At 45.3% G+C, this 72,089-nt stretch overlaps 1 protein-coding gene and 1 long non-coding RNA gene across 4 annotated transcripts; both read left to right on the top strand.

Moving 5' to 3' along the window:
• Window positions 1-289: 289 nt before the first annotated feature.
• On the top strand, window positions 290-14,864 carry LOC135525595 (paired box protein Pax-9-like). Of its 3 annotated transcripts, none has more exons than XM_064953314.1 (4): window positions 290-510; window positions 1,119-1,781; window positions 4,256-4,407; window positions 13,654-14,864. In XM_064953314.1, exons 1-4 carry the CDS (start codon window positions 507-509, stop codon window positions 13,918-13,920), a joined length of 1,086 nt encoding a protein of 361 aa, XP_064809386.1. In that variant the 5' UTR covers window positions 290-506; the 3' UTR covers window positions 13,921-14,864. The 3 variants fall into 3 exon arrangements, with proteins under 3 accessions (XP_064809386.1, XP_064809388.1, XP_064809387.1); XM_064953315.1 differs by having other exon boundaries at window positions 295-510; window positions 1,149-1,781; XM_064953316.1 differs by lacking the exon at window positions 4,256-4,407 and having other exon boundaries at window positions 292-510; window positions 1,119-1,738.
• On the top strand, window positions 4,414-11,555 carry LOC135525597 (uncharacterized). The gene is made up of 2 exons (XR_010453194.1): window positions 4,414-8,813; window positions 11,085-11,555. It is a non-coding gene; the product is annotated as an uncharacterized LOC135525597 (long non-coding RNA).
• Window positions 14,865-72,089: the final 57,225 nt, after the last annotated feature.

Consider the following 72,089-nt stretch of genomic DNA (forward strand, 5'->3'; position numbering starts at 1 on the left):
CATTGGTGGTTTATCCTGTAGCCTAATTCATTGTTATGTATGATTCATAATCACAATATCAATATTATAACTTACCATTCCTGTGTAGTGCAACTCATAATTGCAATTCGTGGTGGTAGGGTAACCCTGTCTGTAGTTCCTGTAGAAGAGAGGGGGTTACCTTGCTATGTCATGTCAAACTTTCAGTCCAATAGGAAAGCTACTCTCTACAAACTCAAACTTTCATTGGCGGACCGAGCCTCGGGGAGAAGCAAAGTTTTGGAAGTCCGGCCCATGATTGTCTGGATTGAAATGTAAACCTGTCTCCGCTGCCATCAAGAAACACATCGCGGATTTGTCCTTCTCGCTACTATCGTAGTTTGGTTATCGCAGTAGCTACCCGTGGCGGAGGAGAGCGAGGATTTGTGCTCCCCTAGACAGGTTTCCAGACACCAGCGAAACTGGACGCGGAACTGGACGGAAGGTATAACTCCGAGATCCCAATAATAATTTGTGGACTAAACGCAATGGGTAAGTTTATATGGAAACATTGTGTGACGATGATAGAGTTAGTCTGTAACAGTCACTCGGCCCCGGGTATTCCTGCCTCAATTATGATTAGCCTATATTGCTTGTAAGGCGATTGTATGGATACACCGAACTGTTGTTTTACGCTTCAGTTGGTTTTTTACGATGGGATTTTCCAATTACCATTATTAGAAGCTGATTGGTAAAACTAGCCTATAGCATATATCTGCGTAAAACACATTTGTACTGCAACTGTATCTTTAAAGTAAAACACAACGGTATTACAATGTAGCAGTATATTATGGACAAACTGAAAAAATGTGCGTGTTTTTTATGAGCAACTGAAGTTAGGACATGTTTTTATTTTCATCACACCCTAAATTGGGTTTTACGCATCTGTTTTGAGTGTATTATAAAGACATACATATTCCCAATACATTTAAGACAATCTCATATGCTGTAAATAAGCATTTAATTCGTCCTTAACCGGGTGGAAACAACATTGCAGACCGCATTAGCATTTTATCAACACTAGTCATAATAGGGCATTGTTGTGATTACAGGCTACTACAGCTACAAGTTGTCTAACTTAAGATGTGTGTTTCATTTAGCTGTCTCTGTATATGTTTCCATGACACCAGAGCCAGCCTTCGGAGAGGTGAACCAGCTCGGCGGTGTTTTCGTCAACGGCAGACCGCTACCCAACGCCATCCGGCTGCGGATTGTAGAGCTCGCTCAGCTGGGCATCAGACCTTGCGACATCAGCAGACAGCTCCGGGTGTCCCACGGCTGCGTCAGCAAGATACTGGCCCGGTACAATGAGACCGGCTCTATACTCCCGGGAGCGATCGGGGGCAGCAAGCCACGGGTCACCACGCCGTCAGTGGTCAAGCACATACGGACATACAAGCAGAGGGACCCGGGTATTTTCGCATGGGAGATCCGAGACAGGCTCCTGGCTGATGGCGTTTGTGACAAATTTAATCTACCATCTGTGAGCTCCATCAGTCGGATCCTCCGCAACAAGATTGGCAATCTATCCCAGCAGAGCCAGTATGAGTCCAGCAAGCAGTCGTCTCACCAACCACCTCAACCAACGCTACCATACAACCACATATACTCGTATCCGACCCCCATCGGAGCCTCTGGAACCAAAGTACCGACTCCCCCAGGCATGCACTCCCTCCCTGGACACATGGCTATGCACAGGATATGGCCCTCATCGCACTCGGTAACAGATATTCTGGGGATTCGGTCGATAACAGAGCAACAAAGTAAGCATGATTTTTACTTTGGTACATGGGCAAAGAATTTTCATTTGTTAATGGTTAAAATAAATAGGAAAACGCATGGGTCAGCAAGGGGTGCGGTGCGTGTGCGTACTTTGCGTGTCTGCGTCTGTACTTGCGTGTAGTGGGCCTTGTCGCAAGGTAGGCATTTTGAGTTCTGCATTTTTTTTATCAGGATCATTATTCTACTAATGAAATATAAAATAGTGAACGAAGTGCGAAAATGTATTGGCTTTCTAAGTTAGTGATGTGTTATTTGCTAGAACCGGTGAGTGCGTGTATTGGTAACGTTTAGTTCCTAGTTCAAACGGTTGCATTAAAACAGATGGTTGAAGGAAGGCTTGGGGCGGATGTAGAATATTAGTGGGATAACGAAGGGAAGGCGCAGCGGTGCACGAGGAGATGAACTCAAATCAAAATGAGGTGTTCAAAGCTTTGCCATGTCTTGCAGCCTCACATTTTGTTCTTGCCTTGCTTCAAATTCACACGCCTGCAATGCAGTTTCACACGTTTTTAGCCTATAATAATGCTCCAATAGGCTGAACGGGCTATATTGAACTAGGCTACCGAAGGCCTGTGTTGTTGCGTAAAAGGCCCTATCTCAGTTTAGAGAACTTGTTTTTGTTAGTTACAGTCATGATTGGACAGTTCGTTTTCGCCATGTTACCACAAATACTATTATGTTTTGGAAACAATATAGCCTAAATAAATAGGACCTTCAACAAATAAAAAATACATGGCTTTTCTTGTGAATAAGATTTTTAGGGACAACGTTTTTTGTTTAAGCTAGGAACGTGTAAGATGTTAGCCGACCGCCTATGCGCATGTCATAACTGTGCATCTGTCAGAAGATAGAACGCTCTTGCATCTCACCGCCTTGTAGGATAGAAACATGCCACTCTCATTAGAGCTTGTATAATAGAACTCTTTAGATACCAGAGGCCGCGGCCATTCCATGTCTTAACTTAACTCCGACAATCTAAACAACAAGGCTTCGCCCCTCAAACGCAGCGCAGATCTTCAAGCCGAACAAGAAATCCCGGGGAGGAATGTGTTCTCAAAGAATGCCTTTATAAACAATTTATGCATTTCCAAATTATTAGCAGATGTTTGCGGCAGGTTTTGAAAGCCGAAATAAGTATAATGTACACTGAATGACGTGAGGCCTTTTAGCGCCACGATTACTTCGCCAGTCTCGAGACTCCGGTTTTCATTTAGAAAAACTTGACTATGATATGGCCTATTATATATCTGCTGTTGGGTTTACACTACAACATGGAGTGAATACTCAATACAGTAGGACTATTCTAAGACAAAGAGTGTAACAAATATCACTAAGACGCAAATGGCGAGTACAGACCTCATGCGTAAAATAATAGGCTTAGCGTAAAACAACAAAAAATTATATGAGTTGCATTTGGAAAATGGCGATATTTTGAAAGGCATTGGTCATCAAATGGCACTGTCACACACACACACACACACACACACACACACACACACACACACACACACACACACACACACACACACACACACACACACACACACACACACACACACACACACACGACGACAGACCTACCGCTCCATCAAGAACGGAAGATAACATACATCCTTCCTCGAAATAACCTAAGACAGCTTTATGTCAGCGAATGATTATTTAAGAAAAATAACCTAAAAAACGACACCAACCTTATAGACCTTCAACAAATATTTTAACAAATGTCTTTATGCACAAAACAGACAACTACAAGTACAACTTGATTTGTTGAAAGAAAGTAAAGTGGGTCGAGAAAAAAATAATCGATTCAGTGGCCTTCTCAAGTTACAACACTGGTGGGCTTACTTTCCCTACTCTAAACTCTGGGAACCGTGTATAATATAATATCCATCACGTTCAAAGGGGGAACGGTTCAACTAAATCTAATTTGTCCCCACAGGAAGACGGCCTTGGTTAAATGTTCCTGACCATTACACGAAAGAATCGTCTTACTGCATTCCTTTTAGCAATGAACTGCTTCGGTTTGATCAGTAGGCTAAGGCAAAACCACACACATATACGGGTTTTCCAGGGTTCTGGGGAATTACTTCAGATCATGTAAATAGAGAAATGACTAGGGCTAGGCGCCCTCTGCACAAAGCGAGTCTGCCTAATTCAGATTTGTCTAAACAGATGCAGAAACGCCTTTTAAGACAACCATAGCCCTAGCCATTTCTCTATTTACATGGTCGGATCTGAAGTCATTCCTAGCAAATTATGATCGCTACCATTTAAAGTATTCGTCGTATTTTTGCAGGATAACTTTTAGTCCGGGGTTTTGCTAAAAAATGTGTATAGTTTTGAGGTGAGATGAATTCCTACAATAGATGGGAGTGGTAGCGTGTAGTCTCTTCAGTTGATCTCTTCTGACTTCCCTCTCCTCTGTCTCTGTGTCTCTTTGTTTTGCTCCATGCAGTTAGTGACAGTTCGTCCTTTCCCAGCGCCAAACTAGAAGAATGGAGTGTTATAAACAGAACACATTTTCTGCCATCAGCAAGTTCTCAACTAGTCAATGGCGTGCAGCATAAACCACCGCATTCTATAGAACCTGAAGCAAAATGCACACAGGTAAAAGGAAACACCCCCTTTTCTATAGAATTCCATCTTTATCCATCTGTAGCCTAATTTGTGTTAATCACAAGGTCAAGTACAATATGATGACCTTCAAGTTTAGTGTCTCACACTTATTGTATAATCAATATACGAGTTGAGTATGCTTTCTTGGTGCTTTCAATCATATTGACACGCTAACTCCTTCTCTGGAGGTGGGCGGTATGCCTCTAGACAAGGCACCGACCACCGCAGTGTATAGGCTACTGTGGCTTCATAGGGGTACTGTGCTGTTACATTGCTATTACATATTGTAGTTTTGTGTCCATCACTGGCATATGATTGATTCAGTTCTGTGACAAATTAACCAAGAACCTGGAACCTCTGGACCCATACATTTCCTTGCAGGTGATAGATGTTGACATCTTGACGTACAGTGCTTCCGGGAAGTATTCAGACTACATTCTGTTACCTTACAATCGTATTATTTTTTTTTTGTTGTTGAATATTCCATAATCTACATACAATATCCCATAATGACAAAGTGAAAACAGTTTATTTTTTATTTTTTCTATTTTAGCAAATGTATTACAAATAATAAACAGAAATACATAATAAAAATAATAAACAGAAATCCTTGATTTACATAAGTATTCAGACCTTTTGCTATGTTACTCGAAATTGAGCTCAGGTGCATCCGGTTTCCATTGATCATCCTTGAGATGTTTCTACAACTTGATTGGGGTTCAACTGTGGTAAATTAAATTGATTGGACATGATTTGGAAAGGCACACACCTGTCTATATAAGGTCCCACAGTTGACAGTGCATGTCAGAGCAAAAACCAAGCCATGAGGTCGAAGGAATTGTCCGTAGAGCGCCGAGACAGGATTGTGTCGAGGCACAGATCTGGGGAGGGTACCAAAACATTTCTGCAGCATTGAAGGTCCCCAAAAACACAGTGGCCTCCATCATTCTTAAATGGAAGAAGTTTGGAACCACCAAGACTCTTCCTAGAGCTGGCCACCCGGCTAAACGGAGCAATCGGGGAGAAGAGCCTTGGTCAGGGAGGTGACCAAGAACCCAATGGTCACTCTGACAGAGCTCTAGAGTTCCTCTGTGGAGATGGGATAAACTTCCAGAAGGACAACCATTTATGGTAGTGGCCAGAAGGAAGCCACTTCTCAGTAAAAAGCACATGACAGCCCTCTTGGAGTTTGCCAAAAGGCACCTAAAGATTCTCATTCCATAAGAAACAAGATTCTCTGGTCTGATGAAACCAAGCTTGAACTCTTTGGCCTAAATGCCAAGCATCATTCACGTCTAGAGGAAAAATGGCAACATCCCTACGGTGAAACGTGGTGGTGGCTGCATCATGCTGTGGGGATGTTTGTCAGCGGCAGAGACTGGGAGACTAGTCAGGATAGGGGCAAAGATGAACAGAGCGAAGTCCAGAGAGATCCTTGATGAAAACCTGCTCCAGAGTGGTCAGGACCTCAGACTGGGGAGAAGGTTCACCTTCCAACAGGACAACGACCCACACAGCCAAAACAATGCAGGAGTGGCTTCGGGACAAGTCTCTAAATGTTCTTGAGTGGCCCAGCCAGAGCCCGGACATGAACTTGATCAAACATCTCTGGAGAGACCTGAAAATAGCTGTGCAGCGACGCTCCCCATCCAACCTGATAGAGCTTGAGAGGATCTGCAGAGAAGAATGAGAGAAAGTCCCCAAATACAGGTGTGCCAAGCTTGCAGCGTCGTACCCAACAAGACTCAACTTGTAAGTCGCTCTGGATAAGAGCGTCTGCTAAATGACTTAAATGTAATGTAAATGTAAGACTCGAGGCTGTAATCGCTGCCAAAGATGCTTCAACAAAGTACTGAATAAAGGGTCTGAATAGTGATGTAAATGTGATGTGTCTGATTTTTTTTTTAAACATTTGCAAAAATGTCTAAAAACCTATTTTACTTTGTCATTATGGGGTATTGTGTGTAGATTGACAAAGGAAAAAAAACGATTTAATCAATTTTAGAATAAGGCTGTAATGTAACAAAACGTGGAAAAATATCAAGGGGTGTGAATACCTTCCGAAGGCACTGTGTATGATGCACTGAAAAGCTCAATCGCGGTCGTTAGCGTAGCACGCCAAATGTGCATTTGAATAGACCAACTTTTCCCTACTAAAAAATATTGCAGTCAGAGTGCAGTATAACTGCAGCATGCTGAAAATACTGCATCCAAACTAACACCGTTTTTTTTACTGCAGTAATTTTTCAGTGTTACTGTCAGTTAAAGTGCAGTATACCACAAATACCACATTTCACTGCAGTTACTGCAGTTGTTAAACTGCAAAAAAAAATGGAAGGGTTGTAGAGTTCTGTTTGAATGAAACTTTAAATATAGCGATATTCCATATATTCCATTATTTTTTTGTTGTTGTTGAATATTCCATAATCTACATACAATATCCCATAATGACAAAGTGAAAACAGTTTATTTTTTATTTTTTCTATTTTAGCAAATGTATTACAAATAATAAACAGAAATACATAATAAAAATAATAAACAGAAATCCTTGATTTACATAAGTATTCAGACCTTTTGCTATGTTACTCGAAATTGAGCTCAGGTGCATCCGGTTTCCATTGATCATCCTTGAGATGTTTCTACAACTTGATTGGAGTTCAACTGTGGTAAATTAAATTGATTGGACATGATTTGGAAAGGCACACACCTGTCTATATAAGGTCCCACAGTTGACAGTGCATGTCAGAGCAAAAACCAAGCCATGAGGTCGAAGGAATTGTCCGTAGAGCGCCGAGACAGGATTGTGTCGAGGCACAGATCTGGGGAGGGTACCAAAACATTTCTGCAGCATTGAAGGTCCCCAAAAACACAGTGGCCTCCATCATTCTTAAATGGAAGAAGTTTGGAACCACCAAGACTCTTCCAAATGTTGTATGGGGGTAACACATTTAATTAGCACATTTTTTTCAGAAAAAGCTTGTTATTTTGTACTTTGCAGCCACTTGCCTTTATCTTATAAGATTTAGGGATATCAATGAAGAAAAATAAACTAGACTTCTCAAGTCCCTATATTTTGTACCAGTTAACTTGACCAGAGGAAACAAGTCATCTTGCTGACGTTGATTTGCATCATTGAACGGCAGGTATCCTAGTGGTTAGAGCGTTGTTAGAGCGTTGTTGCTCGATCCAATCCCCGAGCTGACAAGGTAAAAATCTGTCGTTCTGCCCCTGAACAAGGCAGCTAACCCACTGTTGTCCGGTAGGCTGTCATTGTAAATACGAGTTTGTTCTTAAAAATACATTGGACACGTTTCTACATTAATATAAATTTTTTCATTCAAGAAGAGAAAATCAATTGGCACAAAACAGAAAGACACACCTATTGACAGACTAAGATAATCATAACAGTCATCGGAGAATTAAAAAAAATATATATTTGATTTTTGTGTGTAATTGTTGTATATTTTATGCTGACTTCCTAATTGCACGGCATTTCCGTATTGTCTTAACCAACGTGCTATAATGACTAATATTAGGCCTAATGTAAATGAATAACAAGACTGGTTTAAATAATTCAAACGTAATGACACGTTTATATATTTTGGCCAGGGTACTAGGCTACATGTATGTTAACAATTAACCTTCAATAATGATTTGCACGCTGATGTAATAGAAGTTGAAAGGTGTTGCTGAAATTGTGGGTAAATTTCATCGACGCTTATCCCACTAATAGGCCTAGTCGAATAACAGATTATATTTTGTGTGTATAAACGTATTTTAATTCCAAAAGTTTCACAAAGAACATCTCACTAAACTCGGTGTTAGTCTTGTGTAAGAAAATATGGTGCATTTTATGTTGGATAATATATCGACTGCAAGGGTGCAAACAACGTGTGAGGTGGAGGACACAGAGTGTGAGTGCGAGCGTGCATGAGTGATATAGTATGTGTGAGCGAGGAAGTGAGAGGGGGAGGCATGCGTACTTCGTTTGATATATCGTCGGGGACACGCGAGATAATGCCAAATCTAATCCCGGGGTCTTGACGCCCATAACGCCTAGGGGAAAAAGGCACACGGACCTTTTCAAATTGTATAATGTGAAGTGAATTGATCGATATTCAAGTATGGTGTTGTCAAATGTATGTGATGTTTTGTTGTTTATACATGCAGCACTGAAACCCCCCTTGAGACCAAAAGACTGGCGAGTTATTATCAGTTGATGATACATCAGTAAATGACCTGGATTTTTTCAATAGATTACCGTTTGATGCATCAATGGGGACAAATTATGCAGAAAAACACACGCTGTATATATAACTCGTTCGGATAAAAACTAAATGTATGTCTCATGCCTTTTTCAGATAGTCTATACATGGCATACTCAGCCATAGGTCAAGGTATGTTTAGATTATTACTTTATTTTATTCCAATGTTTCAATAAGCAAATTATTTAGTTTTGAGATGTTGTATGTCAAAGTCTGATCTAAAGCCATCACCAGACTATAAGAAATACTTATAATACGATACATTTGAAACTATTTGGATTGCAATTCGTGCGGTTTTAATCGATTCAAACGCCCCATTTTCAAAGTGTGGCTTTCTCTGCGTGTAACAGGCTGCTATAGGCCTATAGTTGTCAACGGGACTTCATTTGATGATGATAAACTAGGCCTACTGATGTACTAAATCCTTTCAAATTGGGGCATATAGACCCATATTTAAAAGCACTATACACACTGCAGTCGGCACGCACTTTCAAAACACAACGGAACACGCCCGCCCTCTTCCTACCCACATCGACAGTCCCTCCTTATAATAAAAGTAGACTTCTGGCGACTGAATTAAGGAGTGGGGATTTCAAAAAGCTGAAGAATTCATTATGTCCAAATACAACTTTTGCTAAAATAATGTTGTTTTTTCTTTGTTCAAGTGTCAGCGAACAGGCTATGCAACTGCAATGGCACAGCTATTTACTGATGAGAAACATAAATAAATAACTCCTTCCCAATGACAGGTTAATAACAAATATTATATATTTTTTTAATCAAACCCACACCCAAACATTTGAAAATAATCAAAAACATTACAATGAATTCAAGATGTATATTATTTTTTGGCTACAGTACATGCATGCACCGCAGGCCTACTTGAGTTGTCCCAGTCACGCGCCCACGGGGCAGGGTGTATCATGTCACTCTTTGGAAAAATAATTGGATCATTACATTTCAATTTAAGGTAACTACACGCATATTCACAAACAACGCCGGCGGCTCGGATGTAATCTTTAAATGCATTTCTTACGTGCCAGTAGTCTAGAGTCTATAGGATCGTTTTCATCAGACATAATAGCAACATAGCAAAGACCATTAGGTTTTGACTGACATGTTGGATACGACGGCATTTTCACTACAATTCTGATTTATTAGCCTATTAGGCTAAACCATTTTATGCCGTCTAAATACCTCGAGATTTGGATTAGAATAAATATGATAAAATATGTATTATTACAGACTGCCTTGTTATTTCAATGATCCTCTTCTGTCGGCCTATTCAGTGGGCGCCTATTCCAATTTAAATGTCCTTTATCTGTCAATATAGGCTATTTGTGATTAATCTCAGGTATGCCGTCTTGTATAACATAATGACATGAGAACGATAAACAAAAAGAAAGTGAATTATGTAACGAAATGAAAAACTAGAATTCAATTGGTAATCTTGCCTTTTTCCAGTTGACAGAGTTTACTGTAGAATGATAGCCATTAAAATAACTATTGAGAGCCACAAACAAGCAAGTCCGACTTCCCATTTAATACTTATGAATAAAAGGAGGGGAAAAAAGTTGTCCTATACGAATAACAAGTCGTGTAGAATATCAGGATTCGATAAAACTGAATTTATTCATGTGACGTGTGCATATTGATTTATCAATATCCAACACCGGGAAAATAATTTTACCAAATGAAGATATGTGCAACATGGGCTATGTAGGCTAGGCTACTTTATTAACAATTTTTATTAGCTTCAAAATCATTTCAATATCTTGAAAAAATAAAACTTAAATTAAATGCTATGTAGGCCTATGGAAAACATTCAGTAGGAGAACATTAGATAGGTTAACCGTAAACTAAAATGCCATTATGTAAGTAGGCCAACAGCATTTTGCTTCGTGATATACAAAACATCCCTTAAATATAGGCCTATGGTCCATAAAAACTAAAAGCGTTTAGAATCCGAGTAATGCACGCACGCGCATCGTCATGACTGTAAATGTCCATCGAAAGAAAAAATAATATAGGTATTGGGTCTTATGTCGAGGAATTCCTGGCCACTATACAGCAACGAAAATGATCTCTCTTCCGCAGAAACCATTCTGATTCCCATAAGTCATAGAATAGACCACACATGGATATAATATCTAAGGCAAAGTGTTGAAACAATTTGGTGAATTCTCAAAGTTATTTTTTGTCATGGTGCCAAAACGTTGCTCATGCTTGTTTAACCCTCTGTACATTTCTTTCCCATTTCCCTTGTTCATTTCTGTCATCCCACATCTCCTCTCTCCTCCCTCTCAACAAAACCTCAACTTCTCCAAATGCCTATTTTATTCTGTCCACGTTCACCCTCTCTTCTCCTATCTCACCTGTCACCTCTCTACCGTTAACCTACAGTACAGTACATTTTAGCTCAACCCTAAGCCTCAACATAACTCTCACTTCTCCCTTTTGTCATTTTCCTCATTTCTCTCCAGTCCCCTTCCCTCAATGACCACCTACACCACATTTCCCTAATGCCTCTTCTCCTCCCCTTCTGTCTCTCTCCTCTTTCTCTACCTCTACCTCTAAATCTACCTCTCTGTAACCTGTTCCCTCTCTACCTCTACCTCTCTGTAACCTGTTCTCTCTCTCTACCTCTACCTCTCTGTAACCTGTTCTCCCTCTCTCTCTCTCTCTCTCTCTCTCTCTCTCTCTCTCTCTCTCTCTCTCTCTCTACCTCTACCTCTACCTCTCTGTAACCTGTTCTCTCTCTCTCTCTCTCTCTCTCTCTCTCTCTCTCTCTCTCTCTCTCTCTGTCTCTCTCTCTCTCTCTACCTCTACCTCTCTGTAACCTGTTCTCTCTCTCTCTCTCTCTCTCTCTCTCTCTCTCTCTCTCTCTCACTCTCTACCTGACTCTACCTCTGACCAACCAGGTCTCTCCTCTCTCTACCTCACTCTACCTCTATCTAACCAGGTCTCTCCTCTCTCTACCTCACTCTACCTCTGTCTAACCTGGTCTCTCCTCTCCCTACCTCACTCTCTCTCTCTCTCTCTCTCTCTCTCTCTCTCTCTCTCTCTCTCTCTCTTTACCTCACTCTCCCAGTCTGACCTAGTCTTACCTAGTCTCTCTTCCCTCTACCTCAGTCTAACCTGGTCTCTCTCTCTACCCCACTCTACCTGACTCTACCTATGTCTAACCTGTTCTCTCCTCTCTCTACCTCTCTCTTTCTACCTCACTCTACCTTAGTCTAACCTGGTCTTTCTCTCTCTACCTGACTCTACCTCTATCCAACCTGGTCTCTCATCTCTCTCTACCTCACTCTATCGCTGTCTAACCAGGTCTCTTCTCTCTCTACCTTACTCTACCTCTGTCTAACATGATCTCTCTCTACCACACTCTAACTCAGTCTAACCTGGTCACTCTCTCTCTACCTGACTCTACCTGACTTTAACTTTATCTAACCTGGTCTCTCTCCTCTTTCTCTAACTCTGTCTAACCAGGTCTCTCTCCTCTTTCTCTAACTCTGTCTAACCATGGTCTCTCTCCTCTTTCTCTAACTCTGTCTAACCAGGTCTCTCTCCTCTTTCTCTAACTCTGTGTAACCAGGTCTCTCTCCTCTTTCTGTAACTCTGTCTAACCAGGTCTCTCTCCTCTTTCTCTAACTCTGTCTAACCACGTCTCTCTCCTCTTTCTCTAACTCTGTCTAACCATGGTCTCTCTCCTCTTTCTCTAACTCTGTCTAACCAGGTCTCTCTCCTCTTTCTCTAACTCTGTGTAACCAGGTCTCTCTCCTCTTTCTGTAACTCTGTCTAACCAGGTCTCTCTCCTCTTTCTCTAACTCTGTCTAACCACGTCTCTCTCCTCTTTCTCTAACTCTGTCTAACCAGGTCTCTCTCCTCTTTCTCTAACTCTGTCTAACCAGGTCTCTCTCCTCTCTCTCTAACTCTGTGTAACCAGGTCTCTCTCCTCTTTCTGTAACTCTGTCTAACCAGGTCTCTCCTCTTTCTCTAACTCTGTCTAACCAGGTCTCTCTCATCTTTCTCTAACTCTGTCTAACAAGGTCTCTCTCCTCTGTCTCTAACTCTGTCTAACCAGGTCTCTCTCCTCTTTCTCTAACTCTGTCTAACCACGTCTCTCTCCTCTTTCTCTAACTCTGTCTAAACAGGTCTCTCTCCTCTTTCTCTAACTCTGTCTAACCAGGTCTCTCTCATCTTTCTCTAACTCTGTCTAACCAGGTCTCTCTCCTCTTTCTGTAACTCTGTCTAACCAGGTCTCTCTCCTCTTTCTCTAACTCTGTCTAACCACGTCTCTCTCCTCTTTCTCTAACTCTGTCTAAACAGGTCTCTCTCCTCTTTCTCTAACTCTGTCTAACCAGGTCTCTCTCCTCTTTCTCTAACTCTGTCTAACCAGGTCTCTCTCCTCTTTCTCTAACTCTGTCTAACCAGGTCTCTCTCCTCTCTCTCTAACTCTGTCTAACCAGGTCTCTCTCCTCTTTCTCTAACTCTGTCTAACCACGTCTCTCTCCTCTTTCTCTAACTCTGTCTAAACAGGTCTCTCTCCTCTTTCTCTAACTCTGTCTAACCAGGTCTCTCTCCTCTTTCTCTAACTCTGTCTAACCACGTCTCTCTCCTCTTTCTCTAACTCTGTCTAACCAGGTCTCTCTCCTCTTTCTCTAACTCTGTCTAACCACGTCTCTCTCCTCTTTCTCTAACTCTGTCTAACCAGGTCTCTCTCCTCTTTCTCTAACTCTGTCTAACCACGTCTCTCTCCTCTTTCTCGCTGGTCCTCACTCCACCTCTGTCTAATCTGGTCTCCCTGTGTCTCTATCTATCTCTCTCTCTCTGACACAAAGTGTCTTGCCCAAGCACAGTGAACCGTTATGTGGCTCTCTACCTACCTCACCTTGTTTCTCTCCTCCCTATCTGTTGTCTCACCATCTCTCTCCCCTCTCTCTCTCCCCTCTCTCTCCCTTCTCCCTGACAGATGCAGAGTGGTTTTCCCACAGTGAACAGTTATGTCACGGCGGCCAGTATCCCGGCCTACCCCCCCCCCACCCCAGTGTCGCCCTACATGGGGTACAGCGCCACCACGTCGGCCTATGTGACCGGTCCCACATGGCAGCCGCCCAGTGGCAGTGCTCTCTCTCACCACAGCTGTGACAATATTGCCTCCTCGCTGGCCTTCAAGGGTATGACAGCCCACCACCGTGACACACTCCACCCCCACACCGTCAGCGCCTCAGCACTGTAGAACACAGGCAGACGGGCGAATGGACGGACGGAGAGACAGAGGTGGGAGAGAGAGAGGGAAGAAGAGTGGGAGAAGAACAGACAGACGGGCAGATTGAGAGAAAAGAGGATGACAGAAGGAGAAATGGAGAGATGAGTCCTCTCTTACAATGGGTCCCGTGTCAGCTCATCACAAACAATCACCTCTCTGTATTTAAATGAAGGACCTCACCTCGGAGAAATATCAATCACAACATTCTCTTCCATATAACATGGTGTGGAGAACTCAAGTTAACACACCGTTAAAGACAGGACATGGAAGGAAAGGTTTGCCACACTTTCTACAGTATCTACAGACATGACACTGTCTGTTTGTTGTCCAGCAGACAGCTCACAGGACAGGTCAGGTCAGGTCAGGTCAGGTGTATTGAAGGACTGACTGACTGACTGGGGATGGGGGACATTGTGCCATATCCTCATCAACAGCTTGTCTCTTAAATCCCTTTTTGTACACTTCTCTGCAAATGTTATTAGAGACAAGGGGCTAAAGCAGGCTGTGACAATCGAAACCAGCAGGAAAACAACGTTTTGCATTGAAGTGTTTCAGGGTGAAATCAATTGCCATTATTTTGGATGTTTGTATTTTTTATTTTTTATTTGTGTTCTGTTTTTTTTTATAAACGCAACAGTCTCAATATTGAACATTGTTTTTTCACTTCTCAACTTAAATTTAATGCAACGCTTCAGAGAAGTTATCCTAATGTTTATTTATTAGACTGACTAAGGTACTGTGGTTAAACAAAGTGCAGTTATTACATTAAAAGTGCACGGTGGAGACCGTATGGGGAACGTTCCCTAATGTTTAAGACTACATTATGGTAGAACAGTAAAAAGCTGCAGTTCCAAAACATGCACAATGAAATTGAATGTATCTGAATTAAAATAATTGTTTGGATTGTTACCTGATTTTTCTGAATTGTAGCGGTTGTTTCAGAAACCTTAGAAACTCAAGTGAAAGTAGTATTATCAAAAATAACTTGTGCGTGAAATAATATTCTACACACTTTTAAAAGTCACACGTGTGAAATTTAGCCAGAGTTTTAGGAATATAGGCCATATGCAACAATTCAAGACAGATTAAGAGCTTACATAAAAGCTTTTTGTTGGTCCTAAAATTGTAGAAATTTGTCAGTGATAGTAGGCTATTTGTTAGGCTACAACTTCAGCATCAGAATGGCATAAAATCTACAATAGGGTATTTACAATAACTTCTCAATACAACACATTCTGTGCGTGTTACTTATTGTTGCCAACTTAATGTTCGCTTGACATGAAAGAAGAATGTTGCGTAGGGATGTCATGGCTGGGTGGTATACTCAGGCTACGGCTGGCTGGTATACTCAGGCTACAGCTGGGTGGTATACTCAGGCTACCGCTGGGTGGTATACTCAGGCTACGGCTGGGTGGTAAACTCAGGCTACAGCTGGGTGGTATACTCAGGCTACGGCTGGGTGGTATACTCAGGCTACGGCTGGGTGGTAAACTCAGGCTACGGCTGGGTGGTATACTCAGGCTACGGCTGGGTGGTAAACTCAGGCTACGGCTGGGTGGTATACTCAGGCAACGGCTGGGTGGTAAACTCAGGCTACGGCTGGGTGGTAAACTCAGGCTACGGCTGGGTGGTATACTCAGGCTACGGCTGGGTGGTAAACTCAGGCTACAGCTGGGTGGTAAACTCAGGCTACGGCTGGGTGGTATACTCAGGCTATGGCTGGGTGGTATACTCAGGCTACGGCTGGGTGGTAAACTCAGGCTACAGCTGGGTGGTATACTCAGGCTACGGCTGGGTGGTATACTCAGGCTACGGCTGGGTGGTAAACTCAGGCTACGGCTGGGTGGTAAACTCAGGCTACAGCTGGGTGGTAAACTCAGGCTACTGCTGGGTGGTATACTCAAGCTACAGCTGGGTGGTATACTCAGGCTACAGCTGGGTGGTATACTCAGGCTACAGCTGGGTGGTATACTCAGGCTACAGCTGGGTGGTATACTCAGGCTACAGCTGGGTGGTATACTCAGGCTACGGCTGCGTAAAACGTTGCAAGGTTGCCTCCTGGTGGTCGACAGTTTCCCAATAAATGTTTCTTAATTCTTTCACATTTTCCTTTTCATGCCACTTTGAATCTGAATAGGTAGACCCAGCCATATTGCCTCTGAGTCGGTAGGACCCAGCCGTATTGACTCTGAATAGGTAGACCCAGCCACATTGCCTCTGAATAGGTAGCCCCAGCCATATTGCCTCTGAGTCGGTAGGACCCAGCCGTATTGCCTCTGAATAGGTAGACCCAGCCACATTGCCTCTGAATAGGTAGACCCAGCCATATTGCCTCTGAATAGGTAGACCCAGCCATATTGCCTCTGAGTCGGTAGGACCCAGCCGTATTGACTCTGAATAGGTAGACCCAGCCATATTGCCTCTGAGTCGGTTGGACCCAGCCATATTGCCTCTGAATAGGTAGACCCAGCCATATTGCCTCTGAGTCGGTAGGACCCAGCCGTATTGACTCTGAATAGGTAGACCCAGCCATATTGCCTCTGAGTCGGTAGGACCCAGCCACATTGCCTCTGAATAGGTAGACCCAGCCACATTGCCTCTGAGTCGGTAGGACCCAGCCATATTGCCTCTGAGTAGGTAGGACACAGCCACATTGCCTCTGAGTCGGTAGGACCCAGCCACATTGCCTCTGAGTCGGTAGGACACAGCCACATTGCCTCTGAATAGGTAGACCCAGCCACATTGCCTCTGAATAGGTAGACCCAGCCACATTGCCTCTGAATAGGTAGGACCCAGCCACATTGCCTCTGAATAGGTAGGACCCAGCCACATTGCCTCTGAATAGGTAGACCCAGCCACATTGCCTCTGAATAGGTAGCACCCAGCCACATTGCCTCTGAATAGGTAGGACCCAGGCTTATTGCCTCTGAATAGGTAGGACCTAGCCACATTGCCTCTGAATAGGTAGACCCAGCCACATTGCCTCTGAATAGGTAGGACCCAGCCACATTGCCTCTGAATAAGTAGGACCCAGCCACATTGCCCCTGAATAGGTAGTACCCAGCCACATTGCCTCTGAATAGGTAGACCCAGCCACATTGCCTCTGAATAGGTAGGACCCAGCCATATTGCCTCTGAATAGGTAGGACCTAGCCACATTGCCTCTGAATAGGTAGACCCAGCCACATTGCCCCTGAATAGGTAGGACCCAGCCATATTGCCTCTGAATAGGTAGACCCAGCCACATTGCCCCTGAATAGGTAGGCCCAGCCACATTGCCTCTGAATAGGTAGACCCAGCCACATTGCCTCTGAGTCGGTAGGACCCAGCCACATTGCCTCTGAATAGGTAGGACCCAGCTATATTGCCTCTGAGTCGGTAGGACCCAGCCACATTGCCTCTGAATAGGTAGGACCCAGCCACATTGCCTCTGAATAGGTAGGACCCAGCCACATTGCCTCTGAATAGGTAGACCCAGCCACATTGCCTCTGAATAGGTAGACCCAGCCATATTGCCTCTGAATAGGTAGACCCAGGCATATTGCCTCTGAATAGGTAGACCCAGCCACATTGCCTCTGAATAGGTAGGACCCAGCCACATTGCCTCTGAATAGGTAGGACCCAGCCACATTGCCTCTGAATAGGTAGGACCCAGCCACATTGCCTCTGAATAGGTAGGACCCAGCCACATTGCCTCTGAATAGGTAGGACCCAGCCACATTGCCTCTGAATAGGTTGGACCCAGCCACATTGCCTCTGAATAGGTAGGACCCAGCCATATTGCCTCTGAATAGGTAGGACCCAGCCATATTGCCTCTGAATAGGTAGGACCCAGCCACATTGCCTCTGAATAGGTAGGACCCAGCCACATTGCCTCTGAATAGGTAGACCCAGCCACATTGTCTCTGAATAGGTAGGACCCAGCCATATTGCCTCTGAATAGGTAGGACCCAGCCACATTGCCTCTGAATAGGTAGGACCCAGCCACATTGCCTCTGAATAGGTAGGACCCAGCCATATTGCCTCTGAATAGGTAGGACCCAGCCACATTGCCTCTGAATAGGTAGGACCCAGCCACATTGCCTCTGAATAGGTAGGACCCAGCCACATTGCCTCTGAATAGGTAGGACCCAGCCATATTGCCTCTGAATAGGTAGGACCCAGCAACATTGCCTCTGAATAGGTAGGACCCAGCCACATTGCCTCTGAATAGGTAGGACCCAGCCATATTGCCCCTGAATAGGTAGGACCCAGCCACATTGCCTCTGAATAGGTAGGACCCAGCCATATTGCCCCTGAATAGGTAGGACCCAGCCATATTGCCCCTGAATAGGTTGGACCCAGCCATATTGCCTCTGAATAGGTAGACCCAGCCATATTGCCTCTGAAAAGGTAGACCCAGCCACATTGCCTCTGAGTAGGTAGGACCCAGCCACATTGCCTCTGAATAGGTAGGACCCAGCCATATTGCCTCTGAATAGGTAGGACCCAGCCACATTGCCTCTGAATAGGTAGGACCCAGCCACATTGCCTCTGAATAGGTAGGACCCAGCCATATTGGCTCTGAATAGGTAGACCTAGCTGCATTGCCTCTGAATAGGTAGGACCCAGCCACATTGCCTCTGAATAGGTAGGACCCAGCCATATTGCCTCTGAGTAGGTTGACCCAGCCATATTGCCTCTGAATAGGTAGGACCCAGCCACATTGCCTCTGAATAGGTCGGACCCAGCCATGTTGCCTCTGAATAGGTAGACCCAGCCATATTGCCTCTGAATAGGTAGACCCAGCCATATTGCCTCTGAATAGGTAGGACCCAGCCATATTGCCTCTGAATAGGTAGATCCAGCCACATTGCCCCTGAATAGTTAGACCCAGCCACATTGCCCCTGAATAGGTAGACCCAGCCACATTGCCTCTGAATAGGTAGACCCAGCCACATTGCCTCTGAGTCGGTAGGACCCAGCCACATTGCCTCTGAATAGGTAGGACCCAGCCACATTGCCTCTGAATAGGTAGGACCCAGCCACATTGCCTCTGAATAGGTAGGACCCAGCCACATTGCCTCTGAATAGGTAGGACCCAGCCACATTGCCTCTGAGTAGGTTGACCCAGCCATATTGCCTCTGAATAGGTAGACCCAGCCACATTGCCTCTGAATAGGTCGACCCAGCCACATTGCCCCTGAATAGGTAGACCCAGCCACATTGCCTCTGAATAGGTAGGACCCAGCCACATTGCCTCTGAATAGGTAGACCCAGCCACATTGCCTCTGAGTAGGTTGACCCAGCCATATTGCCTCTGAATAGGTAGGACCCAGCCATATTGCCTCTGAATAGGTAGGACCCAGCCATATTGCCTCTGAATAGGTAGGACCCAGCCATATAGCCTCTGAGTAGGTAGGACCCAGCCATATAGCCTCTGAGTAGGTAGGACCCAGCCATATTGCCTCTGAATAGGTAGACCCAGCCACATTGCCTCTGAATAGGTAGGACCCAGCCACATTGCCTCTGAATAGGTAGGCCCAGCCACATTGCCGCTGAATAGGTAGGACCCAGCAACATTGCCTCTGAATAGGTAGGACCCAGCCATATTGCCTCTGAATAGGTAGGACCCAGCCATATTGCCTCTGAATAGGTAGGACCCAGCCACATTGCGTCTGAATAGGTAGGACCCAGCCACATTGCCTCTGAATAGGTAGGACCCAGCCATATTGGCTCTGAATAGGTAGGACCCAGCCATATTGCCTCTGAATAGGTAGGACCCAGCCACATTGCCTCTGAATAGTTCGGACCCAGCCATGTTGCCTCTGAATAGGTAGACCCAGCCACATTGCCCCTGAATAGGTAGGACCCAGCCACATTGCCTCTGAATAGGTAGGACCCAGCCACATTGCCTCTGAATAGGTAGGACCCAGCCACATTGCCTCTGTGTAGGTTGACCCAGCCATATTGCCTCTGAATAGGTAGGACCCAGCCACATTGCCTCTGAATAGGTAGGACCCAGCCACATTGCCTCTGAATAGGTAGGACCCAGCCACATTGCCTCGGAATAGGTAGGACCCAGCCACATTGCCTCTGAATAGGTAGGACCCAGACACATTGCCTCTGAATAGGTAGGACCCAGCCACATTGCCTCTGAATAGGTAGGACCCAGCCACATTGCCTCTGAATATGTAGGACCCAGCCACATTGCCTCTGAATAGGTAGGACCCAGCCACATTGCCTCTGAATAGGTAGGACCCAGCCGCATTGCCTCTGAATAGGTAGGACCCAGCCACATTGCCTCTGAATAGGTAGGACCCAGACACATTGCCTCTGAATAGGTAGGACCCAGCCACATTGCCTCTGAATAGGTAGGACCCAGCCACATTGCCTCTGAATAGGTAGGACCCAGACACATTGCCTCTGAATAGGTAGGACCCAGCCACATTGCCTCTGAATAGGTAGGACCCAGCCACATTGCCTCTGAATAGGTAGGACCCAGCCACATTGCCTCTGAATAGGTAGGACCCAGGCTTATTGCCTCTGAATAGGTAGGACCTAGCCACATTGCCTCTGAATAGGTAGGACCTAGCCACATTGCCTCTGAATAGGTAGGACCTAGCCACATTGCCTCTGAATAGGTAGGACCTAGCCACATTGCCTCTGAATAGGTAGACCCAGCCATATTGCCTCTGAATAGGTAGACCCAGCCATATTGCCTCTGAATAGGTAGGACCCAGCCATATTGCCTCTGAATAGGTAGACCCAGCCATATTGCATCTGAATAGGTAGGACCCAGCCATATTGCCTCTGAATAGGTAGACCCAGCCATATTGCCACTGAATAGGTAGGACCCAGCCATATAGCCTCTGAATAGGTAGGACCCAGCCATATTGCCTCTGAATAGGTAGGACCTAGCCATATTGCCTCTGAGTAGGTAGGACCCAGCCATATTGCCTCTGAATAGGTAGGACCCAGCCATATTGCCTCTGAGTAGGTAGGACCCAGCCATATTGCCTCTGAATAGGTAGACCCAGCCACATTGCCTCTGAATAGGTAGGACCCAGCCATATTGCCTCTGAATAGGTTGGACCCAGCCATATTGCCTCTGAATAGGTAGACCCAGCCATATTGCCTCTGAATAGGTAGGACCCAGCCATATTGCCTCTGAATAGGTAGGACCCAGCCATATTGCCTCTGAGTAGGTAGGACCCAGCCATATTGCCTCTGAATAGGTAGGACCCAGCCATATTGCCTCTGAGTAGGTAGGACCCAGGCTTATTGCCTCTGAATGGGTAGGACCTAGCCACATTGCCTCTGAATAGGTAGGACCCAGCCACATTGCCCCTGAATAGGTAGGCCCAGCCACATTGCCTCTGAATAGGTAGGACACAGGCTTATTGCCTCTGAATAGGTAGGACCCAGCCACATTGCCTCTGAATAGGTAGGACCCAGCCACATTGCCTCTGAATAGGTAGGACCCAGCCATATTGGCTCTGAATAGGTAGACCTAGCTGCATTGCCTCTGAGTAGGTAGGACCCAGCCACATTGCCTCTGAATAGGTCGGACCCAGCCATGTTGCCTCTGAATAGGTAGGACCCAGCCATATTGCCTCTGAATAGGTAGGACCCAGCCATATTACCTCTGAATAGGTAGGACCCAGCCACATTGCCCCTGAATAGGTAGGACCCAGCCATATTGCCTCTGAATAGGTAGGACCCAGCCACATTGCCCCTGAATAGGTAGGACCCAGCCACATTGCCCCTGAATAGGTAGGACCCAGCCACATTGCCCCTGAATAGGTAGACCCAGCCACATTGCCTCTGAATAGGTAGACCCAGCCACATTGCCTCTGAGTCGGTAGGACCCAGCCACATTGCCTCTGAATAGGTAGGACCCAGCCACATTGCCTCTGAGTCGGTAGGACCCAGCCACATTGCCTCTGAATAGGTAGGACCCAGCCACATTGCCTCTGAATAGGTAGGACCCAGCCACATTGCCTCTGAATAGGTAGACCCAGCCACATTGCCCCTGAATAGGTAGACCCAGCCACATTGCCTCTGAATAGGTAGGACCCAGCCACATTGCCTCTGAATAGGTAGGACCCAGCCATATTGCCTCTGAATAGGTAGACCCAGCCATATTGCCTCTGAATAGGTAGGACCCAGCCACATTGCCTCTGAATAGGTAGGACCCAGCCACATTGCCTCTGAATAGGTAGGGCCCAGCCACATTGCCTCTGTGTAGGTTGACCCAGCCATATTCCCTCTGAATAGGTAGGCCCAGCCACATTGCCTCTGAATAGGTAGACCCAGCCACATTGCCTCTGAGTCGGTAGGACCCAGCCACATTGCCTCTGAATAGGTAGACCCAGCCACATTGCCTCTGAATAGGTAGGACCCAGCCACATTGCCTCGGAATAGGTAGGACCCAGCCACATTGCCTCTGAATAGGTAGGACCCAGACACATTGCCTCTGAATAGGTAGGACCCAGCCACATTGCCTCTGAATAGGTAGGACCCAGCCACATTGCCTCTGAATATGTAGGACCCAGCCACATTGCCTCTGAATAGGTAGGACCCAGCCGCATTGCCTCTGAATAGGTAGGACCCAGCCACATTGCCTCTGAATAGGTAGGACCCAGACGCATTGCCTCTGAATAGGTAGGACCCAGCCACATTGCCTCTGAATAGGTAGGACCCAGCCACATTGCCTCTGAATAGGTAGGACCCAGCCACATTGCCTCTGAATAGGTAGGACCCAGACACATTGCCTCTGAATAGGTAGGACCCAGACACATTGCCTCTGAATAGGTAGGACCCAGCCACATTGCCTCTGAATAGGTAGGACCCAGCCACATTGCCTCTGAGTCGGTAGGACCCAGCCACATTGCCTCTGAATAGGTAGGACCCAGCCACATTGCCTCTGAATAGGTAGGACCCAGCCACATTGCCTCTGAATAGGTAGGACCCAGGCTTATTGCCTCTGAATAGGTAGGACCTAGCCACATTGCCTCTGAATAGGTAGGACCTAGCCACATTGCCTCTGAATAGGTAGGACCTAGCCACATTGCCTCTGAATAGGTAGGACCTAGCCACATTGCCTCTGAATAGGTAGACCCAGCCATATTGCCTCTGAATAGGTAGACCCAGCCATATTGCCTCTGAATAGGTAGGACCCAGCCATATTGCCTCTGAATAGGTAGACCCAGCCATATTGCCTCTGAATAGGTAGGACCCAGCCATATTGCCTCTGAATAGGTAGACCCAGCCATATTGCCACTGAATAGGTAGGACCCAGCCATATAGCCTCTGAATAGGTAGGACCCAGCCATATTGCCTCTGAATAGGTAGGACCTAGCCATATTGCCTCTGAGTAGGTAGGACCCAGCCATATTGCCTCTGAATAGGTAGGACCCAGCCATATTGCCTCTGAGTAGGTAGGACCCAGCTTTATTGCCTCTGAATAGGTAGACCCAGCCACATTGCCTCTGAATAGGTAGGACCCAGCCATATTGCCTCTGAATAGGTTGGACCCAGCCATATTGCCTCTGAATAGGTAGACCCAGCCATATTGCCTCTGAATAGGTAGGACCCAGCCATATTGCCTCTGAATAGGTAGGACCCAGCCATATTGCCTCTGAGTAGGTAGGACCCAGCCATATTGCCTCTGAATAGGTAGGACCCAGCCATATTGCCTCTGAGTAGGTAGGACCCAGGCTTATTGCCTCTGAATGGGTAGGACCTAGCCACATTGCCTCTGAATAGGTAGGACCCAGCCACATTGCCCCTGAATAGGTAGGCCCAGCCACATTGCCTCTGAATAGGTAGGACACAGGCTTATTGCCTCTGAATAGGTAGGACCCAGCCACATTGCCTCTGAATAGGTAGGACCCAGCCACATTGCCTCTGAATAGGTAGGACCCAGCCATATTGGCTCTGAATAGGTAGACCTAGCTGCATTGCCTCTGAGTAGGTAGGACCCAGCCACATTGCCTCTGAATAGGTCGGACCCAGCCATGTTGCCTCTGAATAGGTAGGACCCAGCCATATTGCCTCTGAATAGGTAGGACCCAGCCATATTACCTCTGAATAGGTAGGACCCAGCCACATTGCCCCTGAATAGGTAGGACCCAGCCATATTGCCTCTGAATAGGTAGGACCCAGCCACATTGCCCCTGAATAGGTAGGACCCAGCCACATTGCCCCTGAATAGGTAGGACCCAGCCACATTGCCCCTGAATAGGTAGACCCAGCCACATTGCCTCTGAATAGGTAGACCCAGCCACATTGCCTCTGAGTCGGTAGGACCCAGCCACATTGCCTCTGAATAGGTAGGACCCAGCCACATTGCCTCTGAGTCGGTAGGACCCAGCCACATTGCCTCTGAATAGGTAGGACCCAGCCACATTGCCTCTGAATAGGTAGGACCCAGCCACATTGCCTCTGAATAGGTAGGACCCAGCCATATTGCCTCTGAATAGGTAGACCCAGCCATATTGCCTCTGAATAGGTAGGACCCAGCCACATTGCCTCTGAATAGGTAGGACCCAGCCACATTGCCTCTGAATAGGTAGGGCCCAGCCACATTGCCTCTGTGTAGGTTGACCCAGCCATATTCCCTCTGAATAGGTAGGCCCAGCCACATTGCCTCTGAATAGGTAGACCCAGCCACATTGCCTCTGAGTCGGTAGGACCCAGCCACATTGCCTCTGAATAGGTAGGACCCAGCCACATTGCCTCTGAATAGGTTGGACCCAGACGCATTGCCTCTGAATAGGTAGGACCCAGCCACATTGCCTCTGAATAGGTAGGACCCAGCCACATTGCCTCTGAATAGGTAGGACCCAGCCACATTGCCTCTGAATAGGTAGGACCCAGCCACATTGCCTCTGAATAGGTAGGACCCAGCCACATTGCCTCTGAATAGGTAGGACCCAGCCATATTGCCTCTGAATAGGTAGGACCCAGCCATATTGCCTCTGAGTAGGTAGGACCCAGCCATATTGCCTCTGAATAGGTAGGACCCAGCCATATTGCCTCTGAATAGGTAGACCCAGCCATATTGCCTCTGAATAGGTAGGACCCAGCCACATTGCCTCTGAATAGGTAGGACCCAGCCATATTGCCTCTGAATAGGTAGACCCAGCCATATTGCCTCTGAATAGGTAGGACCCAGCCACATTGCCTCTGAATAGGTAGGACCCAGCCATATTGCCTCTGAATAGGTAGGACCCAGCCACATTGCCTCTGAATAGGTTGGACCCAGCCACATTGCCTCTGAATAGGTAGGACCCAGCCACATTGCCTCTGAATAGGTAGGACCCAGCCATATTGCCTCTGAATAGGTAGACCCAGCCATATTGCCTCTGAATAGGTAGACCCAGCCATATTGCCTCTGAATAGGTAGGACCCAGCCATATTGCCTCTGAATAGGTAGGACCCAGCCATATTGCCTCTGAATAGGTAGACCCAGCCATATTGCCTCTGAATAGGTAGACCCAGCTACATTGCCTCTGAGTAGGTCGGCCCTCTGAATAGGTAGGACCATCTGTATTCCAATTACACGTGCTGAATTAATTAATTTCGACCATGGTAACCTTCTACTCTTGTCGATCTATATTAAAATGCACAGCTTTAGCGTAGGTCAATATATTCATGTTTAAGTCAGTAAGAGATTTTTAAAGTTTTTAACATCTGGGTGAGTTTTTCCATCCCAATGGATCTGAGAATATTGTGCATGACAAGAGTAACCAATAGATAGTGATTCCATTGGTGTGTCAAGAAGTGTTTGACATGAGAGATTTCACTCAGAAGGTCCATTCAACCATGGACAGGGTAAAGCTAATCACCACACAGGTATAAATCAAAGCATTTGTGCCTCTAATGGCGTTGTGTCTGTCTAATAATGGGACTTATGGAGGGAGAGAAAGAGATTGAAAAAAGAGTGTGTGTGTATGTGTACAGGTGTAGGATCTTAATTTGATTACCCTTTTGCAGGAGAACTTTCCTGCAATGCAGGGCATTTAAAACATGTAGTGTATTTGAGATTTAAAAAAGCTTATGAAGATTGTACATTTCAGACTTGATTTTCCTTCACAGAAAATGTATCAACCCCTTCAAAAATGCCAATTTATTATAGTCCACACAATAATTCAAATTTTGTGTAGCTGCAGGACTATTTTCCTGCTGCAGCAAACTGGCTCAAATTAAAATCCTGCATCTGTATGTGTGTGCGTTGGAGTAACAAACCGACTCAGAGACGAGTAGTGACAAGGACAACCTGATTTGCCTGTGGTCTCTGAGGTCACCAGCCACCTGACCTGGGGTATGTACACTCATTAAGTCCTGAGCAAACAGCAGGCCAGCAGCATGGGGCTGAGGTTGTGTTGCGGAGAGGTGTGTGTGTTGCAGAGAGGTGTGTGTGTTGCGGAGAGGTGTGTGTGTTGCGGAGAGGTGTGTGTGTTGCGGAGAGGAGTGTGTGCTGTGGACAGGTGTGTGTGTTGCGGAGAGGAGTGTGTGTGTGTGTGTGTGTGTGTGTGCGTGAGTGAGTGAGCTTGATGAAACACAGCAGCTCTTTTACAAAGCCCTTTCCCATGTAATGAAGTAGAGAGAGAGAGAGAGAGAGAGAGAGAGAGAGAGAGAGAGAGAGAGAGAGAGAGAGAGAGAGAGAGAGAGAGAGATTACAGAGAGGTAGAGGTAGAGGAGATTGATGGAACTCAGCAGCTATTTTACATAGTACTACTTTATTAATATAATATACACTGACATACAGTGCTGTTGCATATTTTTGATACTGAATGTTATCAGATCTTCAACCAAAACCTAATATTAGATAAAGGGAACCTGAGTGAACAAATAACACAACAATTACATACCTAGTTAATTTATTTCATTAACAAAGTTGCACAACACCTAATAACCCTGTGTGGAAAAGTAATTGCCCCCTTAAACGCAATAACTGGTTGTGCCTCCTTTAGCTCCAATGACTCCAGCCAAACGCTTCCTGTAGTTGTTGATCAGTCTCTCACGTTGCTGTGGAGGAATGTTGGCCCAGTCTTGCATGCAGAACTGCTTTAACTCCGTGACATTGCTCATTTCAAATCCTGTCACAACAATTTCATTTGGGATTCGGACTGGACTTTGAATAGGCCATTCCAAAACTTCAAATTTGTTGCTTTTTAACCATTTTCATGTTGACTTGATTGTGTGTTTTGGATCATTGTCTTGCTGCATGATCCAGCTACACTTCGGCTTCAGCTCACAGACAGATGGCCTGACTCCTGTAGAATTCTCTGATACCGAGCGGATTTCATGGTTCCTTCTATTAAGGCAAGTTATCCAGGTCCTGCGGCAGCAAAGCATCCCCAAACCACCACACTACCACTACCATACTGCACCGTTGGTACAAGGTTCTTACTGTGGAATGCAGTGTTTGGTTTTTGCCAGGCATAACGGGACCCATGTCGTCCAAAATGTTATACTTTTGACTCATCTGTCCATTGAACATTCTCCCAAGAGTCTTGATGATCATCCAGGTGTTTTCAGGTGTTTTTTTGGCAAACTTGAGTGAACTTTTTGGACAAGATGGGTCCCATTTCTATCTGGCGAAACCAAACACAGAGTTCCATCAACAGTCCCTTTCTGTGAGTGACAGTGTAAACATTCATCCCGTTGTCTTTGCATGCCGGGGCTGATTTGACTTGGAAAGCATTCTCCCCCGCACCCAGTGGTCACGGACCGTTGCATCAGGGGTCCTTGTGTTGTTTCTGACCGTTTGTGAACCACATCACAGAGCTGCAGTAAGAAGAACAGTGGCCGTATGTATAAAGGGTCTCTATAAAGAGCAGGAGTGCTGATTTAGGATCAGTTTTGCCTTTTAGAACACAATAGGTGATTGCATGACCTGATCCTAGATCAGCACAATAACTCTGGGATGGTAGTGTTGTTTTTGAACATACGTCAACCACAGTGAGATGATCACACTGTACCAGCCCTACTCAGAATCTCTTCAATCCATCACCAAACAATAACCAAACAATAACCAAACATTAACCAAACATTAACCAAACAATAACCAAACAATAACCAAACATTAACCAAACAATAACCAAACATTAACCAAACAATAACCAAACAATAACCAAACATTAACCAAACAATAACCAAACATTAACCAAACATTAACCAAACAATAACCAAACAATAACCAAACAATAACCAAACATTAACCAAACAATAACCAAACATTAACCAAACATTAACCAAACAATAACCAAACAATAACCAAACATTAACCAAACAATAAACAAACAATAACCAAACATTAACCAAACAATAACCAAACAGTAGGAAGAACCACCAAGTCATGGTGCTCAACCTTAAAGATAGACTCAGCAAAATGACATTCCTACAAGTAGCACTGCCAATATTGAGATGAGCGAGATGCAAAACTTTCCTCTCACACGGTCACGGAGAGTATCTGCGCATGTGCACTGGTTTGCTTCACACTGTGGTAGCCAGGGCATCAATATAGAGGAAATGTTCACCCTCACGCTTCACCGCTCTTAGTTGTTGAGGAAATTGACCCACTATGAGGTTTACTTTCTGCATTTACGTCATATCGCTGAGTCTACCTTTGATGATTTTCTTAACAACTAAAACACACATCACTCTTGGACAAAGTCCATTTCTTTTGGCTTATAGGAAGGAACCTAAAATATAACCACGTTAAATTAAGCCATTGCTTTTAAAATATGTGATCAGTATGTTTTGTAAACAAAGATAAATAGTTCGGTGTAATAATCTGGGCACTCTTCAATCTAATGTAGGTCAAACGTTCTGGAAGTGAGGTCCAAAAGGGAAACGCTGTCGTTTTAAGAATGAAGGGGGCAGAAAGAACATGTGTTGTTGATTCATGATGTTGAGTCTCTGCCTCCAAATGTCATATGGTTATCTTTACTCCACCAAACGCATTCAGAAACAAGACAAGCTCCAACAAGAGTAACACTGAGTCGAGTGCAACACATACTACGACTGGAATACATGGGTTAAGAGTGTGTTAAACACACACATACACACACACACACACACACACACACACACACACACACACACACACACACACACACACACACACACACACACACACACACACACACATTACTGGAATACATGGGTCTGGCGTGTTAAACACACACACACACACACACACACACACACACACACACACACACACACACACACACACACACACACACACACACACACACACACACACACACACACACACACACACACACACACACACACACACACACACACACACACCATTACTGGAATACATGGGTCTGGCGTGTTAAACACACACACACACACACACACACACACACACACACACACACACACACACACACACACACACACACACACACACACACACACACACACACACACACACACACACACATTACTGGAATACATGGGTCTGGCGTGTTAAACACACACACACACACACACACACACACACACACACACACACACACACACACACACACACACACACACACACACACACACACACACACACACACACACACACACACACACACACCATTACTGGAATACATGGGTCTGGCGTGTTAAACACACACACACACACACACACACACACACCATTACTGGAATACATGGGTCTGGCGTGTTAAACACACACACACACACACACACACACACACACACACACACACACACACACACACACACACACACACACACACACACACACACACACACACACACACACACACACACACACACACACACACACACCATTACTGGAATACATGGGTCTGGCGTGTTAAACACACACACACACACACACACACACACACACACACACACACACACACACACACACACACACACACACACACACACACACACACACACACACACACACACACACACACACACACACACACACACACACCATTACTGGAATACATGGGTCTGGCGTGTTCTTGATCACTGGTGTCTTTACAAGGTAGGTGACAAGAGACAGATTGTTTCCTGGTTGTCTTAAAACCTACTTTCCATTTGTAACTATGTCAGCACAGAACACACCACCAAACTCTAAACTATGGCTCCTACACATACTGTGTATACAGTATCCTGGTCTTTCAGTTTACTCTGTTTCCATTGGCCTGGTAGGCGAAAACCACATGCTGCTACTATATGTTTTGTTTTGTCATGATTGCAATGGCGGCCAAAGTGGAGACAGGGACAGATAGGTCATTATTATGGAGTCAGACGAGATTGCAAGGGATTAACATACACTTGGCGGACAGTTTATTAGGTATACCCATCTAGTACTGTGTCGGTGAAAACCACAAACCCACTTTGTCTCCAGATCAACCTGAATTTTTTTCGGGCCATGGATTCTACAAGGTGTGACATTCAAATGTTGCTCAATTGGTATCAAGGGACCTAACGTGTGCTAGGAAAACATCCCTCGTACTGTTGACACCAGGCTGGATGGGGCCATGGACTCATGTTGCTTACGCCAAACCCTGACTCTGCCATCAGCATGACGCAACAGGAACCTGGACTCGTCGGACCAGGCAGTTTTTACCCTCAGTAACCAGTGTTGGTGGTTACATGCCCACTGGAGCAGCTTCTTCTTGTTTTTAGCTGATAGGAGTGGAACCCGTGAGGTTGTCTGCTGCAATAGCCCATCCGTGACAAGGACCGACGAGATGTGCATTCCGAGATGTCGTTCTGCACACCACTGTTGTATCATTATTTGCCTGTTTGTGCCCCACCTGTTGGCTTGCATGATTCTCGCCATTCTCCTTCGATCTCTCTCATCATTGGGGTGTTTTGACCCACAGGACTGCCACACCATATTCCCGGGAAACCCTAGACACTGTCATGCATGAAAACCCTAGACACTGTCATGCATGGAAACCCTAGACACTGTCATTCATGGAAACCCTAGACACTGTCATGCATGACAACCCCAGGAGGTCGGTCCTTTCTGAGACACTGTAACTGGCACTCCAAGCACTGACGATCATATCACATTCAAAGTCCCCCCCTCACTATTTTTAACGTTATATCGAACAGTAACTGAATGCTCCATGCCTGCCTGCTTTATATAACAAGCCAGGACCACATGACTCACCGTCTGTAGGAGCGAACCATTTTCGTGAACAGGGTGGTGTACCTAATAAACTGGCCACTGAGTGTATATGTTCAGTATGTGGGAAGGTGCAGTTAAGAGTATGCACGCCTGTACTGTATGTATGTTTTCCTGTCGGGAGGGGTTTACTGCGTTGCTAGGCTAATCCAGCACACGTGGCTCACATGTTGCTAGAAGTCAAGTCCCAAACAAACACATGCATTTGACAATCCATTACCATGGGAACACGTTAGGCTTTTACGATTCCATCCATCCACAACCTTCAGTTGTTAGCCAGTCTATCACCGAGCGTACCGTGGGCCTCGGGGCAAAACCCACAGCTATTTCATTTTAGCAGAGAACACACACACACACACCCACATACACATTAGTGATGAGTGTCAAATAGAAAACTGACTCAACATAGACTACTGCTGACTGTTGCCAGGGGTAGTGGGAGAGGAGAGAGAGAGAGAGGAGGAGAGAGGGGCAAAGGGGAGGAGAAAGAGAGAGGAAGAGAAGGAGAAAGAGAGAGCGAGAGAGAGAGAGAGAGAGAGAGAGAGAGAGAGAGAGAGAGAGAGAGAGAAGAATTGAATGGGGGAGAAAGAGAGGGAGCGCAAGTGAGCCAGGTATAATTTCCTGAATGGGAACCATCGCCCTTTGGCTGAGCTGCAGGTGTGTGCATGTGTGTGTGTGTGTGTGTGAGTGAGTGAGTGCCTCCAGGAGATATAGAGCAGAACGAGAGAGTGTGTTGTAGACTCCATTCTCTGCTCAAATATTTGAATATCTCGAGGTTGTTATTTTAGCTTGTACTTAGCTACCCTGCTCTAGTGAATCAGCCAGCCCCACAGGAGAGAAGAGAGGAGACTGACGCAACACAGCCTACTATGGCTGACAGGAACATGCACACACACACACATGCACACACACACACACACACACACACACACACACACACACACACACACACACACACACACACACACACACACACACACACACACACACACACACACACACACACACACACACACACACACACACACACACACACACACACACACACACACAGTGCACACACGCACACACTTCAAGTTTGATGTGTTTTAATCAGATTCAAAGGCACGCTGAAAAATAAATATATAAAAATCACTAACTATTTCAAACAAGTGTTTTCTAGACACCAATGTGAGTCGGTGGTTGATTCCGTTCATGTGATGTCTCCTGTGACTTACGGTACTGTGGGTGTGGCGTGTGCGTAATCTGGCCATTTGGCCGTGGAACACGGGTCGTGGTGTGGCTGTGTGTCTGTAATATTTTGTAGTGGACCCCCTGTATGATGAATAGTATGGCAGATCATCTATGCAGGGCCGGCCCTAGCCTTTCGGGGGCCCTAGCCTTTCGGGGGCCCTAGCCTTTCGGGGGCCCTAGGCGAGAAATTGTTTCACTTTTAAAGCAAGTTGTTTGCAATTCTATAACTTTAGCCATAAATGATGCCATGTTGATATGCTATGAGTGAGAGTGAATAACAGAATCAGTAGGGGCCCCCTGGAGGTCAGGACCCCTGGCCACCTTCGTGCCCGGTCGGTAAATTGGCCATGATTACCACAAGTTTAGATAGCTGGGTAGACTGATTTTCCAATCTAGTTGACTGCCAATGAGCTTATGCCCAGGGCCAGCCCTGAAACTGTGCACACAGTATGTCATGGCATGTAGTTTGGTTATTGCATTATAAGTGTAAATTGTTCCCAATAATGTTTTTTGTATTAGATGAGGCAGGGCCTTGATGTGTCTAGGTGGAGTACTATTGATTGTAATAGAAGATTAGATTGAACACTGCATGGCTGTAATATAGATAACAGATCAGTGTTCATTAGCAGTTGTGTGTTTGGTTGTATTCTGGTTGTACTATGGTTGTATATATGGCACATCCACTGGCTGGAACAGTCTGTTAGAAGTTAAGGGGTCAGGGGTGCCTATGGGTGTTGGACCCTGAGACAGCAGGCCCCCTAAGGCAGCTGCCTTATGGGCATCATCAGGCTGCCTGGTAAGCATCCTTATGGCCTGCCTGGTAAGCATCCTAATGTCCTGCCTGGTGGGCATCCTAATGGCCTGCCTGGTAAGCATCCTAATGGCCTGCCTGGTAAGCATCCTTATGGCCTGCCTGGTGGGCATCCTAATGGCCTGCCTGGTAAGCATCCTTATGGCCTGCCTGGTGGGCATCCTAATGGCCTGCCTGGTAAGCATCCTAATGTCCTGCCTAGTGGGCATCCTAATGGCCTGCCTGGTAAGCATCCTAATGTCCTGCCTAGTGGGCATCCTAATGGCCTGCCTGGTAAGCATCCTAATGGCCTGCCTGGTAAGCATCCTAATGGCCTGCCTGGTGGGCATCCTTATGGCCTGCTTGGTGGGCATCCTAATGGCCTGCCTGGTGGGCATCCTTATGGCCTGCCTAGTGGGCATCCTAATGGCCTGCCTGGTGGGCATCCTAATGGCCTGCCTGGTGGGCATCCGAATGGCCTGCCTAGTGGGCATCCTTATGGCCTGCCTAGTGGGCATCCTTATGGCCTGCCTGGTAAGCATCCTAATGGCCTGCCTGGTAAGCATCCTTATGGTCTGCCTGGTAAGCATCCTAATGGCCTGCCTGGTGGGCATCCTAATGGCCTGCCTGGTAAGCATCCTAATGGCCTGCCTGGTGGGGATCCTAATGGCCTGCCTGGTAAGCATCCTAATGGCCTGCCTGGTAAGCATTCTAATGGCCTGCCTGGTGGGCTTCATCAGAGGCTGGTGGGCTTCATCAGATAGGCTGGTGGGCTTCATCAGACAGGCTGGTGGGCTTCATCAGATAAGCTGGTGGGTTTAATCAGACAGGCTGGTGGGCTTCACCAGACAGGCTGGTGGGCTTCATCAGACAGCCTGGTGGGCTTCATCAGACAGCCTGGTGGGCTTCATCAGACAGGCTGTTGGGCTTCACCAGACAGGCTGGTGGGCTTCATCAGATAAGCTTCCGGCGCCGACAGAGATGGCCGCCTCGCTTCGCGTTCCTAGGAAACTATGCAGTTTTTTGTTTTTTTTACGTGTTATTTCTTACATTAGTACCCCAGGTCATCTTAGGTTTCATTACATACAGCCGAGAAGAACTACTGTATATAAGATCAGTGTCAACTCACCATCAGTACGACCAAGGATATGTTTTTCGCGACGCGGATCCTGTGTTCTGCCTTACAAACAAGACAACGGAATGGATTTGCGACCCAAAAAAACGACTCTGAAAAAGAGGGAAACGTGGCGGTCTTCTGGTCAGACTAAGGAGATGGGCACATCGTGCCCCACTTCCTAGCATTCTTCTTGCCAATGTCCAGTCTCTTGACAACAAGGTTGATGAAATCCGAGCAAGGGTAGCTTTCCAGAGGGACATCAGAGACTGTAACGTTCTGTGCTTCACGGAAACATGGCTCACTGGAGAGACGCTCTTGGATGCGGTGCAGCCAGCGGGTTTCTCCACACATCGCGCCGACAGAAACAAACACCTTTCTGGTAAGAAGAGGGGTGGGGGTGTATGCCTTATGGCTAACGAGGCATGGTGCGATGAAAGAAACATACAGGAACTCAAATCCTTCTGTTCACCTGATTTAGAATTCCTCACAATCAAATGTAGACCGCATTATCTACCAAGAGAATTCTCTTCGATTATAATCACAGCCGTATATATCCCCCCCAAGCAGACACATCGATGGCTCTGAACGAACTTTATTTAACTCTTTGCAAACTGGAAACCATTTATCCGGAGGCTGCATTCATCGTTGTTGGGGATTTTAACAAGGCTAATCTGAAAACAAGACTCCTAAATTTTATCAGCATATCGATTGCGCAACCAGGGGCGGAAAAACCTTGGATCACTGTTACTCTAACTTCCGCGACGCATATAAGGCCCTGCCCCACCCCCCTTTCGGAAAAGCTGACCACGACTCCATTTTGCTGATACCTGCCTACAGACAAAAGCTAAAAAAAGAAGCTCCCACGCTGAGGTCTGTCCAACGCTGGTCCGACCAAGCTGACTCCACACTCCAAGACTGCTTCCATCACGTGGACTGGGACATGTTTCGTATTGCGTCAAATAACAACATTGACGAATACGCTGATTCGGTGTGCGAGTTCATTAGAACGTGCATTGAAGATGTTGTTCCCATAGCAACGATTAAAACATTCCCTAACCAGAAACCTTGGATTGATGGCAGCATTCGTGTGAAACTGAAAGCGCGAACCACTGCTTTCAATCAGGGCAAGGTGTCTGGTAACATGACTGAATACAAACAATGCAGCTATTCCCTCCGTAAGGCTATCAAACAAGCTAAGCGTCAGTACAGAGACAAAGTAGAATCCCAATTCAATGGCTCAGACACAAGAGGCATGTGGCAGGGTCTACAGTCAATCACGGACTACAGGAAGAAATCCAGCCCAGTCACGGACCAGGATGTCTTGCTCCCAGGCAGACTAAATAACTTTTTTGCACGCTTTGAGGACAATAAGTTGCCACTGACTCTGCCTGCAACGGAAAACTGCGGTCTCTCCTTCACTGCAGCCGAGGTGAGTAAAACATTTAAACGTGTTAACCCTCGCAAGGCTGCAGGCCCAGGCGGCATCCCCAGCCGCGCCCTCAGAGCATGCGCAGACCAGCTGGCTGGTGTGTTTACGGACATATTCAATCAATCCCTATATCAGTCTGCTGTTCCCACATGCTTCAAAAGGGCCACCATTGTTCCTGTTCCCAAGATAGCTAAGGTAACTGAGCTAAACGACTACCGCCCCGTAGCACTCACTTCCGTCATCATGAAGTGCTTTGAGAGACTAGTCAAGGACCATATCACCTCCACCCTACCTGACACCCTAGACCCACTCCAATTTGCTTACCGCTCAAATAGGTCCACAGACGATGCAATCTCAACCACACTGCACACTGCCCTAACCCATCTGGACAAGAGGAATACCTATGTGAGAATGCTGTTCATCGACTACAGCTCGGCATTCAACACCATAGTACCCTCCAAGCTCGTCATCAAGCTCGAGACCCTGGGTCTCGACCCCGCCCTGTGCAACTGGGTACTGGACTTCCTGACGGGCGCCCCCAGGTGGTGAGGGTAGGTAACAACATCTCCTCCCCGCTGATCCTCAACACTGGGGCCCCACAAGGGTGCGTTCTGAGCCCTCTCCTGTACTCCCTGTTCACCCACGACTGCGTGGCCACGCACGCCTCCAACTAAATCATCAAGTTTGCGGACGACACAACAGTGGTAGGCTTGATTACCAACAACGACGAGACGGCCTACAGGGAGGAAGTGAGGGCCCTCGGAGTGTGGTGTCAGGAAAATAACCTCACACTCAACGTCAACAAAACTAAGGAGATGATTGTGGACTTCAGGAAACAGCAGAGGGAACACCCCCCTATCCACATCGATGGAACAGTAGTGGAGAGAGTAGCAAGTTTTAAGTTCCTCGGCATACACATCACAGACAAACTGAATTGGTCCACTCACACAGACAGCATCGTGAAGAAAGCGCAGCAGCGCCTCTTCAACCTCAGGAGGCTGAAGAAATTCGGCTTGTCACCAAAAGCACTCACAAACTTCTACAGATGCACAATCAAGAGCATCCTGGCGGGCTGTATCACCGCCTGGTACGGCAACTGCTCCGCCCTCAACCGTAAGGCTCTCCAGAGGGTAGTGAGGTCTGCACAACGCATCACCGGGGGCAAACTACCTGCCCTCCAGGACACCTACACCACCCGATGTTACAGGAAGGCCATAAAGATCATCAAGGACATCAACCACCTGAGCCACTGCCTGTTCACCCCGCTATCATCCAGAAGGCGAGGTCAGTACAGGTGCATCAAAGCTGGGACCGAGAGACTGAAAAACAGCTTCTATCTCAAGGCCATCAGACTGTTAAACAGCCACCACTAACATTGAGTGGCTGCTGCCAACACACTGACACTGACTCAACTCCAGCCACTTTAATAATGGGAATTGATGGGAAATGATGTAAATATATCACTAGCCACTTTAAACAATGCTACCTTATATAATGTTACTTACCCTACATTATTCATCTCATATGCATGCTTATATACTGTACTCTATATCATCGACTGCATCCTTATGTAATACATGTATCACTAGCCACTTTAACTATGCCACTTTGTTTACATACTCATCTCATATGTATATACTGTACTCGATACCATCTACTGTATCTTGCCTATGCTGCTCTGTACCATCACTCATTCATATATCCTTATGTACATATTAAGGCAGGTTGGTGGGCTTCTCCTCATCACCAGTTCGTATTTAACCATCCAGATACATATTGATACACCAGCAGCATCCCAGCTCCACCTAGGAGGAGGAGATGAGGTATGGAGATGAATACAATACTATCCCAGCAGCATCACAGCTCCACCTAGGAGGAGGAGGAGGAGATGAGGTATGGAGATGAATACAATACTATCCCAGCAGCATCCGAGCTCCACCAAGGAGGAGGAGGAAGAGATGGGCCATGGAGATGAATACAATACTACACCAACAGCATCACAGCTCCACCTAGGAGGAGGAGATGAGGTATGGAGATGAATACAATACTACCCCAACAGCATCACAGCTCCACCTAGGAGGAGGAGGAGGAGATGGGGCATGGAGATGAATACAATACTACCCCAACAGCATCACAGCTCCACCTAGGAGGAGGAGGAGGAGATGGGGCATGGAGATGAATACAATACTACCCCAACAGCATCACAGCTCCACCTAGGAGGAGGAGGAGGAGATGGGCCATGGAGATGAATACAATACTACCCCAACAGCATCACAGCTCCACCTAGGAGGAGGAGATGAGGTATGGAGATGAATACAATACTATAATACTCATGTACTCTATCCAATTCAGTTTATGGAATCGACAGACTGATTTTCAGAGGGACATGCTGTGTAATAGCTATTATATCAAGATAATAGAGAGACTATCAATAGCAATGACCACATCTAGATTTGTTATTTAGCATTTTATTAGGATCCCTATTAGCTGTTGCAAAAGCAGCAGCGACTCTTCCTGGGGTCCAACACAAAACATGAAACATTTTTTTTTATTTTTTTTATTTCACCTTTATTTAACCAGGTAGGCTAGTTGAGAACAAGTTCTCATTTACAACTGCGACCTGGCCATGATAAAGCATAGCAGTGTGAACAGACAACACAGTTACATATGGAGTAAACAATTAACAAGTCAATAACACAGTAGAAAAAAAGGGGAGTCTATATACAATGTGTGCAAAAGGCATGAGGAGGTAGGCGAATAATTACAATATTGCAGATTAACACTGGATTGATAAATGATCATGTACAGGTAGAGATATTGGTGTGCAAAAGAGCAGAAAAGTAAATAAATAAAAACTGTGGGGATGAGGTAGGTGAAAATGGGTGGGCTATTTACCAATAGATTATGTACAGCTGCAGCGATCGGTTAGCTGCTCAGATAGCTGATGTTTGAAGTTGGTGAGGGAGATAAAGGTCTCCAACTTCAGCGATTTTTGCAATTCGTTCCAGTCACAGGCAGCAGAGTACTGGAACGTGACATAATACAGAACGTTAATAGACAAGAACAGCTCAAGGACAGAACTACATACATAAAAAAAGGCACAGATAGACTACATATCAATGCATACACACAAACTATCTAGGTCAGATGAAAATATCTATAATACAGCCTATAGTACATTTGTCAAGTGACTGAAAACATGATTTTATAATGTATAAATACCATCTACAGTGCCTTGAAAAAGTATTCACCCCCCTTTGCGAAGATTTGAGTATCTGTCCATAAGACCACTTTGAGCCATAAATGCCATAGAGTTGGGCTTTACAGAAGAGTGTTCAGAAAAAAGCCATTGCAGAAAAAATAAGAAATAAACACATTTGGTGTTCGCCAAAAGGCATGTGGGAGACTCCCCAAATATATGGAAGAAGGTACTCTGGTTAGATGAGACTAAAATTGAGCTTTTTGGCCATCAAGGAAAACGCAATGTCTGGCGCAAACCCAACACCTCTCATCACCTCGAGAATATCATCCCCACAGTGAAACATGGTGGTGGCAGCATCATGCTGTGGGAATGTTTTTCATCGACAGGGACTTGGAAACTGGTCAGAATTGAAGGAATGATGGATGGCGCTAAATACAGGGAAATTCTTGAGGGAAACCTGTTTCATTCTTCAAGAGATTTGAGACAGGCACGGAGGTTCACCTTCCAGCAGGACAGTGACTCTAAGAACACTGCTAAAACAACACTAAAGTGGTTTCAAGGGGAAACATTTAAATGTCTTGGAATGGCCTAGTAAAAGCCCAGACCTCAATCCAATTGAGAATATGTGGTATGACTTAAAGATTGCTGTACACCAGTGGAACCCATCCAACTTGAAGGAGCTGGAACAGTTTTGCCTTGAAGAATGGGCGGGGGGGGACTCAAGTTTTCATTTTTTTTGTCTTCTTGTTTCACCCCCAAAATGATTTTGCATCTTCAAAGTGGGAAGCATGTACAACCCCCCCCCCCCCCCCCAAAATCCATTTTAATTCCAGGTTGTAAGGCAACAACAACAACAATAAGGCAACAACAACAACAATAGTAAAAATGCCAAGAGGGGTGAATACTTTTGCAAGTCACTGTATCTACAGTAGATGCAATGTATATCCAAATATTCAATTACTGTATTCTTGCTATGTAACTACTGTAAAAAAAGAAAAAGAAAAGCCATTTATGTAACACGTGTAGAATGTACAGTAACGACAATGTTTATTTTTGTCCTCCGAAGAGGATGGATGGGCACTAATAAACAAATAACAAATAAAACGTTCCTCATTTAGCCATATGATGAAAAAGACTACAGGCTGCATCTTAAACTAGCCATAGTATAGCAAGATGTCCTGTAATATATAGCATATTTACCAAAAACATTGCTCCTCTGATGAAAATGTGATATTATTATTCCTCAGTCAGTAATGACCAAACATTTGGGAATAAAGGGAAGTGTTTCAGGAACGTCACCTGGTCCGAGCCTCATGATCTTGAGGATCAGTCGTTTGTACAGCGCCAAGTATCTGAAGAAATAAAATAATCATTATATAATGATGTGCAGGCTGAAATGTGTGTTTGTAATGAGAAGAGCTTATCGGAGACTGCCTGTCTTGTTTATGTGTCCTTCGCAGGTTAGTGACAGAGAGAAAGTGCACTAATAGCCATTGGTGTTTAGTATAGTGTGAGTTAAGGGTGTAGCTACTACCTGCCCTAACCCTAATGAATTCAAGGTGATCCGTGGCCCTGGCTGGTGCTGGCCGCCTCGTGCTCCCCTACCCGTCATCCCCTACCCATTAGCCCCCACCCTCCCGCCCCCGCTACCCCCGCCATTGATGGCCCCGTCCCACCCTCCCGCCTCCACTACCCCCGCCATTGATGGCGTTAATAAGGCTCGACCCACTTCCTCCCTGGCCCTCTGTCTGATTAGATTGACCCGTGGAGAGCCGCGCAGCTCGTTAGGACAGCCTTAACGACGTCTCCCATAGGGACCACTAATTAGCTGCAACTGTGTTGTGTTAAGGTTAGAGCATGGGGACTGGACGTGGTGGAGGGGGCAGAGGGGGTAGAGGGGGTAGAGAGGGGTAGAGGGGGTGAGGGGGTAAAGGGGTAGAGGGGGTAGAGGGGTGGGGGGGTAGACTGGTGGAGGGTGTAGAGGGGTGGAGCGGGTAGAGGAAGTAGAGGGATGGAGAGGCAGAGGGGTCGGAGGAGGTAGAGGGGTGGAAGGGTGGAAGGGGTAGAAGGGCAGAGGGGTCAGAGGGGGTAGAGGGGTGGAGGGGCAGAGGGGTAGAGGGTTGGAGGGGGGTAAAGGGGTGGAAGGGATAGAGGGGCGGAGAAGGCATAGGAGGTAGAGGGGCGGAGGGGGTTCAATCTTGGTTTCATCAGACCAGAGAATCTTGTTTCCCATGGTCTGAGTCCATTAGGTTCCTTTTGGCAAACTCCAATTGGGCTGTCATGTCGGGCCACCCTACCATAAAGGCCTGATTGGTGGAGTGCCGCAGAGCGGGTTGTCCTTCTGGAAAGTGCTCCCATCTCCACAGAAAAACTCTGGAGCTCTGTCAGTGACCATCGGGTTCTTGGTCACCTCCCTGACAATGGCCCTTCTTGGTCAGGGGAGAGATGGTAATGAGATAGGGTAGAGATGGAAGGGAGACGGGGGAGAGATGGAAGGGGGACAGGGGAGAAATGGAAGGGAGACAGGGTAGAGATGGAAGGGGGACAGGGGATAGATAGAAGGGATACAGGGGAGAGATGGAAGGGAGACAGGGGAGAGATGGAAGGGAGACAGGGGAGAGATGGAAGGGAGACAGGGGAGAGATGGAAGGGAGACAGGGGAGAGATGGAAGAGAGACAGGGGAGAGATGGTAATGAGACAGGGGAGAGATGGTAATGAGACAGGGTAGAGATGGAAGGGTAGAGATGGAAGGGAGACAGGGGAGAGATGGTAATGAGACAGGGTAGAGATGGAAGGGAGACAGGGGAGAGATGGAAGGGAGTCAGGGGAGAGATGGTAATGAGACAGGGGAGAGATGGAAGGGAGACAGGGGAGAGATGGAAGGGAGACAGGGTAGAGATGGAAGGGAGACAGGGGAGAGATGGAAGGGAGACAGGGGACAGATGGTAATGAGACAGGGGAGAGATGGTAATGAGACAGGGTAGAGATGGAAGGGAGACAGGGGAGAGATGGAAGGGAGACAGGGGAGAGATGGAAGGGAGACTGGGAAGAGATGGAAGGAGACAGGGGAGAGATGGTAATGAGACAGGGGAGAGATGGTAATGAGACAGGGTAGAGATGGAAAGGAGACAGGGGAGAGATGGAAGGGAGACAGGGGAGAGATGGAAGGGAGACTGGGTAGAGATGGAAGGGAGACAGGGGAGAGATGGTAATGAGACAGGGGAGAGATGGTAATGAGACAGGGTAGAGATGGAAAGGAGACAGGGTAGAGATGGAAGGGAGACAGGGTAGAGATGGAAGGGAGACAGGGGAGAGATGGAAGGGAGACAGGGTAGAGATGGAAGGGAGACAGGGGAGAGATGGTAATGAGACAGGGGAGAGATGGTAATGAGACAGGGTAGAGATGGAAAGGAGACAGGGTAGAGATGGAAGGGAGACAGGGTAGAGATGGAAGGGAGACAGGGGAGAGATGGAAGGGAGACAGGGTAGAGATGGAAGGGAGACAGGGGAGAGATGGTAATGAGACAGGGGAGAGATGGTAATGAGACAGGGTAGAGATGGAAAGGAGACAGGGTAGAGATGGAAGGGAGACAGGGTAGAGATGGAAGGGAGACAGGGGAGAGATGGAAGGGAGACAGGGTAGAGATGGAAGGGAGACAGGGGAGAGATGGTAATGAGACAGGGGAGAGATGGTAATGAGACAGGGTAGAGATGGAAAGGAGACAGGGGAGAGATGGAAGGGAGACAGGGGAGAGATGGTAATGAGACAGGGTAGAGATGGTAATGAGACAGGGTAGAGATGGAAGGGAGACAGGGGAGAGATGGAAGGGAGACAGGGGAGAGATGGAAGGGAGACAGGGTAGAGATGGAAGGGAGACAGGGGAGAGATGGTAATGAGACAGGGGAGAGATGGAAGGGGGACATGGGAGAGATGGAAGGGAGTCAGGGGAGAGATGGTAATGAGGCAGGGTAGAGATGGAAGGGAGACAGGGGAGAGATGGAAGGGAGATAGGGTAGAGATGGAAGGGTAGAGATGGAATTGAGACAGGATAGAGATGGAAGGGAGACAGGGTAGAGATGGAAGGGAGACAGGGTAGAGATGGAAGGGAGACAGGGGAGAGATGGAAGGGAGATAGGGTAGAGATGGAAGGGGAGAGATGGAAGGGAGACAGGGGAGAGATGGAAGGGGAGAGATGGAAGGGAGACAGGGTAGAGATGGTAATGAGACAGGGTAGAGATTTAAGGGAGACAGGGTAGAGATGGAAGGGAGACAGGGTAGAGATGGAAGGGAGACAGGGGAGAGATGGTAATGAGACAGGGTAGAGATGGAAGGGGGACAGGAGAGAGACGGAAGGGAGACAGGGTAGAGATGGAAGGGAGACAGGGTAGATATGGAAGGGGGACAGGGGAGAGATGGTAATGAGACAGGGTAGAGATGGAAGGGGGACCGGGGAGTAATGGTAATGAGACAGGGTAGAGATGGAAGGGGGACAGGGGAGAGATGGTAATGAGATAGGGAAGAGATGGAAGGGAGACAGGGGAGAGATGGAAGGGAGACAGGGTAGAGATGGAAGGGATACAGGGGAGAGATGGAAGGGAGACAGGGGAGAGATGGTAATGAGACAGGGTAGAGATGGTAATGAGACAGGGTAGAGATGGAAGGGAGACAGGGTAGAGATGGAAGGGAGACAGGGTAGAGATGGAAGGGAGACAGGGTAGAGATGGAAGGGTAGAGATGGAAGGGAGACAGGGTAGAGATGGAAGGGTAGAGATGGAAGGGAGACAGGGTAGAGATGGAAGGGTAGAGATGGAAGCGAGACAGGGTAGAGATGGAAGGGAGACAGGGTAGAGATGGAAGGGAGACAAGGGAGAAATGGAAGAGTAGAGTTGGAAGGGGAGCGATGGAAGGGAGACAGGGTAGAGATGGAAGTGAGACGGGGGAGAGATGGACGGGGAGAGATGGAAGGGAGACAAGGGAGAGATGGAAGGGTAGAGATGGAAGGGAGACAGGGTAGAGATGGAAGGGTAGAGATGGAAGGGAGACAGGGGAGAGATGGAAGGGAGACAGGGGAGAGATGGAAGGGAGACAGGGTAGAGATGGAAGGGGAGAGATGGAAGGGAGACAGGGGAGAGATGGAAGGGAGACAGGGGAGAGATGGAAGCGGAGACAGGGGAGAGATGAAAGGGGAGAGATGGAAGGGAGACAGGGGAGAGATGGAAGGGAGGCAGGGGAGAGATGGAAGGGGAGACAGGGGAGAGATGGAAGGTGAGAGATGGAAGGGGAGACAGGGGAGAGATGGAAGGGGAGAGATGGAAGGGAGACAGGGGAGAGATGGAAGTGGAGAGATGGAAGGGGAGAGATGGAAGGGAGACAGGGGAGAGATGGAAGGGAGACAGGGTAGAGATGGAAGGGGAGAGATGGAAGGGAGACAGGGGAGAGATGGAAGGGAGACAGGGGAGAGATGGAAGGGGAGACAGGGGAGAGATGGAAGGGGAGAGATGGAAGGGGAGAGATGGAAGGGAGACAGGGGAGAGATGGAAGTGAGACAGGGGAGAGATGGAAGGGGAGACAGGGGAGAGATGGAAGGTGAGAGATGGAAGGGGAGACAGGGGAGAGATGGAAGGGGAGAGATGGAAGAGAGACAGGGGAGAGATGGAAGTGGAGAGATGGAAGGGGAGAGATGGAAGGGAGACAGGGGAGAGATGGAAGGGGAGAGATGGAAGGGGAGACAGGGGAGAGATGGAAGGGTAGAGATGGAAGGGAGACAGGGGAGAGATGGAAGGGAGACAGGGGAGAGATGGAAGGGAGACAGGGTAGAGATGGAAGGGGAGAGATGGAAGGGAGACAGGGGAGAGATGGAAGTGGAGAGATGGAAGGGGAGAGATGGAAGGGAGACAGGGGAGAGATGGAAGGTGAGAGATGGAAGGGGAGACAGGGGAGAGATGGAAGGGGAGAGATGGAAGGGAGAAAGTGGAGAGAAGCTGAGGGATGGGAGAGAGTTAAGGTGAGGGATGGGAGAGAGATGGGGAGGGATGTGGAGGAATAGGGGGAGGGACGGGAGAGAGATAGAGGGAGGGATAGGAGAGAGAGGGGGACGGATGGGAGAAAGATGGGGGAGGGATGGGAGAGAGATTAGAGGGAGGGATAGGAGATAGATAGAGGGAGGGATAGGAGAGAGAAGGGGACGGATGGGAGAAAGATGGGGGAGGGATGGGAGAGAGATAGGGTAAGGGCTGCAAATATTTTGCTGTGTGTGATATTAAAACAAAATGAAATGCAACAGAGGTAGATAGTGATATCAATATATTTATATATCTCTGTATCTCTACATTTCTATATCTATATATCCATATCTCTCTCTCTCTCTCTGTATATATATATATATATATATTATTATCTATATTTCTATATCTCTATATATCTCTATATTTCTATATCTCTCTATATATACAGTATATTATTCTCTATATCTCTATATATCCATATATCTCTATATATCTATATCTATATCTCTATATCTATATATACAGTATATATACAGTGGGGCAAAAAAGTATTTAGTCAGCCACCAATTGTGCAAGTTCTCCCACTTAAAAAGATGAGAGAGGCCTGTAATTTTCATCATAGGTACACTTCAACTATGACAGACAAAATCAGAAATGAAAATCCAAAAAATCACATTATAGGATTTTTTATGAATTTATTTGCAAATTATGGTGGAAAATAAGTATTTGGTCAATAACAAAAGTTAATCTCAATACTTTGTTACATACCCTTTGTTGGCAATGAAAGAGGTCAAACGTTTTCTGTAAGTCTTCACAAGGTTTTCACACACTGTTGCTGGTATTTTGACCCATTCCTCCGTGCAGATCTCCTCTAGAGCAGTGATGTTTTGGGGCTGTTGCTGGGCAACACGGACTTTCAACTCCCTCCAAAGATTTTCCATGGAGTTGAAATCTGGAGACTGGCTAGGTCACTCCAGGACTTCGAAAAGCTTCTTACGAAGCCAATCCTTCATTGCCAAGGCGGTGTGTTTGGGATCATTGTCATGCTGAAAGACCCAGCCACGTTTCATCTTCAATGCCCTTGCTGATGGAAGGAGGTTTTCACTCACAATCTCACGATACATGGCCCCGTTCATTCTTTCCTTTTCACGGATCAGTCGTCCTGGTCCCTTTGCAGAAAAACAGCCCCAAAGCATAATGTTTCCACCCCCATGCTTCACAGTAGGTATGGTGTTCTTTGGATTCAACTCAGCATTCTTTGTCCTCCAAACACGACGAGTTGAGTTTTTACCAAAAAGTTATATTTTGGTTTCATCTGACCATATAACATTCTCCCAATCTTCTTCTGGATCATCCAAATGCTCTCTAGCAAACTTCAGACGGGCCTGGACATGTACTGGCGTAAGCAGGGGGACACGTCTGGCACTGCAGGATTTGAGTCCCTGGCGGCGTAGTGTGTTACTGATGGTAGGCTTTGTTACTTTGGTCCCAGCTCTCTGCAGGTCATTCACTAGGTCCCCCCGTGTGGTTCTGGGATTTTTGCTCACCGTTCTTGTGATCATTTTGACCCCACGGGGTGAGATCTTGCGTGGAGCCCCAGATCAAGGGAGATTATCAGTGGTCTTGTATGTCTTCCATTTCCTAATAATTGCTCTCACAGTTGATTTCTTCAAACCAAGCTGCTTAACTATTGCAGATTCAGTCTTCCCAGCCTGGTGCAGGTCTACAATTTTGTTTCTGGTGTCCTTTGACAGCTCTTTGGTCTTGGCCATCATGGAGTTTGGAGTGTGACTGTTTGAGGTTGTGGACAGGTGTCTTTTATACTGATAACAAGTTCCATTAATACAGGTAATGAGTGGAGGACAGAGGAGCCTCTTAAAGAAGAAGTTACAGGCCTGTGAGAGCCAGAAATCTTGCTTGTTTGTAGGTGACCAAATACTTATTTTCCACTATAATTTGCAAATAAATTCATTAAAAATCCTACAATGAGATTTTCTGGATTTTTTTTCTAATTTTGTCTGTCAGAGTTGAAGTGTACCTATGATGAAAATTACAGGCCTCTCTCATCTTTTTAAGTGGGAGATCTTGCACAATTGGTGGCTGACTAAATACATCTTTGCCCCACTGTATATATATTATTCTCTGTATATCCATATATCTCTATATCTCTCTCTCTCTATATATATATATATATATATATATATATATATATATATATATATATATATATATATATTATTCGCAATATCTCTATATATCTATATTTCTATCTCTATATCTCCATATCGCTATATATATCTCGTTTCTGCTTGCTTATTTGAGCTGTTCTTGGTCTTTCACCAAAAAGGGCTAACTTCTGTATACCTCCCTACCTTGATTCAATACAACTGATTGGCTCAAACGCATTAATTAAGAAGGAAAGCAATTCCACAAATTAACTTTTAAGAACGCACGATTGTTAATTGAAATGCATTCCAGGTGACTACCTGGTTGAGAGAATGCCAAGAGTGTGCAAAGATGTAATCATGGCAAAGGTTGGCAATTAGAAGAATCTCAAATATAAAATATATTTTGATTTGTAATCCTATTGTTTCTCACTGTGAGAACTGTGCAGAGCAAAGGGAGCATTCTAGAATGTTAGCCTCTCTCCTCTTTACTGATTAGTGTGCACTTTGTCAGGTTGTGTGTTTTCTTAGCTTCTACTGTAAAGATATTGAGATCTTGGATTTGCAATTATGGTTGAATATCCTCTGTGAGGCGTCTCACAATGGAGTCTGATGGTTGACTGGCTGGTACTGCTTCCCTCTGCAGATTTATGTGGGAATGAGCTGGTAGACACACTGAGTGTACAAAACATTAAGGACACCTTCTCGTTCCATGACACAGACTGTTTCTGTACAGCCCCTTGTGACATCGGCTGATGTAAAAAAGGCTTTATAAATACATTTGATGATGATGATTATGATGATGATGATTTGCGCTACACTTTTTTTGGTTACTACATGATTCCGTAGGTTATATTTCATAGTTTTGATGTCTTCACTATTATTCTACAATATAGAAATGAGTGAAAATAAAGAAAAACCTTTCAATGAGTATGTGTTCTAAAACCTTTGACCGGTAGTGTATATATCTATTATTCTCTATATCACTGTATATCTATATATCTCTACATCTTTATATCTCTATATCTCTATATCTATATCTCTATATATTATTATTTGTATCTATATATCACTATATCTCTATATTATTATATATATATATCACTATATCTCTATAACTATATATCTCCATATCTCTAAATCAATGTATCTCTATATATATCTACATCACTGTATCTCTACTCTATAACACTGCATCTCTATATCTATATTATTATATATATCTGTATATCACTGTATCTCTATATCTCTACATCTTTATTTCACTGCATCTCTATATCTATATTATTATATATATCTCCATGGTGCAGTGATGAAATCCAACTTAAAACAGATGTTAGGACAATGAGAGAGCGAGAGCGAAAGAGAGAGAGAACATAAGCACAAATACGAACGAGAGCTCTCTGACTCCAACTCGTGCACATGATTGTAAAGCAAAGCTGGCATGAAAGCCCTGATCATTTCATGGTAGCGGGGGGCAGATTAGTGCTTCCTGACTGTGGTTTTCTCCTCTCTGGTTGGCTGTGCTGAAGCACATGTCCGTTCGAGGGGCTCGCTCGGACAGAAATAGGATTTATCAACAGGGTTCATTCCAGGTAACGACCTCATGAAGCTGGATGAGAGAATGCAAAGAGTTTGGAGTGTGACTGTTTGAGGTTGTGGACAGGTGTCTTTTATACTGATGCAAAACTTTTTGAAGAATCTCAAATATAAAATATATTTTGATTTGTTTAACACTTTTTTTTGGTTACTACATGATTCCATATCTATATACCACTATATCTATATATCTATTATTCTATATATCACTGTATCTCTATATCTCTACATCTCTCTATATCTCTACATCTCTATATATTTACATCTCTATGTCTATCACACCCTGATCTGTTTCACCTGTCCTTGTGCTTGTCTCCAACTCTCTCCAGGTGTTCCCCACTTATCCCCTGGGTATTTATACCTGTGTTTTCTGTCTGTCTGTGCCAGTTCGCCTTGTTTGCTCAAGTCAACCTTGTTTGCTCAAGTCAACCTTGTTTGCTCAAGCTCCTGCTTTTCCCCAGTCTCGCTGTTTCTCGCCCTCCTGGTTTTGACCCTTGCCTGTCCTGACACTGAGCCCTCCTGGTTTTGACCCTTGCCTGTCCTGACACTGAGCCCTCCTGGTTTTGACCCTTGCCTGTCCTGACACTGAGCCCTCCTGGTTTTGACCCTTGCCTGTCCTGACACTGAGCCCTCCTGGTTTTGACCCTTGCCTGTCCTGACACTGAGCCCTCCTGGTTTTGACCCTTGCCTGTCCTGACTCTGAGCCTGCCTGCCATCCTTTGCCTTTGCCCCTACTCTGGATTATCGACCCCTGCCTGCCTTGATCTGTCATTTGTCTGCCCCTGTTTTTGCAATAAACATGGTTACTCCAACACAGTCTAAATCTCTATATCACTATATCTTTTTTATTCTATATATCTCTATATCTCCATCTATTACAAAATGTCGCTGGAAGAAATTGCAGCAGTTTTACGGGCGCCCAACCAATTGTGCTATTGTTTTTTTTCACGTTATTTGTAACTTACTTTGTACATAATGTTTCTGCAATCGTATCTCACGGCAAAAAAGAGATTCTGGATATCAGGACAGTGATCACTCACCTCAGACTAGACAAAGAGCTTCTGGATATCAGGACAGAGATCACTCACCTCAGACTAGACAAAGAGCTTCTGGATATCAGGACAGAGATCACTCACCTCGGATTAGACAAAGAGCTTCTGGATATCAGGACAGAGATCACTCACCTCGGATTAGACAAAGAGCTTCTGGATATCAGGACAGAGATCACTCACCTCGGATTAGACAAAGAGCTTCTGGATATCAGGACAGAGATCACTCACCTCAGACTAGACAAAGAGCTTCTGGATATCAGGACAGAGATCACTCACCTCAGACTAGACAAAGAGCTTCTGGATATCAGGACAGTGATCACTCACCTCAGACTAGACAAAGAGCTTCTGGATATCAGGACAGAGATCACTCACCTCAGACTAGACAAAGAGATTCTGGATATCAGGACAGAGATCACTCACCTCAGACTAGACAAAGAGCTTCTGGATATCAGGACAGTGATCACTCACCTCAGACTAGACAAAGAGCTTCTGGATATCAGGACAGAGATCACTCACCTCAGACTAGACAAAGAGATTCTGGATATCAGGACAGAGATCACTCACCTCAGACTAGACAAAGAGATTCTGGATATCAGGACAGAGATCACTCACCTCAGACTAGACAAAGAGCTTCTGGATATCAGGACAGAGATCACTCACCTCAGACTAGACAAAGAGCTTCTGGATATCAGGACAGAGATCACTCACCTCAGACTAGACAAAGAGCTTCTGGATATCAGGACAGTGATCACTCACCTCAGACTAGACAAAGAGCTTCTGGATATCAGGACAGAGATCACTCACCTCGGATTAGACAAAGAGCTTCTGGATATCAGGACAGAGATCACTCACCTCGGATTAGACAAAGAGCTTCTGGATATCAGGACAGAGATCACTCACCTCGGATTAGACAAAGAGCTTCTGGATATCAGGACAGTGATCACTCACCTCAGACTAGACAAAGAGCTTCTGGATATCAGGACAGAGATCACTCACCTCGGATTAGACAAAGAGCTTCTGGATATCAGGACAGAGATCACTCACCTCGGATTAGACAAAGAGCTTCTGGATATCAGGACAGTGATCACTCACCTCAGACTAGACAAAGATCTTTTCTTCAACTAGCAACACGCACAGGGCATTCTCCAAACACTCAACAGGGCCAACATCCCCATTATTTGCAAGAGGAAGCAATGCAGGTACAGAGGACAAAGAGCCGGATGCCTGGTCAGGACCTGGAAAAGGCGAGCGGGAAAGCTGCCGTTACCGTCAATACTACTCGCCAACGTGCATCACTGAACAATAAATGAGATGAGGCACGATCATGAATATCCTACCAACGGGACATCAAAAACTGTAATATCCTATGTTTCACGGAATCGTGGTTGAATGATGAAATGGATATTCAGCTAGCGGGATATACGCTGCACCGGCAAGATAGAACAGCACACTCCGGTAAGACGAGGGGGTGGGGGGGGGGGGGGGGGGGTCTGTGCATATTTGTAAACAACAGCTGGTGCACGAAATCTAAGGAAGTCTCTAGATTTTGCTCACCTGAAGTAGAGTATATTGTGATAAATTGCAAGCCACACTACTTGCCTAGAGAGTTCTCAGCTATACTTTCGTGGCTGTTTATTTACCACCACAAACAGATGGCACTAAGACCACACTTAGTCAGCTGTATAAGGAAATAAGCAAACAGGAAACCACTCACCCAGAGGTGGCGCTCCTAGTGGCCAGAAACTTTAATGCAAGGAAACAGGGAAAAAAATTCTAGATTATCTGTACTCCACACACAGAGACGCGTACAAAGCCCTCCCTCGCCCTCCATTTGGTAAATCCGACCACAATTCTATCCTCTTGATTCCTGCTTACAAGCAACAATTGAAACAGGAAGCACCAGTGACTCGGTCTATAAGAAAGTGGTCAGATGAAGCAGATGCTAAGCTACAGGACTGTTTTGCTATCACAGACTAGAACATGTTCTGGGATTCTTCCGATGGCATTGAGGAGTACACCACATCAGTCACTGGATTTATCAATTGGTGCATCGAGGAAGTCGTCCCCACAGTGACTATACGTACATACTCCAACCAGAAGCCATGGATTACAGGCAACATTAGCACTAAGCTAATACAGGGATAAGATTGAATCATACTACACCAACTCCGACTCTCGTCTTATGTGGCAGGGCTTGCAAACTATTACAGACTACAAAGGGAAGCACAGCCGCGAGCTGCCCAGTGACACGAGCCAACCAGATGAGCTAAATCACTTCTATGCTCGCTTCGAGGCAAGCAACATTGAGGCATGCATGAGAGCATCAGCTGTTCCGGACGACTGTGTGAACACGCTCTCCATAGCCTACGTGAGTAAGACCTTTAAACAGGTCAACATACACAAGGCTGCGCGGCCAGACGGGGACGTGTGCTCCGGGCATGTGCTGACCAACTGGCAGGTGTCTTCACTGACATTTTGAACATGTCCCTGATTGAGTCTGTAATACCAACATGTTTTAAGCAGACCACCATAGTCCCTGTGCCCAAGAACACAAAGGCAACCTGTCTAAATGACTACAGACCAATTTGCATACCGCCCAAACAGATCCACAAATGATGCAATCTCTATTGCACTCCACACTGACATTTCCCACCTGGACAAAAGGAACACTTACGTGAGAATGCTATTCATTGAGTACAGCTCAGCGCTCAACACCATAGTACCCTTAAAGCTCATCACTAAGCTAAGGATCCTGGGACTAAACACCTCCCTATGCAACTAGATCCTTGAATTCCTGATGGGCCGCCCCCCAGGTGGTGAGGGTAGGTAGTAACACATCTGCCATGCTGATCCTCAACACTGGGGCTCCCCAGGGGTGCGTGCTCAGTCCCCTACTGGACTCCCTGTTCACTGATGACTGCATGGCCAGGCACGACTCCAACACCATCATTAAGTTTGCAGACAACACAACAGTGGTAGGCCTACACCAGGTGGTGTCAGAGGAAGGCTCTAAAAATTGTCAAAGACCCCAGCCACCCCAGTCATAACCTGTTCTCTCCACTACCGCATGGCAAGCACGTCTAGGACAAAAAGGCTTCTCAACAGCTTTTACCACCAAGCTTTAAGACTCCTGAACAGGTAATCAAATGTTTACCCGGACTATTTGCATTGTGTGCCACCCCCAAACCCCTCTTTTTACGCTGCTGCGTGAACATTACAGGCCTCTCTCATCTTTTTAAGTGGGAGAACTTGCACAATTGGTGGCTGACTAAATACTTTTTTGCCACACTGTATGCATAGTCACTTGATACCTTTTTCACCTAATACCTTTTCTGCACTATTGTTTAGAGCCTGTCAGTAAGCATTTCACTTTAAGGTCTACTACACCTGCTGTATTCGGCACACGTGACAAATAAACTCTGATTTGATTTGATATATATCTCTGTGGTGCAGTGATGAAATCCAACTTAAGACAGATGTTAGGACAATGTGTGTGTGAGAGAGAGAGAGAGAGAGAGAGAGAGAGAGAGAGAGAGAGAGAGAGAGAGAGAGAGAGAGAGAGAACATAAGCACAAATACAAACGAGAGCTCTCTGACTCCAACTCGTGCACATGATTGTAAAGCAAAGCTGGCATGAAAGCCCTGATCATTTCATGGTAGCGGGGGGCAGATTAGTGCTTCCTGACTGTGGTTTTCTCCTCTCTGGTTGGCTGTGCTGAAGCACATGTCTGTTAAAGGGGCTCGTTCGGACAGAAATAGGATTTATGAACAGGGTTCCTGCACGCAGATTGTAGAGCTGTGGAGGCATATGGGGCCAATTTTGTCTAATTGAGCAGTGACTCTCTGCAGTACAGGGTTATTACTGTGTGTGAGTGTGTGTGTGTATTACTGTACCAGAGAAAGGGAGAGTATATTTGGTCAGTATATTTGTTTTACACAAAAGCCTATAGAAAAGCAGGTCCTGAACTAGGATGGGCCTTCCTCTTGTCAAATCACTGAACCCACTGGGTGCTGCTGAGTTAAACAACAACTAATCTCCAGGACGGGTCTTCCTCTTGTCAAATCACTGAACCCCCTGGGTGCTGCTGAGTTAAACAACAACAAATCTCCAGGACAAATCACTGAACCCCCTGGGTGCTGCTGAGTTAAACAACAACTAATCTCCAGGACAAATCACTGAACCCCCTGGGTGCTGCTGAGTTAAACAACAACTAATCTCAGAGTTATTTTTTAAAGTAAGATGTGGAGTGTGGAAGTTCTTGAAGTGGATTTAAAAATGTCCGCTACTCTAGTATTTTAGTTTTACAGTACTGGTGTTCATATTTCAGAGTCAATATTTTATTAGAAGTGCGGGCAGTCAAGCAGGAGGAGGTAACATATTAGTTACTGAGGAGGTAACATTTAGTCTGGCCTCCGTATGCCAAAACAGTCAAGTTCCGATAAACCTTGAATAAACACCAACTCACACATTCACTTCTGATAGCATTATGTTAGCAATTGCCCATTCAAATGCACATGAGCGTGGCACAGTGAATTTGACTTCCGACATGACTGAGTTGCGAATCTCATTGCTCACCCCCTGCTAACAACAGCGCTTAGAAGGGATTCAATCATCAACCCAGCAGGGCTCTGTCTCTGCTGGAACTGGTTATGTCTATCCTGTCCTGTATACAATAGGCTGAGCTTCTTCTGTAACAGGCTCAACTCCCCCTAAGCCAGCTTGTAGGTAGAATGCATTATGATGCAGGCATAATGCATTATAATGGCTAACCATACGCACATATGACCCCCTTATGTCTAATTAGTGTGTTTCTATTATCTCAGAATGATTCAGACTAAAACCTATTCCGTTGAAAGCTTCCTACATAGAGTGATATGACTGGTTTTCCCCAAAGCAACACACGCAGAGGCAAAGTGAACCACATCTAAGACCACACGTGTTTTGTCTTGTCATTTCTCCTCTATGCCACTTTATTACAGTTCATGTATGATAATAACTATCAATAACTATTCATGCGTTTCATCCACAAATGCCAGACTCATACCGACCGGGGGGGGGGGGGGGGAATTCACAGAACAAACCAAGCTTCAGTTATACAGCTTCCACTTCTACTTCACTGTATAACTAACTTCCTCCTGAAATAATAATAATATACATGGTCTGCTTTCAATTAGTCCATGGGAGTTCATCTAGCATGAGTCGCAAATGGTACCATATTCCCTATATAGTGCACTGCTTTGGACCAGAACCCCATGGGCCCTGGTCCAAAAAATATCCTCCAGTTTATACACGGGAAACGGGCTGGCGTATGGTAACGTTTCCTTTCAACAAAATTAACTTTTGTTTGGGAATCAGGCCCTCTCTGCAGGATGTGTAACGTGAACCTTTGAGGATGTTATAGCGAGCAAACAGACAAGGTATTAGAGGCACTGATCTACTCTATCCGACACAGGAGGTTGGTGGTGCCTTAATTGGGGAGAACGGGCTCGTGGTAATGGCTGGAGTGGAATGAGTGGAATAGTATCATGCCATTCAATTTGCTCCTTTCCTGCCATTATTATGAGCCTTCCTCCCCTCAGCAGCATCCACTGCTACCCAATTCCTCAAAGATTCCCCTCAGTTGCCTCACTGACTAGAGTACTTAGGCTAACCAATCTAACTGTAGTACTTAGAGTCTGACTAACCAATCTAACTGTAGTACTTAGAGTCTGGCTAACCAATCTAACTGTAGTACTTAGAGTCTGGCTAACCAATCTAACTGTAGTACTTAGAGTCTGGCTAACCAATCTAACTGTAGTACTTAGAGTCTGGCTAACCAATCTGACTGTAGTACTTAGAGTCTGGCTAACCAATCAGACTGTAGTACTTAGAGTCTGGCTAACCAATCTAACTGTAGTACTTAGAGTCTGGCTAACCAATCTAACTGTAGTACTTAGAGTCTGGCTAACCAATCTAACTGTAGTACTTAGAGTCTGGCTAACCAATCTAACTGTAGTACTTAGAGTCTGGCTAACCAATCTAACTGGTACTTCGAGTCTGGCTAACCAATCTAACTGTAGTACTTAGAGTCTGGCTAAGTAAACACATAACATAGACATATAGGGATGTTCATTCTCCTGTTACCTGTCTGGCAGGAATGGCATCCATGACGTTGAAGTAAAATTCAAAGTAGATCATGTTAAAGACACCATGGCGCCCCAGTGTTGACTTTAACCCTTTATTCAGGCCTCGGAGGCCGGAGCCGTCTGCGTTAATGATGTTCCGGGCTTGGGCAAACGTGGTGGGCTGCTGTATAGGTGCAAGGCCAAAGAGAAGAGGAGTATGTGTCAATAACAGAGAATAGAATAGATCTACTCTAAGTGAGTAAAACAAACACTTCCAAGGAAAACATCCTTAAGAAAATGTGAAGGTTGTTGTATGGGGCAGAACAAAACAGAGCATGTGCCAATGACTGAGAATAGCATAGAGCTACTCTAAGAATGGAATCCTAATTTAAGATGTGCACACTTAGATGAAGGATTTTAATTTGATCACTAGGAAATGAGAACTTGTAGTGTATTCTAGGGTAAAAAGGCTTCTAAAGTTTATAATTTCCACATTAAAATGTCAGACTTGATTTGCCCTAACGATAAAAATATCAACCGCTACAAACAAATTCCATGAATTATAATCCACATAATAATTCAAATTTCCTGTTGCTGTAGGATTATTTTCCTGCTGTAGGAGACTGGCTCAAATTAAGATCCTACATCTGTAACTCTGATCCCATAAATCATGCATTGATGTCAATGGTTATTGTCAAGGTAAATGACAGTGTTAATGGGTTAAGTTACCCATGCATATCTTGATAACTCAACCAGGAGTTGACTTAACCAGGATTTGGGGAATCCTGAATGGAAACAGTGAGATATTAGAAGTTCTTATTAAAAAGTGTTTTTTGTATCTCACCACTTTGAAAGGATCTCTGTTGGCCTGCAGGCGGACTTTGACCACTTCAAATGGGTTGACCACCCACGCCCTCGGTCAGACGTGAATCTAAATCTGCTCCTGGCAAATCCTGGGGAGAGAGGGAGGGAGGCAGAGAATGAGAGGGAAGGGGAGGGAGGGAGAGAAAGAGGGAGAGAGGAGAGAGGGAGGGAGAGAGAGAGATGGAAAGAGTGAGTGATATGTTCCATATCAACAGGAGGAAAAGAACAGAGTGAACAGTAAAACACATAATATATACCATGTGGCAGATGCTTTAATTCAAAGCAACTTACAGTAATGTGTGAATACATTTTTTACCTACGGCTGGTCCCAGGAATTGAACTAACTATCCCGGCATTGCAAGAACCATGCTCTACCAACTGAGATGCAGAGGACCAGGACCAGAGAGAGAAATCAGAGAAGGGAAGGTAGCGAGAGGGAAATGTCCATGTGTAAAACATATCCGTTTATAAATGTGGAAAGTTATCCGACCGCTTGACTTTTTCCACAGTTTGTTATTTTACAGCCTTATTCTAGAATTGATTGAATGAATTGTCGTCGTCAATCTACACACAACACCCCATAATGACAAAGCCAAAGCACATTTTTTTTCTTGCAAGTTATTACAAATAAAAAACAGAAATACCTTATTTACATAAGTATTCAGACCCTTTGCTATGAGATTATAAATGAACTCAGGTGCGTCCTGTTTCCATTGATCATCCTTAAAATGTTTCTACAAATTGGAGTCCACCTGTGGTAAATTCAATTGACTGGATATGATTTGGAAAGGCACACACCTGTTTATCAAATCAAGCATGCAGCATGGCCAGGTGGACTGGGGACAGCAAGGATTCATCATGCCAGGTAGTCCTGAGTTATGATCCTAGGGCTCAGGTCCTCTGAGAGAGAGAAAGAAAGAGAGAAAGAGAGAATTTGAGAGAGCATACTTAAATTCACACAGGACATCGGATAAGACAGGAGAAGTACTCCAGAGGTAACAAACTGACACTAGCCCCCCGACACATGAACTACTGCAGCATAAATACGGGAGGCTGAGACAGGAGGGGTCAGGAGACACTGTGGCCCATCTGATGATACCCCCGGACAGGGCCAAACAGGAAGGATATAACCCCACCCAGTTTGCCAAAGCACAGCCCCCACACAATTAGAGGGTTATCTTCAACCACCAACTTACCATTCTGAGACAAGGCCGAGTATAGCCCACAAAGATCTCCGCCCCGGCACAACCCAAGGGGGGGCGCCAACCCAGACAGGAAGATCATGTCAGTGACTCAACCCACTCAAGTGATGCACCCCTCCCAGGGACGGCATGGAAGAGCACCAGTAAGTCAGTGACTCAGCCCCTTTAATATGGTTAGAGGCAGAGAATCCCAGTGGAGAGAGGGGAACAAGCCAGGCAGAGACAGCAAGGGCGGTTCATTGCTCCAGAGCCTTTCCGTTCACCTTCACACTCCTGGGCCAGACTACACTCAATCATATGACCCACTAAAGAGATGAGTCTTCAGTAAACACTTAAAGGTTGAGACCGAGTTTGCGTCTTTCACATGGGTAGGCAGACCATTCCATAAAAATTGAGCTCTATTGGAGAAAGCCCTGCCTCCAGCTGTTTGCTTAGAAATTCTAGGGACAATTAGGAGGCCTGCGTCTTGTGACCATAACGTACGTGTAGGTATGTACGGCAGGACCAAATCGGACAGATAGGTAGGAGCAAGCCCATGTAATGCTTTGTAGGTTAGCAGTAAAACCTTGAAATCAGCCCTTGCCTTAAAACCTCTTGAGTGTAGGGGGCAGTATTTTCGTGTTTGACTGAAAAACGTACCCAATTGAAACGGCCTATTTCTCATGTCCAGAAACTAGAATATGCATATAATTGTCAGACTATGATAGAAAACACTCTAAAGTTTCCAATGTCAAAATATTGTCTGTGAGTATAACAAGAACTGATATTGCAGGAAAATCCAACAAGGAAGTGCTGTTTTTCCCGAAAGCTCTCTGTTCCATTGGATGCCTTGCCTCCATTTAAAGGGATATCAACCAGATTCCTTTTCCTATGGCTTCCTCAAGGTGTGAACAGTCTTTAGACATAGTTTCAGGCTTTTATTTTGAAAAATTAGCGAGAAAGATCACATCGCGTCATTGTATGGCTGGGTGACAGCAGCGTTTTGTATGCGCAAAAGTTTGGAGCATCCATTTTCTCTCTCTCTCTGAAGAAGCTACATTCCCGGTTGATATATTATCGAATATATATTGTAAAAACAACCTGAGGATTGATTATAAAATACATTTGACATGTTTCTATGAACATTATGGATACTATTTGGAATTTTCGTCTGCGATGTCGTGACCGCTCGAGCCTGTGTATTTCTGAACATAACGCGCTAACCGAATAGAGGTATTTTGGATATAAAAATAATCTTTATGGAACAAAAGGAGCAATTATTGTGTAACTGGGAGTCTCATGAGTGCAAACATCCGAAGATCATCAAAGGTAAGCAATTTAATTTATTGCTTTTCTGACTTTCGTTACCAATCTACTTGGCTGCTATTTTGACTACTGAGAGAGATGTGCTTACATATATGCTTGGTGTGCTTTCGCCGAAAAGCTGTATTGAAATCTGACACGCCAGGTGGATTAACAAGCTAAGCTGTGTTTTGCTATATTGCACTTGTAATTTCATGAAAATTAAATATTTTTAGTGATTTAATTTGAATTGCTGCAATTCAGCGGTGGTTGACAAAAATGATCCCGCTAACAGGATGGGTGCATCAAGTTTTAACAGGAAGCCAGTGGAGTAATATGATAAAAAATGTTTGGTTTTAGCCAGGATTCTAGCAGCCGTATTTAGCACTAACTGAAGTTTATTTAGTGTTTTATCCGCGTAGCCGGAAAGTAGAGCATTGCAGTAGTCTAACCTAGAAGTAACAAAAGCATGGATTAATTTTCCTGCATCATTTTTGGACAGAAAGTTTCTGATTTTTGCAATGTTACGTAGATGGAAAAAAAGCTCTCGATATGTTCGTCAAAAGAGAGATCAGGGTCCAGAGTAACGTTGAGGTTCTTTACAATTTTATTTGAGATGACTGTACAACCATCAAGATTAATTGTCAGATTCAACAGAAGATCTCTTTGTTTCTTGGGACTTAGAACAAGCATCTCTGTTTTGTCCGAGTTTAAAAGTAGAACGTTTGCAGCCATCCACTTCCTTATGTCTGAAACACAGGCTTCTAGCGAGGGCAATTTTGGGGCTTCACCATGTTTCATTGAAATGTACAGCTGTGTGTCATCCACATAGCAGTGAAGGTTAACATTATGTTTTCTAATGACATCCTCAAGAGGTAAAATATATAGTGAAAACAACAGTGGTCCTAAAACAGAACCTTGAGGAACACCGAAATTTACAGTTGATTTGTCAGAGGACAAACCATTCACAGAGACAAACTGATATCTTTCCGACAGATAATATCTATTCCAGGCCAGAACTTGTCCATGAAGACCAATTTGGGTTTCCAATCTCTCCAAAAGAATGTGGTGATCGATGGTATCAAAAGCAGCTCTAAGGTCTAGCAGCACGAGGACAGATGCAGAGCCTCGGTCTGACATCATTAAAAGGTAATTTGCCACCTTCACAAGTGTAGTCTCAGTGCTATGATGGGGTCTAAAATCAGACTGAAGCATTTGGTATACATTGTTTGTCTTCAGGAAGCAGTGAGTTGCTGCGCAACAGCTTTTTCAATTTTTTTTGAGAGGAATGGAAGATTTGATATCGGCCGATGGTTTTTTATATTTTCTGGGTCAAGGTTTGGCTTTTTCAAGAGAGGCTTTATTACTGCAACTTTTAGTGAGTTTGGTACACATTCGGTGGATAGAGAGCCGTTTATTATGTTCAACATAGGAGGGCCAAGCACAGGAAGCAGCTCTTTCAGTAGTTTAGTTGGAATAGGGTCCAGTATGCAGTTTGAAGGTTTAGAGGCCATGATTATTTTCATCATTAGTCAAGAGATATAATACTAAAACACTTGAGTGTCTCTCTTGATCCTAGGTCCTGGCAGAGTTGTGCAGACTCAGGACAACTGAGCTTTAGAGGAATATGCAGATTTAAAGAAGAGTCTGTAATTTGCTTTCTAATGATCATGATCTTTTCCTCAAATAAGTTCATGAATTTATTACTGCTGAAGTGAAAGCCATCCTCTCTTGGGGAATGCTGCTTTCTAGTTAGCTTTGCGACAGTATCAAAAATACATTTTGGATTGTTCTTATTTTCCTCAATTAAGTTGGAAAAATAGGATAATCGAGCAGCAGTGAGGGCTCTTCGATACTGCACGGTCTTTCCAAGCTAGTCGGATGACTTCCAGTTTGGTGTGGCGCCATTTCCGTTCCAATTTTCTGGAAGCTTGCTTCAGAGCTCGGGTATTTTCTGTATACCAGGGAGCTAGTTTCTTCTGACAAATTTTTTTAGCTTTTAGGGGTGCAACTGCATCCAGGGTATTGCGCAAGGTTAAATTGAGTTCCTCAGTTAGGTGGTTAACTGACTTTTGTCCTCTGACATCCTTGGGTAGGCAGAGAGAGTCTGGAAGGGCATCAAGGAATATTTGGGTTGTCTGAGAATTTATAGCACGACTTTTGATGCTCCTTGGTTGGGGTCTGAGCAGATTATTTGTTGCCATTGCAAACGTAATAAAATGGTGGTCCGATAGTCCAGGATTATAAGGAAAAACATTAAGAGCGACAACATTTATTCCATGGGACAAAACTAGGTCCAGAGTAAGACTGTGACAGTGAGTAGGTCCAGAGACGATGATGGCTCCGAAAGCCTTTTGGAGTGGGTCTGTGGACTTTAAAATCACCAAAAATGTGAATATTATCTGCTATGACTCCAAGGTCCGATAGGAATTCAGGGAACTCAGTGAGTAATGCTGTATATGTCCCAGGAGGCCTGTAAACAGTAGCTATAAAAAGTGATTGAGTAGGCTGCATAGATTCCATGACTAGAAGCTAAAAAGACAAAAACATCTTTCTTTTTTTTGTAAATTGAATTTTGCTACCATAAATGATAGCAACACCTCCGCCTTTGCGGGATGCACGGGGGATATGGTCACTAGTGTAACCAGGAGGTGAGGCCTCATTTTACACAGTAAATTCATCAGGCTTAATAAATTTTGGAATGAGGCTGTAACGTAATTTTTTTTTGAAAAAGTCAAGGGGTCTGAAAATGTTCTGAATGCACTGTATACAGCAAACAAAAATATAAATGCAACATGTAAAGTGTTTGCAAGCCCTGCCACATCTGATGAGCATTGGAGCCGGTGTAGTACGATTCCATCTAAGTTCTGTATTGACACTTTGCTTGTTTGATGGTTCGTGGGAGGGCATAGGGAGATTTCTTATAAGCTTCCGGGTTAGAGTCCCGCTCCTTGAAAGCGGCAACTTTAGCCTTTAGCTCATTGCGGATGCTGCCTGTAATCCATGGCTTCTGCTTGGGGTATGTACGTTCGGTCACTGTGGGTACGATTTCATCGATGCACTTATTGATGAAGCCAATATCTGATGTGGTGTACTCCTAAATGCCATAGAGGACGTTAATCACATTCCAGTCTGTGCATGCAAAACAGCCCTGTAGTTTAGCATCTGCTTCATCTGACCACTTTTTTATTGACCGAGTCACTGGTGCTTCCTGCTGTGTAGGATAAAGTGAGTTATATGGTTTAATAGTGTAGGATAAAGTGGGTTATATGGTTTAATAGTGTAGGGTAAAGTGGGTTATATGGTTTAATAGTGTAGGATAAAGTGGGTTATATGGTGTAATAGTGTAGGATAAAGTGGGTTATATGGTGTAATAGTGTAGGATAAAGTGGGTTATATGGTGTAATAGTGTAGGATAAAGTGGGTTATATGGTGTAATAGTGTAGGATAGAGTGGGTTATATGGTGTAATAGTGTAGGATAAAGTGAGTTATATGGTTTAATAGTGTAGGATAGAGTGGGTTATATGGTGTAATAGTGTAGGATAAAGTGGGTTATATGGTGTAATAGTGTAGGATAGAGTGGGTTATATGGTGTAATAGTGTAGGATAAAGTGAGTTATATGGTTTAATAGTGTAGGATAGAGTGGGTTATATGGTGTAATAGTGTAGGATAGAGTGGGTTATATGGTATAATAGTGTAGGATAAAGTGATTTATATGGTATAATAGTGTAGGATAGAGTGGGTTATATGGTGTAATAGTGTAGGATAGAGTGGGTTATATGGTTTAATAGTGTAGGATAGAGTGGGTTATATGGTTTAATAGTTTGTTGAAGACAACAATACCACTACTGAAGGAACTTCTTGGCATACAGGTTTACACAAACTTGTTTCCCCAGTCTCTCTCTCTCCCACACGGACACAGGATGTCCGTTTCTGTCATGCTGTGACAGCCATTGTTACATGTTTACAAATGTAAAGAGCTAAACAAAGCATTGGATAGTCAGGAGGAGGTGGTTAATGAATGGAGAGAAAGAGAGAGAATGAGAGGCGGATGAGGACGGTTGAAGACGGATGAAGATGAGGCAAAGGCAGGTCTGTTGTATGAGAACAGTTGAACAGGTGGAGGAGGTTGGATCTGTTGTATGAGAACTGTTGAACAGGTGTAGGAGGTTGGATCTGTTGTATGAGAACTGTTGAACAGGTGGAGGAGGTTGTCACTTTAAATGACAAGATGAGAAGACCCAAGAAGCCCGGTGGGATAGTTTAGGGGTGACAATTTCCAGAAACATTAAACAATCCAATCAGCTTCAAGTAATTGAGTGTGTGTTTGACGTGGAGTTGAGGGTGGTCAGTGTGGCTGTGTGAGAGGGACAGACCAGTGCATGATGTGTGTGGTTTGTACTATGTGTGTTTGCTCAGGACGAGGAGTAATGGGAAAACTTCAGGAACATGTCTGCAGGTCATTACTCTCCATCTCTCTTTGTCCTCTTGTCCGTCTGCCTCTCTGTCTGTCAAGAGCCCTGTGTGTGTGTGTGTGTGTGTGTGTGTGTGTGTGTGTGTGTGTGTGTGTGTGTGTGTGTGTGTGTGTGTGTGTGTGTGTGTGTGTGTGTGAGTGAGAGAGAGAGAGAAAGTGAGTGTTGTGTGTCTCAGTGTCGCTGTGTGTGTGTGTGAAAGAGAGAGTGTTGTGAGTGTCAGTGTCGGTATGTGTGTATGTGTGACAGAGAGTGTTGTGTGTGTCAGTGTCAGTATGTGTACCTACATGCATACAAGTGTGTTTTATCCTGTTGGGGGGGGGGGGGGGGGGCTGGCTGGCTGGCTGGGGAGAGAGGGAGGGGCTCGCTGAGGAGGGAGGAAGGAGAGGGAGGGGCTGGCTAGCTGGCTGGGAAGAGGCTGCTGGCTGGGAGAGGGGGTTAGGGAGAGGGAGGGGCTGGGGGAGGATTAGAGAGGAGGGGGGAGGGAAGAGGGCGAGGCTCGGGGACGCTTGGTGAGTGAAGGAGGCGGTGGGAAGTAGGAAGAAGAGGAGGGGAGGGAGAGAGAGGGGTGTGATTCATGGGCCAGGTAAACCTTTCTCCTTGGATGGCTGAGTACAATGCTACACAAACATCACACCTGACACACACACACACACACACACACACACACACACACACACACACACACACACACACACACACACACACACACACACACACACACACACACACACACACACACACACACACACACACACACACACACACACACACCTGCATTGATGCTTGGTGGGGAGGGTAGGGGGATGACATGCCTTCTTAACCCAATGAGTCCCACCGTGCGTTTGAGTCCCACCGTCATATGTGTTGTATTTTCTACGCCGAATACAACAGGTGTAGGTAGACCTTACCGTGAAATGTGGGGATAATGCAAATAGTCCAGGTAGCCTTTTGATTAGATGTTCAGGAGTCTTAAGGCCTGGGGGTAGAAGCTTCTAAGAATCCTTTTGGACCTAGACTTGGCACTCTGGTATCGCTTGCGGTGTGGTAGCAGAGAGAAGTCTATGACTAGGGTGGCTGGATCCTTTGGCAATTTTTAGGGCCTTCCTCGGACACCGCCTGGTATAGAGGTCCTGGATGGCAGGAAGTTTTGCCCCAGTGATGTACTAAACCATACGCAGTACCCTCTGTAGCGCCTTGCGGTCGGTCGGAGGCTGAGCAGTTGCCATATCAGGCAGTGATGAGACCAGTCAGGATGCTCTCGATGGTGCATCTGTAGAACTTTTTGAGGATCTGAGGTGTAATTGGCGTTGTTGTGCACTCTTTACTGCCCTCTTTACTACTGTCTTGAGAAATGAGCTGCCAGGAAGAGAGATGTCCAGACAGACATCACACAAACACAATGGTGGGAAAACATGCAACGACATGTTTGCTGCACACAAACTCCACACGTATACTTTTAAACAAGATTTGAACCGATATAACACATAAGACAGTCCATGTGGTTGCTCTATATTTTGACCACTCCAAAGGACAGTGATTTGTGTGTGACAATGCTCAAGGACTTAGGTCTATTCTCTATTACAACCCACAAAAGGCAGCAATTTCTGCATTGTTGGGAAAGGGCTCGTAAGTAAGCATTTCATGGTAAAGTCTAACACAGTTGTATTTGAGAAATAAAATGTGATTTGATTTTGTGTATCTCACTTGTGTATCTCAGTTTCATGTTCAATGAAACAGCATCCGAGTGGAGACATATCCATGGTGTTGTTGTCCCCCATGATGAAATCAGGGAGGGGACTGTTGATCTGTCTCCGTCCGTTTGGTTCGTTCATCCATTACTTACGCTGATTGGCCAGATGGTGGTGCTATTACAAGAGATTGAAAATGCAAACGTTGACAGGTCAAGCCTCTCACCCTGTTTGACCTAAAGTCCAGAAATCCAGTACATATTAGGTCCCTCTCCTCACAAGGAACACATTTGTCTCTAGGACCCATAAGGTCTGCCATGATGGATTTGCGACAGTTTTGAATTTTGTGAAAAACACTTAAAACGTTACTCTTCTGGAATCTAATGCCCGGAATGCACACAACTAGATACGTGGCATCTATGGACAAAGATCTCTCAATGCAATGTTTTCCAGAGTAGTACCTAAAACAACATGGCTGCTATTGACTAATGGGCGTGGTCTGGCACATAAATGCATAGAAATCAGTCAAGGATATTCGTATTGTAACACAACTTGGTACACGTGTTGTAAACACCAACAAGACACAACATATGCAAGGACAATCATATCGACCACACGGGGGCACTATAACGGTCACATGTTTATATCTCTCGATTAGTTTGACTTAGAGTGCTGAAATTTGGCACACATGCCCAGAGATTTGAGTCTAGATAACCCACGCTATATCTCAGACACCACTGTCACGAATTTGAAGAAACTTGGGTGAATGATGCGTCTTGCCACAGAGATCTGACCTTTACAAAATTGCACTGATTAGCCCATGGGGGTCGCTATTATAATCAACTGTACGTACCTTAGTCACACGTGATATGTCAGACACCACTGGCCCAATTTTGACAAAACTTGAATGATGTGCATTGCCATAGAGATCTGTCATTTACAAAATTACACTTATTGGCATCATTCGTGGGGAACTATATGTTTACTGTTGCCTTTTTTGACCATAGTTAGTGATACACCCAGCAGTTATACGAGACAGAACTTACTTACCAAGTTGTCACCAAGTTATCTCTCTCGCAAGACTATCTTTAGCTCAGTTAAAAAAGCCCTGCGGAGGCCATTTAATCTGCTGTTTAATTCACTCTAATTTCCCCCTTCAGACATGTCTACCATTGGCCTGCCAGCTCCAGCACAGTGAGCGGTTACTACATCTCCTCGGTCAGAGTGTTTACGTTCACACACGCAGACACAGACACACACATGCACTCACGGCCTCCAGCGTCTCATTACAGAGCACCGCTGATGGCAGCCACAGAGCGGCCTAGCTGGGTCATGTTCATTAGGGTCCACTACAGTTTTTAAAAACAGTTGGCAAAAGAAACTTAAAATGAGCTCTTCTTACAAGACAGGTCCAGGTAGTCCCTGCCCATTTCAGTCTGTTTTCTTCCGTTGGCGACTAATGAATACAACACGGTTTTGTACCCTGGCACGGACCAAGAGAGAGGCGCTGCTGTGTGTGTGTTTGTGTATGTTCCACCACCACCACCACCACCACACTAAACTAGTCCCAGAGGCGGATACAGCAGCAGATATCAGAGGTAATGACTCGGAGGAGGTAGTGTAAATTCTACTTGGTCAACACTGGAAGCGCTCCAGAATCAACATCACCATCCAGGAAGACAAACACAGCGGGTGACGTCACATGTTTGATCAAGTAGTAGTAGTAATAGGGTGAAGTTGCCCCTAGACGCTGATCTTGGGTCAGGTTGGGATTGGGCAATGGAGAAGCGGATCCTATATCTGATCTGTAACCAAACCTTCACCCAGGATCCCCCCGTGTGGTGTGTTCCCTGGAGGTCAGCGATAGTGAGGCTGGCTGGGGATGTTTTTCACACAGTAGTGGTGGAGAACTCCAGCGGGGGCGTGTTCAGCAGGAAAAGGAAGGAAATGCCCCGAAACAGAGTGAAACAGGGATGTAGTATCTGAACTTGTCCAATAATAAACACAAATTTTGGTTGTCCGTTGCAAAACCTAGGGCTACTGTGGGTCCTAATGAACACGACCCAGAGTCTGCAGGGTTGTTCCGTCACACAGACGACTCACTCACAAGTCTAATGGCAGGTGTGGCCAATAGTGTATCACTTCCTGTGGGGTATTGTAGCCAGCTTCCTGTGCCTTAACTGCTCTCTTTGGGGTCTCGGACAGGATTGGAGGGAGGATCCTGTTATAGAAATCATTACTCCACTGGGCTCCCGAGTGGAGCAGTGGTCTAAAACACTGCATCTCAGTGCAAGAGGCGTCACTGCAGTACCTAGTTTGAATCCAGGCTGTATCACATCTGGCCGTGATTGGGAGTCCCATAGGGCAGTGCACAATTGGCCCTGCGTCGTCCGGGTCTGGCCGGACAACGCAGATATACCGCAGACAGAATAAATACTCTGAATTAGATACAACACAACATGTTATGACACAACACAACTAGCCTCTACCCTTACCTTGCCCTATGGCTATTATTAGTAGTTACGTGGATATATAGAGGTTAAAACTATACTTATGATACCCTGCTGTCAATCATGCCTTTGCATTGTGTATTGGAAACACAATCCTCTATTTATACAGGGACAAAAGGTGTTTTATACACATTTCTGGAGTGCATGCATTTGCAGTTCCTCCACCACCTATCCTTATGTGACAACGTACACACAATGTATATCACCTTCACTTATGTCTGGCCTCAGGACATGGCCTGTGGTTCAGACCTGGGTTCAAATACTATTCGAAATAATTTCAAAAACGTTGTGCTTGCTTTCAGCTTGCCTGTTGCAATAGAACAAAGAGAAAAGTCCCAAAAGTGCAACCCCCAACCATCTGGCATTCCATAGCAAACACTCAAAGTTTTTGGAAGATTTCAAATAGTATTTGAACCCAGGTCTGCACTGGTTTCTCTGTAGCTTAACACAGCGCAGGCAAATCAATGGCCTTTCCTTCCGCTTTAAAAGGTTGGCTTAAGGGGACTAACTGCCTCTAACAAACCAAAACAGGTACAACAGGTCTAAAACTTCAGGCCTAAGTACAACAGTTAACATGTCCCTACCCACTTGCATTTAGGGCACTGGATCTCAATCCTGGTCCTGGGGACATTTTTGTTTGTGCCCTAGCACTACACAGCTGATTCAAATGATCAACTTATCAAAAGGCTTTTATGCAGGAAGGGTACCACATCAAAGCCTTGGGTCCCCAGGACCAGGATTGAGAACAGTTGATTTAGGGGACAAGTATAGATTATTCCAAGAGACCTCTGGTATCTAAACTCAGAAAAAAAAGAAACGGCCCTTTTTCAGGACCCTGTCTTTCAAAGATAATTCGTAAAAATCCAAATAACTTCACAGATCTTCATTGTAAAGGGTTTAAACACTGTTTCCATTGCTTGTTCAATGAACCATGAACAATTAATCAACATGCACCTGTGGAGTGGTTGTTAAGACACTAACAGCTTACAGATGATAAGCAAATAAGGTCACAGTTATGAAAACTTAGGACACTAAATAGGCCTTTCTACTGACTCTGAAAAACACCAAAAGAAAGATGCCCATGGTCCCTGCTTATCTGCATGAACGTGCCTTAGGCATGCTGCAAGGAGGCATGAGGACTGCAGATGTGGCCAGGGCAATAAATTGCAATATCTGTACTATGAGATGCCTAAGACAGCGCTACAGGGAGACAGGTTGGACAGCTGATTGTCCTCGCATTAGATGACCACAAGTAACAACACCTGCACATGATCGGTACATCCGAACATCACACCTGAGGAACAGGTATAGGATGGCAAACACTGCCCGAGTTACACCAGGAACGCACAATCCCTCAATCAGTGCTCAGACTGTCCGCAATAGGCTGGACTGAGGGGCTGGAGAGGTTGGACTGAGGGCTTGTAGGCCTGTTGTAAGACAGGTCCTCACCAGACATCACCTGCAACAAGCCTATGGGCACAAACCCACCGTCGCTGGACCAGACAGGACTGGCAAAAAGTGCTCTTCAATGACGAGTCATGGTTTTGTCTCACCGGGGTGATGGTCGGATTCGAGTTTATTGTCGAAGGAATGAGTGTTACACCGAGGCCTATACTCTGGAGCGGGATCGATTTGGAGGTGGAGGATCCGTCATGGTCTGGGGTGGTGTGTCATAGCATCATCGGACTGAGCTTGTTGTCATTGCAGGCAATCTCAATGCTGTGCTTTACAGGGAAGACATCCTCCTCCCTCATGTGGTACCCTTCCTGCAGATTCATCCTGACATGACCCTCCAGCATGACAATGCCACCAGCCATACTGCTCGTTCTGTGCGTGATTTCCTGCAAGACAGGAACGTCAGTGTTCTGCCATGGCCAGCGAAGAGCCCGGATCTCAATCTCATTGAGCACGTCTGGGACCTGTTGGATCGGCGGGTGAGGGCTAGGGCCATTCCAGCGGGAACTTGCAGATGCCTTGGTGGAAGAGTGGGATAACATCTCGCAGCAAGAACTGGCAAATCTGGTGCAGTCCATGAGGAGGAGATGCACTGCAGTAGTTAATGCAGCTGGTGGCCACACCAGATACTGACTGTTATTTTTTATTTTGAACCCCCCTTTGTTCAGGGACACATTCTTCAATTTCTGTTAATCACATGCCTGTGGAACTTGTTCAGTGTATGTTTCAGTTGTTGAATCTTGTTATGTTCATACAAATATTTACACATGTTAAGTTTGCTGAAAATGAACACAGTGGACAGTGAGAGAACGTTTCTTTTCTTGCTGAGTTTAGTTGGATACAGCGTTTTTCAGATGTCATCACTGGTGCAGCGAAATGCTTATGTTTCTAGCTCCAACAATGCAGCAATACATTAACAACACACACCTAATGTCATTATGGGCTATTGAGTGTAGATGGGTGATAAAAAAACATATATTTGTTCTATTTAACATTCAGGCTGTAAGAACAAAATGTGGAATAAGTAAAGGGATATAAATCCCTTCTGAAAGCACTGTATGTACGTGTATACACAGCACAGGAGGTTGGTTGCACCTTAATTGGGGAGGACAGGCTCATGGTAATGACTGGAGCGGAATAGGTGGAATGGTATCAAACACATCAAACACATAGTTTCCATGTGTTTGATGCCATTCCATTTGCTCTGTTCCAGCCATTATTATGAGCCGTCCTCCCCTCAGCAGCCTCCACTGATAGACAGTATGGACAGTATATGAATAGTAAAGGTGTGTACAGCAGGAGTTATATAGCATGAGCCATGACTAGAATAGACTATATACATATAAAGTGGGTAAAACAGTATGTAAACATTATTAAAGTAACCATGACTATGTACACTACCGTTCAAATGTTTGGGGTCACTTAGAAATGTCCTTGTTTTTGAAAGAAAAGCACATTTTTTGTCCATTAAAATAACATCAAGTTGATCAGAAATACAGTGTAGACATGGTTAATGTTGTAAATGATTATTATAGCTGGAAATTGCTGATTTTTGTGGAATATCTACATAGGTGTACAGAGGCCCATTATCAGCAACCATCACTCCTGTGTTCCAATGGCACGTTGTGTTAGCTAATCCAAGTTTATAATTTTCAAAGGCTAATTGATCATTAGAAAACCATTTTGCAATTATGTTAGCACAGCTGAAAACTGTTGAACTGGTTAAAGAAGCAATACAACTGGCCTTCTATTTGAGTATCTGGAGCATCAGCATTTGTGGGTTCGATTACAGGCTCAAAATTGCCAGAAAACAATTAACTTTCTTCTGAAACTTGTCAGCCTACTCTTGTTCTGAGAAATGAAGGCTATTCCATGTGAGAAATTGCTAAGAAACTGAAGATCTCGTACAACACTGTGTACTACTTCCTTCACAGAACACCGCAAACTGGCTCTAACCAGAATAGAAAGAGGAGTGGGAGGCCCGGCTGCACAACTGAGCAAGAGGACAAGTACATTAGAGTGTTTGAGAAACAGACGCCTCAAAAGTCCTCAACTGGCAGCTTCATTAAATAGTACCCGCAAAACACCAGTCTCAACGTCAACAGTGAAGAGGCAACTCAGGGATGCTGGCCTTCTAAGCAGAGTTCTTCTGTCCAATGTCTGTGTTCTTTTGCCCATCTTAATCTTTTATTTTTATTGGCCAGTCTGAGATATGGCTTTTCTTTGCAACTCTGCCTAAAAGGCCAGCATTCCGGAGTTGCCTCTTCACTGTTGACGTTGGAGTTGAGATTGGTGTTTTGCGGGTACTATTTAATGAAGCTACCAGTTGAGGACTTGCGAGGCGTCTGTTTCTCATACTAGAGAAATACATGTGTATCCGATTACGTGTCTCTATTATGCGTGGAAATACTTGGGAACAGATTTCCAAAATTGAAATAACGTATTTTCTTGTCCAAAAAAACAACCCCAAAAATTCTATAAATAAAAACAATTTGCTCAGAGAACTTGGGAGGCCAAATAAAACCAGTCGGGGAACCCTGGTTTAAGGTATCAGGTAAGGTGATATGATCCTTAACTAGCCTCTCAAAGCACTTAATGATGACGGAAGTGATGCCACGTTGGCTAGGAGCTTTACAAGGGTTGACACGCTTGAATGTCGAACTCACGTCAACCAAGGAGATCGGAGCACACAGTTCTCGTGAGGCCCTCACATTGACGGCTCAGTCTTTTTTTCCTCAAAGCCAAGATGGTGTTTAGCTTGTCCAGGACTTTCAATGTATT

Source organism: Oncorhynchus masou, chromosome 32 (assembly GCF_036934945.1).
Source record: "Oncorhynchus masou masou isolate Uvic2021 chromosome 32, UVic_Omas_1.1, whole genome shotgun sequence".
Classification (NCBI taxonomy): domain Eukaryota; kingdom Metazoa; phylum Chordata; class Actinopteri; order Salmoniformes; family Salmonidae; genus Oncorhynchus; species Oncorhynchus masou.

Coding starts and splice junctions, on each gene's coding strand:
- LOC135525595 (XM_064953314.1), top strand. Junction 1,782..4,255: donor GTCGATAACAGAGCAACAAA/GTAAGCATGATT, acceptor TGCTCCATGCAG/TTAGTGACAGTTCGTCCTTT. Junction 4,408..13,653: donor CTGAAGCAAAATGCACACAG/GTAAAAGGAAAC, acceptor TCTCCCTGACAG/ATGCAGAGTGGTTTTCCCAC.